We start from the raw sequence: 72,089 nt of genomic DNA, 5'->3' as shown, positions 1-72,089 counted from the left end.
GGACGCTCAGTTGAAGAACTGGAAACTAATCTACAAAAAGCCATACTTAAACTGGAATCTTTCCGAGAAACGATGTCCCTTCCATGTATGCCATTAAAACAAAAGCAGCAATCTTCCATAATAAAAGAAATGTCCGAGCACAACAGCTTTACATGAAAGGCTCATTCAGCTTGAAGCTAACCCTGTGACTATAGGATTGAGTTTGGATCAAAGGCTCACATGGAATGCTGAAGTCAAAGCTGTAAAGTGATCTTGGGTGAAAAGAACATCAATCATTAGACGACTTACTTCCTTCTCCTGGCAAAATTTAAATAGATTGCTCTGTACAAGCAGATAAAGAAGCTGCTGTGGCAAGTATTCCTCGCCTAAACCTCCACATTTTGAATCGGCTTCCCAAAGACTCATCTGTCCTCTTGGCTGAAATTGCTGCAATATACGAGGCTCTGAAGGCGTTCCAGGCAAATCCTCCTCCCGGGAAAAAGATAGTCTTATTCTCAGACTCCCAATAATATCTAAAAATGATAGAGTAGAGCCACTCTCTTTTTTTCTGGGCCGTTCTCCCTATGTCACCCGGTCTCTTTTTTCTGCTCTGATTTCTCTACATGGAGCCACTATTTTTTGAATACGGTAAATCCAATGTAGAGCCTATGTATAATTTTTTCGAATGCAAAAATAAGACGTACGTTTCGGGTGGGGGGGGACTAGGTGCCCTTCAATGAATTCTGACTCCTATAAGGGCTACTAAAACTTCTTTATAGCGTTATACATTACTCTTTCCACAATAACCTTATATGTTAAAAATGAATAACTATTATAACTTATAACTCAACCCATGTCCTGAAAGCTGCGGGGGAGGGGTTTCGTCCTCAAATAAATGATAAATGGACTTTTCAACAATTTTGAACTCACTGGATATCCCAAAATTTAGATTTTATGTGTTTAAGGAAACGATGGACTCGGGGGGGGGGATGGCTGTTTGCCCTTCGAACACTTTTGCCCATCAAAAATGGCACTAAAACTTTTGATTTCCAATCAAATACGCCCCCTTCAAAGTTTGTATAGCTTTTCTGTACGAAGTGCCCCGGTCTTAAAAAATCGATAAGTAATACATTTTGTACACATCGCTCTTTAGTTAGGCATCTCTATCTCACTGCTTGTGATTACAGACCCGTTTTAAAACGCTTTGAATTCTGGCTCCTAAAAATAGAAAATTTCATGTTAAAAATGAGCAACTATTATATTTTATGTAACTTATAACTCAGCCCATGTCCTGTGAGCTGTGGGAGAGGGGTTTCGTCCTCAAATAGATGAATAATGGACTTTTCAACTATGCTGAGCACAATACATATCTAAAAATTTTGATTTTATTTGTTTGGGGAAACCATAGGATTGGGAGGGGGTGCCTGTCTACCCTTCAATCATTTTTGCCTATAAAAAAAGGTGCTAAAACTTTCAATTTCCAATCAAATATGCCCCCTTCAGAGTTTTTACAGATTCTCTGTACGAAGTGCCCTCGTCTTAAAAAATTGATGAATAATACATTTTGCACTCATCGCTCTTTAGTTTGGCAGCTCTATCTCACTGCCTGTGATTACAAACCGGTTTTTAAAAAGGCTTTAGACTCGTTTTCATAATTATGAAAAAATTTTTCTCTCCATAAAATATACTCCCATTGAAATCTCTTTCATCGTAAAATACCCCCCCCCCCCCCCTACCGCCAGGAAAATTTTCAATAATTACAATAATTAAAAAATAACATTCTTAGCGCATTCTCTTAGTTTTCTAAATTATAGGAGGGATCAAACTTCACTGGGGCAGCAAAATTGGGTCTATCGCATCCCATGTACTTGCAAAAGCTGACATTTGGGACGTAATGAGATTACAAAAGCCTCAAGATTCTATTTTGTCAGCTTTAAAGCAAAATTTCAAACCTGAAGATTTTCCAGACCAATTTATCTTGCACGGTAATTTCGCTTTGATTTCTGGGGACTGGAGTTTAAAGCAGAATTTTTGGGAATATATTGAAATTAATAAAATTTTATTCAAAAATTTGGCTTTGAAATAAAGACACCTAGTGAATTGGGGCTGAATTCGATTTACGATAATTTACTATAGTCAGATAGGGTACGGTTCTTCAACCCCTTGCATTTAACCTCTTTCCGATCGTTAGTTCAAATAATGCCAACAATTCGGAACCCGGAAGGTCAAGTTAATTCGATTCCGGTATTGCATTGAACAAAATAAGGTTAATAAAATGTGTTTGTTTTATTTTGTATGTAATTTAAAGATTTTAATTGTTTTATTTTAGTATTTCTGCTGACGACGGTAACTGCACATGTGACAGAAATATCCAGTATTTTTGGTAAATTTTCAATGTCTATTAAAAGGATTTGAACTTTAGGAAACTTTAGAAGGGGTTTTGAACTTTTATTTATTGCCATGGAAAGGCTGTTTGGTTTTCAAAATCATAAATGATCGATAAAAATAAGGGGGTTGGGTACCTCTTATATGTGAGCATAAAATGTCTAAATTGTAAGAAACTTAAATATATAATGTTCAGATTCACTTTATCCTTTTTACAGAACTACTTGATACTTCCTCCCCCCCTATAACCTGTTGGGGGGAGTGTATCTGACCTCTGATTACATTGACTCTGAAAAGGATTTGAACTATAAAACCTTTAAAAAGGATTTTGAACTTTTACATACCGTCATGGAAGGGCAGTGTAGTCTTCACAATTATCGGCGATACATAAAGAGTAGGGGTTGGAATCACTTTTATGTGAGCATAGAAATTCTAAATTTTTAAGAAAAATAATTTTTTTTCAGATTCACTTTATCCTACTTGCAGCAGATATTTCGTACAGCATGCTGATGCAAAGATAAATGTCACATAAGTAGCGCTGGTGTTACGTAAAATTGTCATAAACTGTTCTATTTACTTAATGATAAGGATTTAAACGTAGTATGCTTGCATATATATTAGTGTGGAACATAAAAAGAAGTGTAATGAACCCCTTCTTTCCGCGTTTTTTACATTAAAAATGAGCATAGATTAATCAAAAAAGGGGTATGTGCTCAAAGTAAAGAACAAAGTAGAAACTTATGACGAGCAACAGTTTTAAAGTTACTGAATACTATTTCTCCAAATAATTTTTTTTTTGGGGAAGAACGACTCCCCCCCCCCCAAAAAAAACGGTGCCATATGCAGTGTAGTTTTCGGGTGGACCAAGGTGTATGTTGTATATACTCGGCTTTTCTAATCCAGTTTCAGAATTAATTTTACAGTACCTACTTGCAATGTAAAAAATTTATATATAACGTTGAGGTACCGTCTTACCAAATTAACAACTATATCTGTTCCATCACTATTGTCAACACTTTATACAGGGAATTTATTATGACCACACTATTAGAAAAAAGTTTTTATGGCACTTGGTATTAACCAAGTGACATATAGCAGTCGCCAATTCTGTCGGTCTGTCTGTCGGTCTGTCGGTCTGTCGGTCTGTCTGTCGGTCCCGGTTTTGCTACTTTAGGCACTTCCAGGTAAGCTAGGACGATGAAATTTGGCAAGCGTATCAGGGACCGGACCAGATTAAATTAGAAATAGTTGTTTTCCCGATTTGACCATCTGGGGGGGGGGGGGGAGTGGGGGCCCGGTTAATTCGCAAAAAATAGAAAAAATGAAGTATTTTTAACTTATCAGCGGGTATTTGGATCTTAATGAAATTTGATATTTGGAATGATATTGTGTCTTAGAGCTCTTATTTTAAAATCTCGACCAGATCTGATGACATTGGGGGGAGTCGGAGGGGGAAAACCTAAAGTCCCGGTTTTGCTACTTTAGGCACTTCCAGGTAAGCTAGGACGATGAAATTTGGCAAGCGTATCAGGGACCGGACCAGATTAAATTAAAAATAGTCGTTTTCCCGATTTGACCATCTGGGGGGGGGGAGTAGGGGCTGGTTAATTCGGAAAAATAGAAAAAATGAAGTATTTTTGACTTATGAGCGGGTGATTGGATCTTAATGAAATTTGATGTTTGGAATGATATTGTGTCTCAGAGCTCTTATTTTAAATCCCGACTGGGTCTGATGACATTGGGGGGAGTTGGAGGGGGGAAACCTAAAATCTTGGAAAACACTTAGAGTGGAGGGATCGGGATGAAACTTGATGAGAAAAATAAGCGCAAGTCCCAGATACATGATTGACATAATCGGAACTTATTTGTTCTCTTTGGGGTAGTTGGGGGGGGGAGTAAGTCTTAAAAATTAGAAAAATGAGGTATTTTCAACTTACGAACGGGTGATCGGATCTCAATGAAATTTGATGTTTAGAAGGATATCGTGTCTTAGAGCTCTTATTTTAAATCCCGACCAGATCTGGTGATGGGGGCGGGGAGTTGGGAGGGGGAACCTAAAACTTGGAAAACACTTAGAGTGGAGGGATCGGGATGAAACATGGTGGGAAAAATAAACACAAGTCCTAGATAGATGATTGACATAAACGGAACGGATCCGCTCTCTTTTGGGTAGTTGGGGGGGGGGGTTAATTCTGAAAAATTAGAAAAAATGAGGTATTTTTAACTTACGAACGGGTGATTGGATCTCCATGAAATTTGATTTTTAGAAGGATATCGTGGCTCAAAGCTCTTATTTTAAATCCTGACCAGATCTGGTGACATTGGGGGAAGTTTGGGGTGGGGAGACCTAAAATGATGGGAAACGCTTAGATTGGAGGGATTGGGATGAAACTTGGTTGGAAAATAAGCAAAAGTCTTGCATACGTAATTTACATAATTGGAACGGATCCGCTCAATTGCGGGGGGGGGGGGGTAATTCTGAAAAATAAGAAAAATAACGTATTTTTAACTTACGAAGGAGTGATCGGATCTTCATGAAACTTCATATTTAGAAGGACCTCGTAACTCTGATATCTTATTTTAAATCTCAACCGGATCAAACGTAATTGGAGGGGGGGGGGGCAGTTGGGGGGACCGGAAATCTTAGAAAATATTTAAAGCGGTGAGATCAGGATGAAACTGGATGGGAAGAATAGAAACCTGTCTAAGATACGTGACTGACATAACTGGACCGGATCTGCTCTCTTTGGTGGAGTTGGGAGGGGGAGGTAATTTTGAAAATTGAGGTATTTGTAACTTACGAAAGGGTGACCAGATCTTAATGAAATTTGATATTTAGAAGGATCTTGTGCTATAAAGTTTAACTTTAGGTTCTGACCTTCTCACAAGTGCCAAATGAGCTCTTGGCTCTTGGCTCTTCCGACCTCGTACCATATGAGCTCTCGGCTCTTCCGACCTCGTCCAAATGAGCTCTTGGCTCTTCCTACCTCGTACCATATGAGCTCTCGGCTCTTCCGACCTCGTCACAAGTGCCATATGAGCTCTTAGCTCTTGTTTTTCATAAACTTTTAAAAACGGGTCTGTAATCACACGCAGTGAGATAGAGATACCTAGCGAAGGAGCGATGTGTGCAAAATAAATTATTTATTAATTTTGTAAGACCAGGGCACTTCAGAAAGAAGAGCTGTACAAACTTTGAAGGGGACATATTTGATTGGAAATCGAAAGTTTTAGTGCCGTTTTTATGGCACTTGGTATTAACCAAATGACATACAGCAATCGCCAGTTCTGTCGGTCTGTCTGTCGGTCTGTCTGTCTGTCTGTCTGTCGGTCCCGGTTTTGCTACTTTCGGCACTTCCAGGTAAGCTAGGACGATGAAATTTGGCAGGCGTATCAGGGAAAGGACCAGTTTAAATTAGAAATAGTCGTTTTCCCAATTTGACCATCTGGGGGGGGGGAGTGGGGGCCGGTTAATTCGTAAAAAATAGAAAAAATGAAGTATTTTTAACTTATGAATGGGTGATGGGATCTTAATGAAATTTGATGTTTGGAATGATATTGTGTCTCAGAGCTCTTATTTTAAATTCCTACCGGATCTGATGACACTGGGGGAGTTGGAGGGGGGAAACCTGAAATCTTGGAAAACACTTAGAGTGGAGGGATCGGGATGAAACTTGATGGGAAAAATAAGCACAAGTCCCAGATACATGATTGACATAATCGGAATGGATCCGCTCTCTTTGGGGTAGTTGGGGGGGGGGGGTAATTCTGAAAAATTAGAAAAAATGAGGTATTTTTAACTTACGAACGGGTGATCGGATCTCAATGAAATTTGATCTTTAGAAGGATATTGTGTCTCAGAGCTCTTATTTTAAATCCCGACCGGATCTGGTGACATTGGGGGGAGGGAGTTGGGAGGGGGAAACCTAAAACTTGGAAAACACTTAGAGTGGAGGGATCGGGATGAAACTTGGTGGGGAAAAATAAACACAAGGGCTAGATACATGATTGACAAAAACGGAACGGATCCGCTCTCTTTGGGATAGTTGGGGGGGGGGGTATTCCTGAAAAATTTGAAAAAATGAGGTATTTTTAACTTACGAACTGGTGATCGGATCTCAATGAAATTTGATATTTAGAAGGATATCGTGGCTCAGAGCTCTTATTTTAAACCCAACCAGATCTAGTGATATTGGGGGGAGTTGGGAGGGGGAAACCTAAAACTTGGAAAACACTTAGAGTGGAGGTATTGGGATGAAACTTGGTGGGAAAAATAAGCACAAGTCCTAGATACATGATTGACATAACCGGAACGAACCCGCTCTTTTTGGGGTATTTGGGGGAGGGGTTAATTCTGAAAAATTACAAAAAATGAGGTATTTTTAACTTACGAACGGGTGATCGGATCTCAATGAAATTTGATATTTAGAAGGATATCGTGTCTCAGAGCTCTTATTTAAAATCCTGACCGGATCTGGTGACATTGGAGGAAGTTGGGGGGGGACCTAAAATCATGAAATCGCTTAGATTAGAGGGATCGGGATGAAACTTGCTGGCAAAATAAGCAGAAGTCTTAAAAACGTGATTTAAATAATTGGAACGGATTCGCTCTATTGGGGGGGGGGACGGGTTAATTCTGAAAAATAAGAAAAAATCACGTATTTTTAACTTACGAAGGAGCGATCGGATCTTCATGAAACTTCATATTTAGAAGATCCTCGTAACTCAGATCTCTTATTTCAAATCTCAACCGGATCAAGCGTAATCGGGGGGGGGCAGTTGGGGGACCGGAAATCTTAGAAAATACTTAAAGCGGTGAGATCAGGATGAAACTGGATGGGAAGAATAGAAACCTGTCTAAGATACGTGACTGACATAACCGGACGGGATCTGCTCTCTTTGGTTGAATTGGGGGGGGGGGGGTAATTTTGAAAATTGAGGTATTTGTAACTTACGAAAGGGTGACCAGATCTTAATGAAATTTGATATTTAGAAGGATCTTGTGCTTTAAAGTTCTAATTTTAAAGTCCGACCAGATCCTATGACAATGGGGGGAGTTGGAGGGGGGAACCGGAATTCTTGAAAAACGTGAAAATTGGGGTATTTTTATCTTATGAATAGATGATCGGATCTTAATGAAATTTGTTTTTTAGAAGGAATCCATGTTTCAGAGCTTTTATTTCAAATCCAGCCAGATCTTTTGACATTGGGGGGAGTTGGAGGGGGAAATCTTGGAAAAACACTTGGAGTGGAGGAATCGGGATGAAGCTTGGTGCATAGAATAAACAAAATGTCCTTGATACGTGATTGACAGAATCGTTCTGGATTTGCTCTCTTTGGAGGAGTTGGGGGGAGGGGTTCAGTGATTTGGCGAGTTTGGTGCTTCTGGACGTGCTAGGACGATGAAAATTGGTAGGCGCGTCAGGGAGCTGCACAATTTGACTTGATAAAGTCGTTTTCCCAGATTCGACCATCTGGGGGGCTAAATGGAGAGGAAAAATTAGAAAAAATTAGGTATTTATAACTTACGAGTGGATGATCGGATCTTAATGAATTTTGATATTTAGAAGGAAATCTTGACTCAGAGCTCTTATTTAAAATCCTGACCGGCATTAGGCCTCTTTTTTTCCTTTTTAAATCGATCTATTGATTCATAGAATTTTGTTAGAGCTCATACCATATGATCTCTTGGCTCTTAGCTCTTCTCGCCTCGTCACAAGTGCCATATGAGCTCTTAGCTCTTGTTGATAGGCAAAAAGGTTCGAAGGGCAAACAGCCACCGCCTAGCCCATCGTTTCCCCAAACACATACAATCAAAATTTTGGGATAGCCATTGTGCTCAGTATTGTTGAAAAGTCCATTTATTATCTATTTGAGGGGTAATAATTGATTATAATTATACATAGGGCCGCAGTGCTTTGTCCTTTTCTTTTCTTCGTCAGTATCGTTTCAGTGGGACATAATAGAGAACTGTTTAATTGCTCATTTAAATACTACTTCTTACATTTAACCGATTTTTACTTTGTTAGACTCGAGCCGTCATAAAGTGCCAAATGGTGCCCTGAAAGTGCACTCTCGGTGACATTCATCGAATTGAAAGTATGTACAGGATACATGGGCATCAGCTAGATTCAATTATGGACTCATTTATAAATTTATTTTATATTTAACTGCTTTTTATAAATTTGCTTTGATAATAAAATCCTTAAGTGCCATGTGGCTCGCAAAAGTAAACTTTGGGCTGCTTTTCCATTATTAAAATAGAAAAAAGAAAAAAGGGTATTGAACAAAGAAAAAATTCTGAAAAAAATTACCCTGGACCTATCCCCTTTGAGGAAATTCTCCCTCATGGAAAATATCTTTTACAAATTTCCCCACGTTAACTTTTTTTGACCGGAACTTCTAATTTAAAGTTATTCGAAATGTAAAGTTAGAATTCTTTATCTTACCCGTTGGGTATTGTTTAATTAAGAATATTAAGAAAACCCGTAACAATTCTTGGCATTATTACGGCAGAAACCTTGCATTAATTAAAACTTGCCAGGGAAGTCAATCGGAAGAAGAAATTGACACCTAGAGTTTAAAAGTTACCTTCCTCTTTGTATCTATGTTTTAAAAAATGAATATAGAAGAATCAAACAAAAGTTTTTTTGTATTTTCTGCGGGGGGGGGCACACAATATAATTTTTATGACAAAAAAATTTTTGTCATAAATAAAATTTGGTCTTATAGAGTCGCATAATAAATGTGATAACAATAGAAAAAGATTGCACGCGATTGGAAAAAGATGCACGCGGTTTGTACCGCGTGCATGTGCTGCGAAAATTTCTAAATTATGGGAAAAATATAAATATTTTGTTCAAACTCACTTTATCCTACTTGCAGCAGAAATTTCGCTTAGATGCTGATGCAAAGGTAAATATTTTCATAAATAGCTCCGGCAATGGGTGTAATACAGCTAATTTCAAGAATAATCCTTATAACATTTATGTAATTCCTTCTTTTTGAGCTGGCTAAATAAATATTTAGAAAAGCAAAAATAGGGAGAACTCAGTATCGTATTAAACTTAGAGGCAGTTTGTATATTTATGGCCAAGTGTGTGAATCCAAATATGAGGAATATGACGTTATAATTAGATATTTGGTTCTTTTTTCTGACACACCCAGGATCAAACATTACGCCCTTTCCTAATAAGAAACATTATATGTAAAGAAGGGCAGATTACATAATCTACAAACCTCTCCAAGAGGTGGGAGGGCTCATTACATCCTCGGATGCTAATTACTGGACCTTTTAACCATTGAAAAAACTCATTATCTCTAAAATTTAAAATTTAGTTACGTTTTAACAAGTTGGACAAGATTTTCGGGGTTAAAACCTGGAAACCTCCGGATGTGGCATTGTTTTGAGGATTTGTTACTAATAAGAAAAAAAAATATAATTAACAAGGAATACTATGTATTGGTTGGTGATGGTAATAGAAAAAAAGAAAAGATTGTTTAAGATTTTACCCGAAGCGACAGAAAATAATTACAAAAAATGTTCTTGTTCATTTTACACTGTAAAATGAACATATTTGTGAAATTTCTTACATTGTATTTGAAATATGTGACATTATTTTAATGCGTAGAAATTTCTCATAGTCCCTGTTAGACCATATTATCCACGTTTTCTGACTTTTGAATGGATTATTATGGAACAAAGGGTAAGTGAAGTCCCAAAACTAGAAACAACTTTATTGTGGAAGCTATGTGGAAGAAATAAACTAACCCCAAAATGGGGTGTTAAACATAGAGGCAGTTGGTGTATGTATGGCATAGCGTGTGAATCCAAACATGAGGGATATGGTTAAAAGGAACCAAATATCCACTGATGACGTCATGTTCCTCGTTTTTGGATTCATATACTAGGCCAAAAATGTACAAACTGCCTGCATGTTTAATACCACGCTGACTTCTCGCTATTTTTCTTTATTTTTTATTTTGATATTGGATGGTTGAAGATATTACAGCATATTCTAAATACAACATTAAGTGAAAATAAAGATTTAATGTTTTAACATTAACATTTAAAAAATAAAAGTTTCAATGTTTGATGTTCATTTTACGCTATCCCTGTAAAGTATCCCTGTATCTGCAAGATTGAATCAGTTCTTTGTAAGGAAGCTGCTAAAGTCCTTAGTAGCAGAAAAATTTTAATGTGCCTGCTCTAAGTTGCACTCATAATCATCTTTTTTAGAAGAAGCTTTGCAAATGATTTTTTAACAAATATATCAGAAATTTGAATATGTCAGTTACGACGGATACCAGATTTCGAGATATCAAGTATGATATTTCAGCTAAGAGCATTCTCATTAAATCTTTTCATCTATCCTTCAATACAATTTTTGTTCAGTCTAATTTCCTTAATTAAAACAGAGTTTACATTCAAAACAGAATAAAAATTAATTTGGTGTTTTTTATATTCCGATTGACCCAATTAAGAGACAATTCTACTCTTTTGTGCCCAGAATTATTGACACAAGGGATTAAACTTTAATATAAATTGAAGACGCACAAAGTTAACTTAGTCAGTGAGTAAGTGAGAAGCGAGGTGATCTGTTAGCCCTCTAGAATTATGGATTTTGGAGACAAGGAAAGGTAGCGAAAATAGTCACTTTTTTATACCCTCTTCCTTAATCTTTTGTATTGCAGCATTTTTTAAATAGTGCATCTTCTTATAAAACTATCATTTCTATATTAATAAAAAATGAACCCAAAATTAAAAACACTTTTGCTATAATTTGGGCCCTATTCTCATCATAGACTTCGTATTCCAAGCTAATAAACTGAGAAAATGCTCTGGCCAAGATGACCGACTATCTGATACCCATCTCCCCTCCTACGCATATAAGGGGTTCTAAAAATACTTTAGCATAAAGAGCGAGGTATTTAGGAGGAGATAAATACCTCGCTCTTTATGCTAAAGTATTTTTAGTAGTTTCAAGTAATTTAAGTTTGTTACGGAAGTTAATTCTTAAGTTACGTATATTTTTTACTAATAAAAACGTTTGTTAAAAATTAAAAGCCCTAGTTGCCTTTTTAAGTAACCGAAACATTGGAGGGCAACTAGGTCTCCTTCCCCATCCCTTATTTCTCAAAATCGTCTGATCAAAACTAAGAGAAAACCATTTAGCCAAAAAAGAATTAATATACAAATTTCATTTTAATAATCTATGTGCCGAGAGCCAAAATCAAACATGCATTAATTCAAAAACGTTCAGAAATTAAATAAAAAACTAGATTTTTTTAACTGAAAGTAAGGAGCGACATTAAAACTTACAACGGACAGAAATTACTCCGTATATGAAATGATCCGTATATCCGCAATTCCTCTCTCTATACGCTAAAGTTTGACTCTTTGCCACAAGTCTACTTTTTGAAATAATTAAAAGCTTTAGCGTAAAGAGCGAGGGATTGCGGAGGGGACAGCCCATTTCATATACGGAGTAATTTCTGTTCGTTTTAAGTTTTAATGTCGCTCCTTACTTTCAGTTAAAAAAACTAGTTTTTTTTTATTTAATAGCATATTCAAGCAAGTATTTTCATGTGCTGTGTAGGCGTACACATTTGTATGACAGATGAGTGATCAACTTTAACTCAGCGGGAGGGGATTGAAGATTGAAAAAAAAACAAAAAAACAGTTTTTGCCAAAATCTGTCGGTCAAAAAGGTTTTAGTTTTGGAACATTTCTGAATTAAACATATAAATTAGTTAATATTATTTGACATGTATTTCTATACAATACGTGGTAAATGCATATATTTCATAAATTCTTAATTAATATTTTAGTGATATTTATGCAATTATTCTGTAATGTCTTTTCTTTTTAAATTAATTCTCGGGTTTATATCTTGTATTAATAAAAAACATACACAGACGACAGATTTGAGTATGTTACATACAATATATGCTTATATAGCCTTTCAGCAATTTATACTAAAATAATCTTTTTTATGTTAGGAGGCCAAGCAACGAAGAAGAAACCGAAATTGGTATTATTGGCAAAGGATTGAACCACAAAAAACAAATTTGTATAGAAAAGGGGAACACACTCCACTTGACGGCATATCAGATATCAAAGCTAATCAGGTAGGCATTCTTTTAGAAAAGCGATAAATGTGACTTTTATATTGTATTTATTGAATCCTTAAATCTAACTTTTTCTTTTTTATCTTCTCACTTTTTTCCTCAAGGACGATAGAGGAAGGTTAAAAAACCTTACCACTTAACTATTGCAACATTTCAATTTTTGAAAAAAACTGAGATATATGTAAAAACTTGCAATCTTGACAGTTTTGATATTAATATTTAATTTGGCTGACTCTGATTTCCTTCTCAATTATGATTAACAGAAAAAGTACTTATATAAGTGATTTAAATAATTGGAACAGATCCGCTCTATTGGGGGGGGGGGGCTATATATTAATATTTAATTTGGCTGACTCTGATTTCCTTCTCAATCATGATTAACAGAAAAAGTACTTACATACGTGATTTAAATAATTGGAACGGATCCGCTCTATGGGGGGGGGGGCTAATTCTGAAAAATAAGAAAAAAATACGTATTTTTAACTTACGACGGAGTGATTGGATTTTCCAAAATAAAGAGGGACTTAATTTTTTCCTATGATAAGACCTACTAGTAATAGTGTTAATAGCAGTAGTAGCAGTACTAGTAATATCAATATATTGTCAGGGGAACATACCTCTCATCAATTCCTGGAAGTTTCAACTTAATAAAATTGGCCATTGGTAAGACATTGCTGATATGTCCTTTTGGTAACTTGCATGCTCGTATACTTCTTGATATTTTCATCTAAATTCTCTTAGTCTTAACAGTAGCTCCAATATAAGTAGTAGTAGTAATATAGCAGTAACAGTAGTAGCAATAGCGTATGATTGTCACACTTTTCTTTTTGCTGCTCAATTTGTTCCATGGGGGTAATTTTCTGCAAAGAAGATTTTTCTATGCGAAGGATTGTCTAGAAGGATGGGTAATAAATAACATTCATCATGAGACTACCCTTATAAACGTAAAATTGAAAAATCAATCTTCTGACAAAACCCTTGAGATTAGACACGTTGACCTTCAAATGTCCTAGGCAAAAAAAAGAAAAAAAATCTAGAAAAGGGGGCTAATACCCCTAATAATAGTGCTCTTTCTATTGGTTATTCCAATGATTAAATAATAAATAGAGTTTGAAATCTAGATTTATTAATCATAAATATTTGGCTTTTGTTTTTTGGAATGAAAAGCTACAATGTGCTTATTTTATACATCGCGTTTTCTTGTTAATTGTTCTTTTCAAATATTTCTTCACAATGAACTGCAACTATGAAACGACGCGGCTTAAAAGTAACCGAAACCCTAATAAACAAAATGTTGATATCGATAGATGCATCAAAAGGATTGGCTTATAATTCTGGTACGAAATATATATGATTCATTAACTTTAGTGCTACCTATCAAAAGTTGCGTGCCTGAAGGATTTTTCTGAATTTTCGAAAAAGGTGATTGAGAACCCCCTGAAAGTCAAAGATTCTGAATAGAAATAACATCATCAGATTCAACAAATAAGAAAACCCTATTTAATTTTTGAACTTCCATCTGCAAAAATGTGGTATTTTGTATTTTTTTTTCTGAAGAAAGATCAATGATACGTGTTTACTTGCTTGTTTGTTTTTACTTTTTTTTTGTCCTGGGATAATTGCATCCCAGGGGTGATAGGTGTTATTTTGAGGACGCAGAAGTAGGGCTTTTCAAGAATGCACGAGTTTATATGCATTTTAGCTTATTAAAGCAAATATTTTTGTGTGCTGCGTAGGCAAACAAATTTACATGACAGATGAATAATAAACTTTAACTCAGTAGGAAGGGTTTCGAAGATTGAACAAAATTTAAGTTTTTGCCAAAAATTTGTTGGTCAAAAAAAGTTTTAGCGTTGGAACATCAAAGAACTCAATATGTAATGTAATTAGTATTATGTAATTTGTGTTTCTATATAATATTTTGTAAATTTAAATATTCTAAAAATTATTAATTCATATTTTATTGATGTTTATGTAAATATTGGGTAGTGTATTTTTCTTTTTAAAGCAAGCCTTGGGGCAACATTATATATTAATAAATCAGACGACAGATATAAATATATGACATACAATATTTACATATGTAGCCTTTCAGCAATTAAGATTAAAATAGCCTTTTTTATGTTAGGAGGCCAAGCAACGAAGAAGAAACTAAAATTGGAATTACTGACGAAGAAATTGGTGTTATTGACGAAGAATTGAAGTACAAAAAACATATGTGTAAAGAAAAGCGTAACAGACTCCACTTGACGGCATATCAGACATCGAAGCTAAACAGGAAAATAACCTTTCTTTATGAATGCGATAAATGTGACTTTTATACTGTAATTATTGAACGCTTAAAGTAAACCTTTTTCTTTTTTATCTTCTTATTTATTTTTTACCCATGGACGATTAAGGAAGGCTAAAAAAAAGCCTAACACTTTGCAATCGCATCATTTTGCTTTTCAAACAGTTCGTGGTAACGAACTGTAGTAAGGAGCAACCCGGCTCAATAGTAACCAAAATCCTAAAAAACGGAATTTTGATACCAATAGTTACAACAAAAGAATCAAATTTTAATGCTGATTTTAAATATATAAGTTTTGTCAAGTTTGTCCAACCCCCCTTGCACTTCCTGGATGAAGGGCCAAGAAACGGAGATCAGCACCGCCAGTACGGACTGTAAAGTCTAATGCCGTATCCTTTACCTTTACAAGTTTAGCCTTACCCATCAAAGGTCACGAGCCTGAGAAAGTTTCCCCTATTTTAGGAAATAGGGAGAATCACCCCCTAAAAGTCATCGAATCTTAACGAAAATCACACCATCAGATTCAGCGTATCATAGAGCCCTAGTTTAAAAGTTCCAAGCTCCTATCTACAAAAATGTGGAATTTCGTATTTTTTGGCAGAAGACAAATAACAGATGCGGATTTATTCGTTTGTTTGACTTTTTTTTTTCTTTTTCCCAGGGGTGATCCTATCGACCCAGTGGTCCTAGAATTTTGTAAGAGACCTCATTCGAACGGAAATGAAAAGTTTTAGTGCCCTTTCTAAGTGATCAAAAACTTGGAGGGTACCTAGGCCCCCTCCCACGCTCATTTTTTCCCAAAGTCGTCGGACCACTGTTGGTGACTTTGTACTCGCAACAATTGGTCGTAATGGCAGATTTGGCTCATGTATCTTTGGAAGTTCATATAATTTGGGCACAAAGAACCTCTTGGTAAGAATTTGTAGAAAGCTGATGTTTAGTCTTCCCTTCTTCCTTCAAACTCTTTAACTCGTTCTTAAACTTCTTTGTGTATGAGTCCGTCGGGTAAAAAGAAAGTTTTTGTATGTTTGTACGTTTTTTGTTCTATCAAAGACATAAAGATTCTTAATAATTTAAGAAGGAATGAATCTATTATTATTAGAAAAGCAGACCAGGGTTACACTTTAGTGGTAATGGACACCAAGGACTACGATTCAAAATTAAACGCTTTACTGAAAGATGAAAAAACGTACAAAAAACTTTCTTTTGACCCGACAGACTCATACACAAAGAAATTTAAGAACGAGTTAAAGAGTTTGAAGGAAGAAGGGAAGATTACATATCAAATTTTCTACAAATTCTTACCAAGAGGTTCTTTGTGCCCTAAATTATATGGACTTCCAAAGATACATAAGCCAAATCTGCTATTACGACCAATTGTTGCGAGTACAAAGTCACCAACAAGTGCTCTGAGTAAGTGGCTAGTGGCATTGTGTAAACCACTCATGTCTACACAGATTTCTTACATTAAAAATTCGTCAGAACTTTAAAAAAAACTAAAAGAAGTGGAGTTTTCTTCAAATTCTATAATTTCAAGTTTCGACATAGTCTCAATGTATACGAGTATTGATGTAAATGCCGCAGAAATTCTTCTTGAAGGAAAGATACTAAGAAATTTGGACTTAATTAGTGGTGAAACAGTTTTGGAAGTCGGTGTAATTATGAATTTAGTTAGGTTGTGCAACATGTTCTCTTATTTTCTTCAATTCAGAGGTTTTTTTTTCGAACAAGTAAATGGTTTACCCATGGGGGCCCTTTTAAGTCCTTTATTAGCAAATTGTTTTGTAGAAAATATTGAAACAATAGCGTTAGTTTCATACTTTTTAAATTATAAGTATTGGGGGAGATATATGGATTACATAAGTTCTGTATGGAATTATGGGGTGGAGGAATTAAAAAGTTTTTTAGAACATCTTAATTTTTGGGTAGGTGATTTAAAATTTACAATAGAATAAGAAGAGGATAATTTCCATTTCTGGACGTCCTTCTTTAAAAAAAATTAAAATAGTCTGGATTTTAAGATTTACAGAAAACCTACTAACAATAACAGATTTTTGTCGTTTTTCTCCGGTCATGCTCCCCAAGTAAAAATTGGTTTAATCATATCCTTAACTGACCGCATTTTTAGAATTTGTTCTCCAAAATTCATTGAGGAGGAATTATTGTTGTTAAAAGAGATTTTAACAATTAACCATTATCCGGGTTGGTTAATTGACCAGACTTTTTCGAAAAGAAGGAAAAAATTTCTTGAATTTTCTGACGATATTCTGGAAACAACAGAAAAGAAAGATATTTTTTGTTCTGTACCATATGTTCCAGGTTTGAGTGAAAAACTTAAAATAATTTTACAAAATAATGGCTTAAAGGTAGCTTTAAGAGGTAGTAATACTTTGGCTAGTTTTTTAAATTCTGGAAAGGATCGGACATCCGTAGAGCAACAAAGTGGGGTTTATAAAATCCCATATAATTGTGGAAGCTCTTATGTGGGACGTACTAACCAGAATTTAAAAATGAGATTGCTACAACATCATAATTCTATTTCATCGTCTTTAAAGCAAAATACCAAACCTGAAGATTTCACGTCGGCCCTCTTGGAACATATCTTTAATTTTCCAAATCATTTTATTTTGTTTGAAATTGTTTCTTTGATTTCTAGGGACCAAGGTTTATAGCAAATTTTTAGGGAAACAATCGAAATTAAAAAAAAAATATTCAAGAATAATTCCATAAACAGAGATACAGGTGAATTTGGATTGAACTCAATTTATGATAATTTACTGAGGTCAAATAAAGTAAATATCACCTCACCTAAGAGCTATGACCTCTGTCCGCGTAAGTTTTAATCGAATGATTATGAGAAAAAATTTAAGGAAACAATCGAAATTAAAAAAAAAATATTCAAGAATAATTCCATAAACAGAGATACAGGTGAATTTGGATTGAACTCAATTTATGATAATTTACTGAGGTCAAATAAAGTAAATATCACCTCACCTAAGAGCTATGGCCTCTGTCCGCGTAATATGTCAGATAATTATAATGAACCGGAACCGAAAAGGTCAAAGAAATTTGCCTCCGCTGTTGCATTGAAAAAAATAAGAGCAATAATCTATATGTAATTAGTTTATTAGGTATAAATTTTGTTTATTTTTATTCATGTCTTTTAGTTTTACTGCTGATGATGAACACTGTATATGTGTTCGAAATATCCAGTAAAATAATTTTATATCTATTCACTGTCAATAGAAAGGTTTCATCCTTATTTTGAACTGTTTTACTTTCGTAATGGAAAGGCAGTGTGGTCTTCGAAGTTATCTATATTGGGAGGAGGGGTTGAGAAGAGGGGGCTGTGTGGTGGAAACTTTCTATGGAGGAGTTTCCTCTGGAGGAAGAAGATTTCCATGAAGGGGCGCAGCATTTTCTAGCGTTATTTAAAAAAAAAGAAAAAATAAATATGAAAAAGTTTTTTCAGCTAGAAGTAAGGGGCAGCATTAAAACTTAAAACGAACAGAAATTATTATGTATATGAGGGGCTCACCTCCTCGTAATACCTCGCTCTTTACGCTAAAGTGTTTTTAGTAATTTCAACTATTTATTCTACGACTTTTGTGATTCAGCGGCCATTCCTAATGAACTGGGACAAAATTTAAGCTTTAGTGTAAAGAGCGAAGTACTGACGAGGGTCTTTACCCATATGTAATAAAAACATGAGAATAGAAAATTTCGTTACGTAAGCTAATTTATTAGTTACGTATATCTTTTACTAATAAAAACATTCGTAAAAAATTAAAAGTTCTAGTATCCTTTTTTAGTAACCGAAAAATCGGAGGGCAACTAGGCTTCCTCCCCCGCTCTTTTTTTCTCAAAATCATTCGACCAAAACTATGAGAAAGCCATTTAGCTAAAAAAAATAAATATGCAATTTTTTTTAATTATTCCTCTGCGGAGAGCCAAAATCAAAACATGTTTTGATTTTGAAGTTTTCAGTTAAAGTTTTTTAACTGAAAGTAAGGAGCGACGTTAAAACTAGAAACGAACACCAACGCACCGGTTTCATTACTTCGAATATGAAAAGGGCTGCTTCCTCATCAACGCCCCGCTCTTTACGCTCTTTTACGCTAAAGTTTTTTACTGTTTTAAAAAGAAGAGTTAGTAGAAAGAGTCAAATTTTAGCGTAAAGAGCTAAATCTTTGTGAAAATTTAGCAAATTCTGTTAAAATTTAGCAAATTTAGCACAAAGCAAATCTTTTTGCTAAAGTTTGACACTTTCTCTCAACTCTACTTTTTAAAACAGTAAGAACTTTAGCGTAAACAGCAGGGTGTTGAAGAGGGAGCAGTCTCTTTCATATACGGGGTAATTTCTGTTCGTTTTAAGTTTTAATGTCGCTCTTTACTTTCAGTTTAAAAAAAGTTTCTTTATTTAATTTCTGAACGTTTTTTAGTTAATCCATGTGTTGATTTCGGCTCTCCGCAGATGAAAAATTAAAGCGAAATTTGCATGTTTATATATTTGGCTAAATGGATTTCCCATAGTTTTAATCGGATGATTATGAGAAAAAAGGAAGGGAGAGGAGGCCCAGTTGCCTCCAATTTTTGGGTACTTAAAAAGGCAACTTGAACTTCTAATTTCTTACGAACGTTTTCATTGGTAAAAGATATATGTAACTTACGAATTAGCATACGTAAAAAACTTCTATATTCGTATGTCTTTATTACGTATATGAGAGGGTTCGTCCACTCGTCAATACCACGCTCTTTACACTAAAGCGTAAATTTTGTCCCCTGAATCACAAAGGCCGTAGAATAAATAGTTGAAATTACTAAAAATACTTTAGCGTAAGGAGTGAGTTATTAGGAGGAGGTAAACCCATTATATACGTAATATTGTCTGTTCGTTTTAAGATTTAATGCTACTCCTTACTTTAGTTGAAAAAACTTTTTCATATTTATTTGTTCATTATTTTTTAAAATAATGCTAGAAAATGCTGCGCCACCTTCATGGAAATCGTCTTCCCCCAGGGGAAATTCCTCCATGGAAAGTTTCCACCACATAACCCCTCTTCTCAACCCCTCCTCTCAACCAGAAAATCCCCCTGAAAACGTCTGTACACTTCCCAATAACCATTATTGAAGAAGTTTTAAGTTGAAGAGAACCATATTGTAGAAGTTTCAAGCTCGTATCTGCAAAAGTGTGGAATTTTGCATTTTTTGCTAGAAGACAAATCACGGATGAGTGTTTATTTGTTTTTTTTTTTTGTTTTTCTCCAGGGGTGATCGTATCGACTCAGTGGTCCTAGAATGTCGCGAGAGGTCTCATTTTAACCGAAATTAAAAGTTCTAGTGCCCTTTTAAGTGACCAAAAAATTGGAGGGCCCCTAGGCCCCCTCCCACGCTCATTTCCCCCCAAAGTCACCGGATCAAAATTCTGAGATAGCCATTTTATTCAGGGTAGTCAAAAATACTTAAAACTATGTCTTTGGGGACGACTTACTCCCTCGCAGTCCCCGGGGGAGGGGCTGTAAGTTACAAACTTTGACCTATGTTTACATATAGTAATGGTTCCTGGGAAATGTACAGACGTTTCAGGGGGATTTTTTGGGGTTTAGGGGCGAGAGTTGAGGGAGGGATATTTCCACGGAGGAACTTCTCAGGAGAAACAGAATTTCAATGAAGGAGGCGCAGGATTTTCTAGCATTATTTGAAAAACAATGACAAAACAAACGTGAAAAGTTTTTTCTACTGATAGTAAGGAACAGCATCAAAACTTGAAACGAACAGAAATTATTACGCAAATGAGGGGTTTAGCTCCTCGTAATACCTCACTCTTTACCCTAAAGTATTTTTAGTAATTTCAAATATTTATTTTGCGGCCTTTGTGATTCAGAGGTCATTCTTAGGGAATTGGTACACAATTTAAGCTTTAGCGTAAAGAGCGATGTATCGACGAGGGTGAACCCCCTCATATACGCAAGGAAAACATACGAATATAGAAGTTCGTTACGTAAGTTAATTCGTAAGTTATGTATATTATTTACTGATGAAAACGTTCGTAAAAACTTAAAAAGTTCTAGTTGACTTTTTAAGTAATCGAAAGATTGGAGGGCAACTAGGCCTCCTCCCTCTCTCCTTTTTTCTCAAATCTTCCGATTAAAAATATGAGAAAGCCATTTAGCGAAAAAAAAAAAAAATCAATCTGCAAATTTCGTTTTAATGTCTAACTATGTCTATGTCCTATGTCTTTTGCCAGATTCAGATCACGGGTGCGTGTTTATTTGTTTGTTTGTTGTTTTTTTTTTCCAGGGGTGATCGTATCGACCCAATGGTACTAGAATCTTGCGAGAGGGCTCATTCTAACTGAAATAAAAAGTTCTAGTGCCCTTTTTAACTGACCAAAAAGAAGTTCGTTACGTAAGTTAATTCGTAAGCTACGTATATTTTTTACTGATGAAAACGTTCGTAAAAATTAAAAACTTCTAGCCTTTTTAAGTAATCGACAGATTGGAGGGCAACTAGGCCTCCTCCCTCTCTCCTTTTTCTCAAAATCTTCCGATTAAAACTATTAGAAAGCTATTTAGCGAAAAAAAAATTAATATGCAAATTTCGTTTTAATGTATAACTATTTCTATGTCCTATGTCGAGGTTCTATGTCTTTTGCCAAAAGGCAGATCACGGGTGCGTGTTTATTTGTTTGTTTGTTTTTATGGCACTTGGTATTAACCAAGTGACATATAGCAATCGCCAATTCTGTCGGTCCCGGTTTTGCTACTTTAGGCACTTCCAGGTAAGCTAGGACGATGAAATTTGGCAAGCGTATCAGGAACCGGACCAGATTAAATTAAAAATAGTCGTTATCCCGATTTGACCATCTAGGGGGGGGGAGTGGGCGCCGGTTAATTCGGAAAAAATAGAAAAAATGAGGTATTTTTAACTTGCGAACGGGTGATCGGATCTCAATGAAATTTGATGTTTAGAAGGATATCGTGTCTCAGAGCTCTTATTTTAAATCCCGACCGGATCTGGTGACATTTGGGGGGAGTTGGGAGGGGGAAACCTAAAACTTGGAAAACACTTAGAGTGGAGGTATTGGGATGAAACTTGGTGGGAAAAATAAGCACAAGTCCTAGATACATGATTGACATAACCGGAACGAACCCGCTCTTTTTGGGGTATTTGGGGGAGGGGTTAATTCTGAAAAATTACAAAAAATGAGGTATTTTTAACTTACGAACGGGTGATCGGATCTCAATGAAATTTGATATTTAGAAGGATATCGTGTCTCAGAGCTCTTATTTAAAATCCTGACCGGATCTGGTGACATTGGAGGAAGTTTCTGGGGACCTAAAATCATGAAATCGCTTAGATTAGAGGGATCGGGATGAAACTTGCTGGCAAAATAAGCAGAAGTCTTAAAAACGTGATTTAAATAATCGGAACGGATTCGCTCTATTGGGGGGGGGGACGGTTTAATTCTGAAAAATAAGAAAAAATCACGTATTTTTAACTTACGAAGGAGTGATCGGATCTTCATGAAACTTCATATTTAGAAGATCCTCGTAACTCAGATCTCTTATTTTAAATCTCAACCGGATCAAGCGTAATTGGGGGGGGGGGGGCAGTCGGGGGGACCGGAAATCTTAGAAAATACTTAAAGCGGTGAGATCAGGATGAAACTGGATGGGAAGAATAGAAACCTGTCTAAGATACGTGACTGACATAATCGGACCGGATCTTCTCTCTTTGGTGGAATGGGGGGGGGGTAATTTTGAAAATTGAGGTATTTGTAACTTATGAAAGGGTGACCAGATCTTAATGAAATTTGATATTTAGAAGGATCTTGTGCTGTAAAGTTCTAATTTTAAATTCCGACCAGATCCTGTGACATTGGGGGGAGTTGGAAGGGGAAACCAGAATTCTTGGAAAACGTGATAACTGGGGTATTTTTATCTTATGAATAGATGATCGGATCTTAATGAAATTTGATTTTTAGAAGGAATCCATGTCTCAGAGCTCTTATTTCAAATTCTGACCAGATCTTTTGACATTGGGGGGAGTTGGAGGGGGAAATCTTGGAAAAACACTTGGAGTGGAGGAATCGGGATGAAGCTTGGTGGATAGTATAAACAAATGTCCTTCATACGTGATTGACAGAATCGTACTGGATTCGCGCTCTTTGGAGGAGTTGGGGGGAAGGGTTCAGCGATTTGGCGAGTTTGGTGCTTCCGGACGTGCTAGGACGATGGAAATTGGTAGGCGTGTTAGGCAGCTGCACAATTTGACTTGATAAAGTCGTTTTCCCAGATTCGACCATCTGGGGGGCTAGAGGGAGAGGAAAAATTAGAAAAAATTTAGGTATTTATAACTTACGAGTGGGTGATCGGATCTTAATGAATTTTGATATTTAGAAGGACATCGTGACTCAGAGCTCTTATTTTAAATCCTGACCGGCATTAAGCCTCTTATTTGAATTTTCATAGAATTGATTCATAGAACTGATTCATAGAATTTTGTTAGAGCTCATACCATATGATTTCTTGGCTCTTAGCTCTTCTCGCCTCGTCACAAGTGCCATATGAGCTCTTAGCTCTTGTTTTTGTTGTTTTCCCCAGGGGTGATCGTATCGACCCAGTGGTCCTAGAATCTTGCGAGAGGGCTCATTCTAACGGAAATAAAAAGTTCTAGTGCCCTTTTTAACTGACCAAAAAAAATTGAGGGCACCTAGGCCCCCTACAACGCTAATTATTTTCCCAGAGTCACCGGATCAAAATTCTGAGATATCCATTTTATTCAACTATGTCTTTGATACGACTTACTTCTCCACAGTCCCCATGGGAGGGGCTACAATTTACAAACTTTGACCAGTGCTTACATATAGTAATGGTTATTTGGAAGTATACAGACGTTTTCAAGAAATTTTAGGTTGGGGGAGGGGGTTGAGAAGAGGGGGACATGTTTTGGAACTTTCCTTGGAGGATTTTGTCATGAGAGAAGAAAATTTTCATGAAGGGAGTGCAAGATTTTCTAGTATTATTTAAAAAAAAAAAATGAAACAACAAATCTGAAAAAGTTTTTTCAACTGAAAGTAAGGAGAATACCTCGCTCTTTATGCTAAAGTATTTTTAGTAACTTCAACTATTTATTCTACGGCTTTTGTGATTCAGGGATCATTCTTAAGAAATTGGGACAAAATTTAAGCTTTAGTGTAAAGAGCGAGGTACTGACGAGGGGTTGAAACCCTCATATACGTAATAAAAACATGAGAATACAGAAGTTCGTTACGTAAGCTATTTTGTAACTTACTTATATCTTTTAATAATAATAGCATTCGTAAAAAATTTAAAGTTCTAGTTGCCTTTTTAAGTAGCCAAAAAACAGAGAGCAACTAGGCCTCCTCCCCCGCTCCTTTTTTCTCAAAATTATTCGATCAAAACTATGAGAAAGCCATTTAGCCAGAAAAAAATATGAAAATTTTGTTTTAATTATTCATCTGCGGAGAGCCAAAATCAAAACATGCATTGATTCAAAACGTTCAGAAATTAAATAAAAAAAACAAGTTTTTTTGACGGAAAGTAAGGAGCGACATTAAAACTTAAAATGAACAGAAATTACTTCGTATATGAAAGGAGCTGCTTCCTCATCAACGCCCCACTCTTTACGCTAAAGTTTTTTGCTGTTTTAAAAAATAGAGTTAAGAGAAAGAGTCAAACTTTAGCGTATTAGATTATCACACTATATATTAGTGTGGGACATAAAAGGAAATGTAATGAGCCCCTTCTTTTCTCGTTTTCTACATTAAAAACGAGCATAGATTAATCAAAAAAGGGTTATCTGCTCAAAGTAAAGAACAAAGTAGAAACTTATGACGAGCAACAGTTTCAAAGCTATTGAAAATTATTTCTCCAAATCATTTTTTTGGGGGGCGGAGAAAAACTCCCCTCCCCCCACAAAAAAACGGATGCCATATGTAGTGTAGTTTAAACAAGCTTTCGAGTGCATCAAGGTGAATGTTGTATATGCTCGGCTTTTCTAAGCCAGTTTCGGAAATAATTTCGCAGTACCTACTTGCAATGTTAAAAATTTATATATAATGTTGCACTGCCATCTTAACCAAATTAAAAACTACATCTGTTCTATCACCATTGTCAAAACTTTACACAGAAAATTTATTATAAACACACTATGAAAAAAAAGTTGTTTGTATAGGCTACAGTGCTTTGTCCTTTTCTTTTCTTCGTCACCATCATTTCAGTGGGACATTATAGAGAACTGTTTAATTGCTCATTTAGATGCTATTTCTTATATTTAATCGACTTTTATTTTAAATTAGACTTGATATAGCCGTCATAAAGTACCAAATGGTGCCCTGAAAGCGCCCTTTCGGTGACGTTCCTTGAATTGAAAGGCTGGGCGGGCTGGGCTGGTATCTTTTGATACCAAAAGGTACATCATAAGAATCGGATTTTCATGCTGATTTTAAATATATAACTTTCATTAAGTTTAGTTTTACCCATCAAAAGTTACGATCCTGAGAAAATTTGCCTATTTCGGAAAATAGGGAGAAACACCCCCTAAAAGTCATAGAATCTTAACGAAAATCACACCATCAGATTCAGCGCATTAGAGAACCCCGTTGAAGAAGTTCCAAGCTCCTATGTACAAAAATGTAGAATTTTTTATTTTTGCCAGAAAACAGATCACAGATGCGTGTTTATTTGTTTGTTTGTTTTGTTTTCCCAGGGGTGATCGTATCGACCCAGTGGTCCTAGAACGTCGCGAGAGGGCTCAATCTTTCAGAGATTAAAAGTTCTAGTGTCCTTTTTAAGTGACCAATAAAATTGAAGGGAACCTAAGCCCCCTCACACACTCATTTTTTCCCAAAGCCACCGGATCAAAATTCTGAGATAGCTATTTTATTCAACATAATCAAAAAATTTAATAACTATGTCTTTGGGGATGCTCACTCCCCCACAGTCCCCGTGGGAGGGGCTGCAAGTTGCAAACTTTGACCAGTGTCTACATATAGTAATAGTTATAGGGAAGTGTACGGACGTTTTCAGGTGTTTTTTTGGTGGTGGTGGAGGGGGGTAGTTGAGAGGAGGCCGTTACTTGGCAGGATCTTTCCTTGGAGGAATTTGTCATGGGGGAGGAGAATTTCCATGAAGGGGGTGCAGAATTTTCTAGCATTATTTAAAAGCAATGAAAAATAGATATGAAAGAGTTTTCTCAACTGAAAGCAAGGAGCGGTATTAAAACTTAAGAAAGAACAGAAAGTGTTACGCATATGAGGGTTTCACCTCCTCTTAATGCCTCATTCTTTACGCTAAAATATTCTTAGTAATTTTAACTGTTTATTCTACGGCCTTTGTGATTCAGGGGTCATTCTTAAGGAATTGGGGCAAAATTTAAGCTTCAGTGTAAAGAGCGAGGTGATGACGAGGGGGTGAAGCCCCTTATATACGTAAGAAAAACATAAGACTATTGAAGTTCATTACGTAAGTTAACTCGTAAGTTACGTATATTTTTCACTAATAAGAATGTTCGTAAAAATTAAAAGTTCTAGTTGCCTTTCTAAGTAACCCAAAAATTGGAGGGCAACTAGGCCTCCTCCCCCGCTCCTTTTTTTCAAATTGTCCTGTACAAACTATGAGAAAGCCATTTAACCAAAAAAATAATAATATGCTAATTTCTTTTTAATTGTTCGTGTGCGGAGAGCCAAAAGTAAAACATGCGTTAATTTAAAAACGTTAAGAAATTAAGTAAAAAAAAACAAGTTTTTTTTACTGAAAGTAAGGAGCAAAATTAAAACTTAAAACGACCAGGAATTACTCCGTACATGAAAGGGGTTACTCCATCCTCAGGGCCCTGCTCTTTACGCTAAAGTTTTTTACTGTTTTAAAAAGTAGGGTTGAGAAAAAGAGTCAAACTTTAGTGTAAAGAGCAGGGCGCTGAGAAGAGAGTAGCCAACTTCATGTATGGAGTAATTTCTGTTCGTTTTAAGTTTTAATGTTGCTGCTTACTTTCAGTTAAAAAACTTATTTTTTTATTTAATTACAATAGAAAGAAGAAAAAAGGGTTTCGAACAAGGAAAAAACTCTGAAAAAAAATACCCTGGAAAATACCTCCCAACTTTAACCTCTGAGGAAATTCTCCCCCATGAAAAATATCTTTTGCAAATTCTCCACGTTAAAAATTTTGACCGGACTTTCTAATTTAAAGTTATTCGAAATATAAAGTTGGAATTCTTTATCTCACCCATTGGGTGTTGTTTGATTAAGAATATTAATCATGCAGTTGCAATTCTTGGCATTATTACGACAGAAACTTTGCATTAATTAAAACTTGCCAGGGAAGTCAATCGGAAAGAAAAAATTGACACCTAGAGTTTGAAAGTTACCTTCCTCTTTGTATCTATGTTTTAAAGATGGAATCTAGAAGAATCAAAAAAAAGCTTTTTTTGTATTTTCTGGGGGGGGGGTACACAAAATATATTTTTTTCGCCTCAAATTCTTGTCATAAGTATAGTCTTATAGCGTCGCATAATAAATGTTATAACAATTGAAAAAGATTATTGGCTGGTACCGCGTGTCTGCACAGTGAAAATTTCTAAATTATGGGAAGAATATAAATATTTTGTTCAAACTCACTTTATTCTACTCGCAGCAGAAATTTCTTTTAGATGCTGGTGCAAAGGTAAATATTTTCATAATTAGCTCCGGCAATGCGCGTAATACAACTAATTTCACGAAAAATTACATTTATGGAATTCCTTCTTTTTGAGTTGGCCAAATAAACATTTAGAAAAGCAAAAATAGAGAGAACTAAGTATAGTATTAAATGTAGAGGCAGTTTGTATATTTATGGCCAAGTGTGTGAATCCAAACATGTAGAATATGACGTTATAAGTGGATATTTGGCTCCTTTTTTCGACAAACCCAGGATAAAACATTACACCCTTTCCTAATGATAAACATTATATGTAAAACAAGAGCTAAGAGGTCACATGGCACTTGTGACCAGGTCGGAAGAGCCAAGAGCCACTAGCTCATATGGTATGAGCTCTAGATAATTGTAAGAATCAATAGATTGCTTTAGAAGGAAAATCAGAGTCTTAATGCCGGCCAGGATATAAAATAAGAGCTTTGAGTCACGAGGTCTTTCTAAATATCAAAGTTCATTAAGATCTGATCAACCACTTATAAGTTAAAAATACCTCAATTTTTCTAATTTTTTCTCTCCCTTCAGCCCCCCAGATGGCCGAATCGGAGAAAAGACTTTATCAAGTCAATTTGTTCTGCTCCCTGAAACGTCTACCAATTTCATCTTCCTATCACGTCCAGAAGCACCAAACTCGCCAATGCACTGAACCCCAACCCCTAATTCCCCCAAAGAGAGTGGATCCAGTCCGGTTATGTCAATCACGAATCTACGACATTTATAAGCGTTTTCCAAGATTTCCAGTTTCCTCCTCCAACTCCCCCCAAGATCAACAGATCTGGTCGCGATTTAAAATAAGAGCTCTGAGACATGAGCTCCTTCTAAATACCAAATTTCACTAAGATCCGGTCACCCGTTCTTAAGTTAAAAATCCCACATTTTTTCTAATTTTCCCAAATTAACAACCCCCAGCTCCCTCAAAGAGAACGAATCCGTTCCAATTATGTCAACCTCGTATCTATAATTTGCGTTTATTCTTCCCATCAAGTTTCATCCCAATCTCTCCACTCTAAGTGTTTTCCAAGACTTTCGGTTTAGAAAGATTTCTGTTTCCCCTCCAACCCTATATGTCCCCGGATCAAATTCGAATTGAAAATGGAGCATCTGAGAGACATAAGATGATTCTGTATACTAAGCTTCATTAAGATCCGATCACCCATTCGTAAGATACCTCGATGTTCATGTTCTCCAATAATTCCGGTTTCCCCCTCAAACTCCTCCCAATGTTACCGGATCTGGTCAGGATTTAGAGTGAAAGTTCTAAAGAACGAGTTCCTTCTAAATATCAAATTTAATTAAGATCTGATCACCCGTTCGTAAGTTAGAAATACCTCATTTTTTCTAATTTTTCCGAATTACTCCCTCCTCCGACTCCACGAAAGAGAGCGGATCCAGTCTGGTTATTTCAGTCGCGTATCTTGGACTTGTGCTTATTCTTCCCACCAAGTTTCATCCTAATCTCTCCGCTTTGAGCGTTTTCCAAGATTTCCCCCCCCCAATGACAAAGGATCCGGTCGGGATTTAAAATAAGAGATCTGAGTTAAGAGGTCCTTTTAAATATGAAATTTCCTAAAGATCCGATCATTCCTTCTTAAGTTAATAATACCTCAGTTTTTGTAATTTTTTAGAATTAACCCTCCCCCCAACTCCCCCAAAGAGAGTGGATCTGTTCCGGTTATATCAATCACGTATCTAGGGCCTGTGATTATTTTTCTCACCGAGTTTCATCCCGATCCCTCCACTCTAAGCGTTTTTCTAGATTTTAGGTTTCCCCCCACCCAACTCCCCCAAATGTCAACGGATCCGGTTGGTATTTAAAATTAGAGCTCTGTGACACAATATCCTTCCAAACATCAAATTTAATTAAGATCCGATCACCCGTTCGTAAGCTAAAAATACCTCATTTTTTCTATTTTTTCCAATTTAAACGTCTCCCTACTCCCTCCCCCCCCAGATGGTCGAATCGGGTAACAGACAATTTTTAATTTAACTTGGTCTAGTTCCTGATACGTCTGCCCAATTTCACCGTCATAGCTTACCTGGAAGTGCCTAAAAAAGCAAAACCGTGACAGACAGACAGATAGACCGACCGACAGAATTTGCGATCGCTATATGTCACTTGGTAGATACCAAGTGCCATAAACAGGGCGGATTACATAATCTACAAACCTTGCTCCAAGGGGTGGGAGGGCTCATTTCATCCTCAGAGGCTATGTTATTGGATCTTTCGACTATTGAAAAAAATTCATTATCTCAAAAATTTAAAATTTAGCTAAGTTTTTACAAGTTGGACAAGATTTTTGGGGTTAAAATCTGGAAACGCCTCCACCGGATGTGGCATTCTTTCGAGAATTTTTTACCAACAAGAAACAAAAACAAATATAAGGGACAACGAATACTATGTATTGGTGGGTGATGGTAGTTGAAAAAAAGAAAAAAAAAGTTTAAGATTTTACCCGAAGCGACAGAAAATAATTAGAAAAAACGCTTTCTTTAATTTTACACTGTAAAATGAGCATCTTTGAGAAATTTCTTACATTGGATTTGAAATATGTGACATTATTTTATTGCTTATAATTCCTGTTAGACCTTATTGTCCAGGTTCTCTAACTTTTGAATAGATTATTATGGAACGAAGGTAAGTGCAGTCCCAAACCTAGAAACAACTTTGTTGATGAGTGTAGTTATGTGGAAGAAATCAAACTAACCCAAAAATGGGGTATTAAACATAGAGGCAGTTTGCATATGTATAACGTAGTGTGTGAACCCAAACAGGAATATGGTTAAAAGGAACCAAATATTCACTGACGACGTCATATTCCTCGTGTTTGGATTCATATACTAGGCCACAAATGTACAGACTGCCTGTATGTTTAATACCACACTGACTTCCCGCTATTTTTGCTGTATTTTTTATTTTGATATTGGATGGTTCAAGACATTTTAAGCATGTTCTAAATGCAACATTAAGTGAAAATAAAAGTTTATTCTTTTAACACTAAGATATCTTAGATATGAGTTTAAAGTTGTTTCTGCCTTTTTAATGCACACTTTAATGCAAATTCAAAAATGTTTTGCTGGAGGTTCATTTTGATATCGGATGGTTGAAGATATTATTAAGGATGCACCCTTTAATGCAAATTCAAAAATGTTTTGCTGGAGGTTCATTTTGATATCGGATGGTTGAAGATATTATTATCGGATGGTTGAAGATACATAAATTATTGAAATGAAATTAGTATATTAATTTTTTTTTGGCTAAATGGCTTTCTCTTAGTTTTGATCAGACGATTTTGAGAAATAAGGGGTGGGGAAGGAGGCCTAGCTGCCCTCCAATTTTTCGGTTACTTAAAAAGGCTACTAGAACTTTTAATATTCAACGAACGTTTTTATTAGTAAAAAATATACGTAACTTAAGAATTAACTTACGTAACAAACTTTTGTATTCTTATATTCTTATTATGTGTACGAGGGGGTTTGTACCCTCGTTAATACCTCGCTCTTTACACTAAATCGTAAGTTTTGTCCCAATTCTTTAAGAATGACCCCTGATTCAAAAAGGCCGTAGAATAAATAGTTGAAATCACTAAAAATATTTTAGCATAAAGAGCGAGGTATTTATCTCCTCCTAAATACATCGCTCTTTATGCTAAAGTATTTTTAGAACCCCTCATATGCGTAATAATCTCTGTTCGTTTTAAATTTCAATGCTATTCCTTACTTTTATTTGAAAAAACGTTTTCATGTTTATTTTTTCATTGTTTTTTTTTTTATGGTAATGCTAGAAAATCCTGCGCCCTTTTCATTGAATTTTTCTTCCCCCATGACATATTCCTCAAAGGAAAGATCCTCAAACAAAGCCCTCTCCCATCAACCCCACCCCCCAAACCAAAAAATCCCCATGAAAACGTCTGTACACTTCCCAATAACCATTACTATATGTAAACACTGGTCAAAGTTTGTAACTTGCAGCCCCTCCCTCAGGGATTGTGGGGTAGTAAGTCATTCCCAAAGACATAGTTATTATGGTTTTCGACTATGCTGAACAAAATGGCTATCTTAAAATTTTAATCTGTTGACTTTTGGAAAAAAATGAGCATGGGAGGGGGCCTATTTGCCCTCCAATTTTTTTGGTCACTTAAAAAGAGCAAAAGAACTTTTCATTTCCGTTAGAATGAGCCCTCTCGCGACATTCTAGGACCACTTGGTCGATAAGATGACCCCTGGGAAAAAAACAAAAAAAAAAACAAACAAACAAATAAACACGCACCCGTGATTTGTCTTCTGGCAAAAAATACAAAATTCCACAATTTTTAGATAGGAGCTTGAAATTTTTGCTATAGAGTTCTCTGATATATCGAATGCGATAGTGTGATTTTCGTTAAGATTCTATGACTTTTAGGGGATGTTTTCCCCTTTTTTCAAAAATAGGGCAAATATTCTCAGGCTCGTAACTTTTGATGACAAAGACTAAATTAATTGAAACTGATATATTTAGAATCAGCGTAAAAATTCGATTCTTTTGATGTATCTTTTAGCATCAAAATTCCGTTTTTAGAGTTTCGTTTACTATTGAGCCGGGTCGCCCCTTACTACAGTTCCTTACCACGAACTGTTTGAAAAGAAAATAATTCGGTATTTCGGGGCTTCTGACATTATTACTCCTTTGCGGAAGTTAGGCTCAAAATTGAAAAAGGATTATATTTTTTCTCTGGGCCCCTTCCACCTCTTAGTTCGTTTATTTTCCCGTTAGTTTTCACCTGTTTTCGCTTTATAGTTGTGTTATCTCTTAGCAGTTCTTTCGTTAGTTGAGTTATGGTTGTGGTATATATGTTTTATCGCTCGTATAGTTGTGTTATTTTCAAATTATACTCCATAATAGAGAGGCTCCGAACACCCAGCATTGTATATTAAGCTCTTAATTTGACGTTTTTTTCTAACGTGACCAGATTCGTCCTGCGCCCTTTTCATGGAATTTTTTCCCCCATGGCATATTTCTCCAAGGAAAGATCCTCCCACATAGCCCCCTCCCTCAACCCTACCCCCAAAACCAAAAAAATCCCCCTGAAAACGTCTGTACACTTCCCAATAACCATTATTATATGTAAACACTGGTTGAAGTTTGTAACTTGCAACCCCTCCCCCAGGGACTGTGGGGGAGTAAGATATCCCGAAAAACATAGTTATTATGATTTTCGACTATGCTGAACAAAATGGCTATCTCAAAATTGTAATCCGTTGACTTTGGGAAAAAATGAGCGTGGGAGGGGGCCTAGATGCCCTCCAATTTTTTGGTCACTTAAAAAGGGCACTAGAACTTTTCAATTCCGTAAGAATGAGCCCTCTTGCGACATTCTAGGACCACTTGGTCGATACGATGACCCCTGGGAAAAAAAAAAAAAAAAAAACAAACAAATAAACACGCACCCGTGATTTGTCTTCTGGCAAAAAATGCAAAATTCCACATTTTTGTAGATAGGAGCTTGAAACTTCTACAGTAGGGTTCTCTGATACGCTGAATCTGATGGTGTCATTTTCGTTAAGATCCTACGACTTTTAGGGGGTGTTAGCCCCTATTTTCCTAAATAAGGCAAATTTTCTCAGGCTCGTAACTTTTGATGGCTAAGACTAAACTTGATGAAACTTATATATTTAAAATCAGCAGTAAAATGCGATTCTTTTGATGTAGCTATTGATATCAAAATTCAATTTTTTAGAGTTTTGGTTACTATTGAGCCGGATCGCTCCTTACTACAGTTCGTTACCACGAACTGTTTGATCCCTGTATCTGCAAGATTGAATGAGTTCTTTGTAAGGAAGCTGCTAAAGTCCTTAGTAGCAGAGATCTTTTAATGTGCCTGCACTGCGTTGCACCCATGATCATCCTTTTTAGGAGAAGCTTTGCCAATGATTTTTTATCAAATATATCAGAAATTTGAATATGTCAGTTACGACGGATGCCAGATTTTGAAATATCAAATATGATATTTCAGCTAAGACTATCCATCAAATGTCTTCATCTATCCTTCAATACAATTTTTTTTCCGTCTAATTTCCTTAATTAAAACAGAGTTGACATTCAAAACAGAATAAAGATTAATTCGGTGAGTCTTTACATTCAAATTGACCCAATTAAGAGACAAATTAACTCTTTTGTACCCTGAATTATTATCAGAAGGGATTAAACTTTAATATAAAATCGAAGACGCACAAAGTTAACTTAGTCAGTGAGTAAGTGAGAAGCGAGGTGATCTGTTAGCCCTCTAGAATTATGGATTTTGGAGACAAGGAAAGGTAGCGAAAATAGTCACTTTTTTATACCCCCTTCCTTAATCTTTTGTATTGCAGCATTTTTTAAATAGTATATTTTCTTATATAACTATCTTTTCTATATTAATAAAAAATGAACCCAAAATTAAAAACATTTTTGCTATAATTTGGGCCCTATTCTCATCATCGACTTCGCATTGCAGGCTAATAAACTGAGAAAATGCTCTGGCCAAGATGACCGACTATCTGAATACCCATCTCCCCTCCTATTAATTTCTGTGCAAAACTGTACAGCCCATCTTTTCTTTGTTATTTTTGCATATTACACTTTCCTTTTTGTTGCTCAATTTGGTCCCTGGGGGTAATTTTCTGAAGAGAAGATTTTTCCATGCGAAGAATTGTTTAGATGGAGGGTAATAAACAATATCCATCAAGTGGCTACCCTTATAAACGTAAAATTGCAAAGACAATCTTGTGACAAAACCCTTGAGACGAGACACGCTTCCCTTCAAATATCTTTAGCAAAACAAAAACTTGCATAAATTTAGAAAAGGGGGTAAAATACTTTTAAAAACAGTGCCCAGTCTATTGATTATTTCAGTGATTAAATAGTAAATACAGTTTTAAATCTAGATTTGTTAATCAAAAATATTTGGCTTTTATTTTTTTGGATAATAAGCTACTAGGTGCTTGTTTTATATATGACCTTTTCTTTCTAATTGTTATTTTCAAATAGTTAGTATGAAACAACACGGCTCAAAAGTAGCCGAAATCCTAGTAAACCGAATAATAATATCAGTAGACGCATCAAAAGAACTTGTTTATAATTCTGATACAAAATATATATGATTCGTTAACTTTAGTGCTACCCATCAAAAGTTAGGTTTCTAATAAATTTGCTGGATTTTTGAATAAGGGGAGTAACAATCCCTAAAGAAACAAGAATCTGAATGAAAATTACATCATCAGATTGAAAAGATAAGAGAGCCCTATTTAACTTTCGAACTCCCATCTACAAAAGTGTTGCATTTGTATTATTTGCCGAAAAAAAAAAATCAAGATTGTCTGTTCATTTACTTGTTTGTTTTGTTTTTTTTGTCCCAGGGATAATTGCATCCCAGGGGTGATAGACGTTATTTGTAGGCCGTAGAACTATAGCTTTCCAAGTATACGCGAGTTTATCTTCATTTTAGTATATTGAAGCAAATATTTTCATGTGCTGTGTAGGCGTACACATTTGTATGACAGATGAGTGATCAACTTTAACTCAGCGGGAGGGGATTGAAGATTGAAAAGAAATAAAAAAATCAGTTTTTGCCAAAAATCTGTCGGTCAAAAAAGCTTTAGTTTTGGAACATCTCTGAATTAAACATATAAATTAGTTAATATTATTTAACATGTACTTCTATAAAATACGCTGTAAATACATATATTTCATAATTTATTAATTAATATTTCAGTGATATTTAAGTAATTATTCTGAAGTGTCATTTTCTTTTTAAATCAATCCTTGGGGTTGCAGTATTTTGTATTAATAAAAATCAGACACAGACGACATATTTGAATATGTGACATACAATATATGCTTATATAGCCTTTCAGAAATTAAGAATAAAATAATCTTTTTTATTTTAGGAGGCCAAGCAATGAAGAAGAAACCGAAATTGGTATTATTGGCGAAGGATTGGAGTACAAAAAACAAATTTGTAGAGAAAAGCAGAACACACTCCACTTGACGACATATCAGATATCAAAGCTAACCAGGTAAGCATTCTTTAGAAATGCGATAAATGTGAATTTTATATTGTAATTATTGAATCCTTAAATCACACTTTTTCTTTTTTATCTTCTCACATTTTTCCTCAAGGACGATAGAGGAAGGTTAAAAAACCTTAACACTTAGCTATTGCAACGTTTCAATTTTTGAAGAAAACTGAGATATATGTAAAAACTTGAGATCTCGACAGTTTTGATATTAATATTTAATTTGGCTGATTCTGATTTCCTTCTCAATCATTATTAACAGAAAAAGTACTTATCTATTATATAAAACACACTCGAGAATTGAAGTTAGGTTAATGCTAATGGACATCCGTGGTGAGACACTATATTCTATCATTAGTCAAAGCAAACTAATCGGTGTCCTCGAGGATTCTGTTAATAATGAACTAGGTCAAGAGTCGCGTTAACAATGAATTTTTCTTTGTCTTTGAGACGGTCCGCCGACGCTGAAGCTCCTAATTTAATAATTCACAAAAGACCTTCACAATTTTGCTAATAAAGTATTCTATTTTCATATATTTTATAGTCACCAAACTTCAGTTCTAGGGTGTGTTTTATATAATAGACAAGCATCGACTAAAAATCTAGAACGAAGCTATTGAGCTAGAACAAGCCAAATATTAAATGAAAACCAAAAACACTTTATCATTGCCCTAACCGTGAATTTCGCATTGCAGTTACCTAAATATCACGTATTTTTTCTTTATCTTTCTAAAATAATTTAAGGGCAATGAAGGAAGCTAAGCTAGTCAAAGAAATAGGTTAACAATGTATATTATTTCGCTTTTTGAATATAATTAGCGAAAATAATCTGGCTATTTTAACAGTTGTTTTTGCGTGAATTAACTGAGGTAGAATCAAGTTCTTATTTAGCTGGTAAAAATATTTTTCTAATTTATAATTTATAATCAAACAGTTCGTGGTAACGAACTGTAGAAAGGAGCGACCCGGCTCAATAGTAACCAAAACTTTAAAAAATTGAATTTTGGTACCAATAGCTACATCAAAAGAATCTAATTTTAATGCTGATTTTAAATATATAAGTTTCATCAAGTTTGGTCTTACCCATCGAAAGTTACGAGCCTGAGAAAATTTGCGTCATTTTAGAAAATAGGGGGAAACACCCCCTAAAAGTCATAGAATCTTAACGAAAATCACACCATCAGATTCAGCGTATCAGAGAACCCTGCTGTAGAAGTTTTAAGCTCCTATCTATAAAAATGTGGAATTTTATATTTTTGCCAGAAGGCAGATCACGGATGCGTGTTTATTTGTTTGTTTGTTTTTTTGTTGTTTTTTCCCCAGGGGTGATCGTATCAACCCAGTTGTCCTAGAATGTTGCGAGAGGGCTCATTTTAAAATGAAAGTTTTAGTGCCCTTTTTAAGTGACCAAAATAATTGGAGGGCACCTAGGCCCCCTCCCACACTAATTATATTCCCAACGTCAACGGATCAAAATTCTGAGATAGCCATTTGATTCAGTGTAGTCGAAAAACCTTATAACTATGTCTTTGGGGCGACTTACTTCCCCACAGTCCCCGTGGGAGGGGTTATAAGTTCAAAGCTTTGACCAGTGCTTACATATAGTAATGGTTATTGGGAAGTGTACAGGCGTTTTCAGGAGGATTTCTTTAGTCGGAGGCAGGGGTTGAGAAGAGGGGGATATACTGGGGGAACTTTCCATCGAGGAATTTGTCATGGGGGAAGAAAATTTCCATGAAGGGAGCGCAGGGTTTACTAGCATTACTTAAAAAAAAACAATGAAAAAATAAATATGAAAAAGTTTTTTTTCAGCTGGAAGTAAGCAGCAGCATTAAAACTTAAAACGAACAGAAATTATTACCCATATGAAGGCTCACCTCCTCCTAATACCTTGCTCGTGGTAACGACCCGGCTCAATAGTAACCAAAACTCTAAAAAACTGAATTTTGGTACCAATAGCTACATCAAAAGAATCGAATTTTCCTGCTGATTTTAAATATTTAAATTTCATCAAATTTGGTCTTACCCATCAAAGGTTACGAGCCTGAGAAAATTTGTGTCAATTCAGAAAATAGGGGGAAACACCCCCTAAAAGTCATAAAATCTTAACGAAAATCACATCATCAGATTCAGCGTATCAGAGAACCCTGCTGTAGAAGTTTCAAGCTCCTATCTATAAAAATGTGGAATTTTATATTTTTTGCCAGAAGGCAGATCACGGATGCGTGTTTATTTGTTTCTTTTTTTCTTTTTTTGAAAAAGAAAAATATTCCTATTAACAGTGCTCTGTCTATTGGTTATTCCAGTGATTAAATAATAAAAAGACTTTGAAATCTAGATTTATTAATAATAAATATTTGGCTTTTGTTTCTTGGAATGATAAGCTAGAATGTGCTTGTTTTATACATCACTTTTTCTTGTAAATTAAATAAAAAAAAAGTTTTTTTTAAATGAAAGTAAGGAGCGACATTAAAACTTAAAACGAACAGAAATTACTCCGTATATGAAAGGGGCTTTTCCTCCTCGACACCCCGCTCCTTACGCTAAAGTTTTTTATTGTTTTAAAAAGTAGAGTTGCGAGAAAGAATCATCACAAATCGTAACAAACTTTTATATTCTTATATTTTTGATTATATATATGAGGGGGTTGGTCCCCTCGTTAATACCTCGGGACCACTAAATCTTGTTTTATCCCAATTCTTTAAGAATGACCCCTGAATCAGAAAGGCCGTAGAATAAATAGTTGAAATTATTTAAAAAAAATTTAGCATAAAGAGCGAAGTATATATCTCCTCCTAAATACCTCGCTCTTTATGCTAGAGTATTTTTAGAACCCCTCATATGCGTAATAATCTCTGTTCGTTTTAAGTTTTAATGCTTCTCCTTACTTTCAATTGAAAAAACTTTTTCATGTTTACATTTTCATTGTTTTTTTTTATAGTAATGCTAGAAAGTCCTGCGCCCTTTTCATTGAATTTCTCTTCCCCCATGAAATATTCCTCCAAGGAAAGATCCTCCCATATAGCCCCCTCCCCTGAACCCCACACCCAAACCAAAAAAATCCCCCTGATAACGTCGGTACACTTCCCAGTAACCATTACTGTATGTAAACATTGGTCAAAGTTTGTAACTTGCAGCCCCTCCCCCGGGGACTGTGGGGGGTAAGTCATCCCCAAAGACATAGTTATTATGGTTTTCGACTATGCGGAACAAAATGGCTATCTCAAAATTTTGATCCGTTGACTTTGGGGAAAAAATGAGCGTGGGAGGGGGCCTAGGTGCCCTCCAATTTTTTTGGTCACTTAAAAAGGGCACTAGAACTTTTCATTTCCGTTAGAATGAGCCCTTTTGTAACACTCTAGGAGCACTTGGTCGATACGATGACCCCTGGGGAAAAAAAAACAAATAAACACGCACCCGTGATTTGTCTTCTGGCAAAAAATACGAAATTCCACATTTTTGTAGATTGGACCTTGAAATTTTTTCTATAGGGTTCTCTGATACGCTGAATGCGACGATGTAATTTTCGTTAAGATCCTATGACTTTTAGGGGGTGTTACCCCCTATTTTCCAAAATAAGGCAAATTTTCTCAGGCTCGTAACTTTTGATGACAAAGACTAAATTTGATGAACCTTATATATTTAAAATCAGCATAAAAATCCGATTCTTTTGATATATCTTTTAGCATCGATATTCCGTTTTTTAGAGTTTCGTTTACTATTGAGCCGGGTCGCTCCTTACTACAGTTCGTTACCACGAACTGTTTGATTGTTCTTTTCAAATATTTCTTGGCAACCAACTGTAAATAAGAAACGAAGTGGCTTAAAAGTAACCGAAACCCTAATAAGCCAAATTTTGATATCAATAGATGCATCAAAAGAATTGGCTTATAATTCTGGTACGAAATATATATGATTCATTAACTTTAGTGCTACCCATCAAAAGTTACGTGCCAGAAAATTTTTCTGAATTTTCGGAAAAGGTAATTAAGAACCCCTGAGAGTCAAAGATTCTGAATTGAAATAACTTCAACAGATTCAACAAATAAGAAAACCCTATTTAATTTTTGAGCTTCTATCTGCAAAAATGTGGTATTTTGTATTTGTTTTTCTGAAGAAAGATCAATGATACGTGTTTACTTGCTTGTTTGTTTTTACTTTGTTTTTCAGGGATAATTGCATCCCAGGGGTGATATGTGTTATTTTGAGGACGCAGAAGTAGGGCTTTTCAAGAATACACGAGTTTATATGCATTTTAGCTTATTAAAGCAAATATTTTTATTTGCTGCGTAGGCAAACACATTTGCATGACAGATGAATAATCAACTTTAACTCAGCGGGAGGGGTTTTGATGATTTAAAATTTAAGTTTTTGCCAAAAATTTGTTGGTCAAAAAAAGTTTTAGTGTTGGAACATCTCAGAACTCAATATGTAATATAATTAGCATTGTGTAATTTGTATTTCTATATAATATGTTGTAAATTTAAATATTTCAAAAATTATTAATTAATATTTTATTGATGTTTATGTAAATATTGGGTTGTGTATTTTTCTTTTAAAAGCAAGCCTTAGGGGTCACAACATCATGTATTAATAAAACAGACGACAGATATAAACATGTGACAAACAGTATTTACTTCTGTAGCCTTTCAGCAATTAAGATTAAAATAGCCTTTTTTATGTTAGGAGGCCAAGCAACGAAGAAGAAACCAAAATTGGTGTTATTGACGAAGAATTGAAGTACAAAAAACATATGTGTAAAGAAAAGCGTAACAGACTCCACTTGACGGCATATCAGACATCGAAGCTAAACAGGAAAATAACCATTCTTTATGAATGCGATAAATGTGACTTTTATATTGTAATTATTGAACGCTTAAATTAAACTTTTTTCTTTTTTATCTTCTTATTTATTTTTTACCCATGGACGATAAAGGAAGGCTTGCAATCGCATCATTTTGCTTTAAAAGCAAACTGAGATGTAGAGTTTTATGTAGAAACATGAGATATGGACAGTTTTTTGGGATTTTTTTTGTAGATATTATTGTTTGATTGGACTGACTATGACTTCTTTCTCAGTCATGATTAACACAAAAAAAACTAGAACAAAAATTTGAAGTTAAAACAAATCAAAGATGAAATGGAAACTAAAGTTACTTTATTAGTGCTCTGACTGTGACTTTTACATTCAAGCTACCGGAATATTATGTAATTTTTGTTTATCTTAAAAATTTCAAGGGCAATGAAGGAAACAAAGCCAGTAAAAAAAAATAGCTTCAGGGTAACAGGTAGCAGTCAGGGTAACAACGTCATTTTATTTTATTTATTCGAAAAAAAAATTATGAGAATAATCTGGATGTTTTGACAATTGTTTTTCTGTGAATTACTTGAGGTAGAGTCAAGTTCTAATATAGCTCCTAAAAATCTTTTTCTAATTTAAGTTTTATAATGACAAAAAAAGCTTGAGCTAAAGTTTTGGTCAAATATCAATGAGCCTAAATATTTAGACCTACTTTGCACAATCTAAATATGATTGGTTGTTCCTCCACAACGCTTTAAAATGTAATTCATAAAATACATTGGGAGGGGCAGAATATTTCTTTCCAAAATAAAGGGGGACTTTGTTTTAGCCGAATTTCTTCTGGACTTCTTGTAAGTTTCAATTTAGCCATTGCTATGACATTGCTGATATATCCTTTTGATAACATGTATGCTGCTACACCTCTTGATATTTCCATCTCAGTGCTAGTAGTATTGTGTCAATGTAGGTAGTATTGGTTGAAGTAGTAGGACGAATTGCCTAAATTGCAGCTCTTGACCAGAGGATAGTGAGGAGGTTGACATCTCCTGAGACATTACTGGAGCTTTCAGTAATACCGAACAAAATAGCTTTGATTGGGCGTAGTGTGGAGAACGATAGGCTTTGGGGGGTGGCTGATCACACTCTTCCAATCAAATGAGCTCCGTCCGATCCAAAATTTATACGACAACTCGTTCCAAAAGGCTCTTTTTTGTCTCGGGACCCACGTAACAACCCTAATTATTTGACCCTGATCATAATAAGCTTATTATTCTAATTAAACGGCCTTTGTGAATCAAGAGTCATTCTTGCATAACTAAAAAAAAAAAAAATAAAAGTTCGATGTAAAGAACATGGTATTGAGGAGAGGGCGACTGCCCTCATATGCGTTAAAATTTTTGTTCGTTGTATACTTTAATGCTGCTCCTTACTTTCAGTTGAAAAACCTTTTTTTAAACCCTAGCTATTCCACTCATTTCAGAAAAAATGATGTACACTATTCTGATTGGTTAATAAATAGACGAATCAATCATATGCTTTTGCGATTGGTTAGTAAATCGGCAAATCGCTATAAGCACCTCCTTTTCGGTAGAATGAATCTTTCAATTATACATGATTTACGAATTTTTAATTTTCTTAATTTCAATTTTCTCCGGAAAATTTTGCTTCAAACCAGTCCCTAGAAAACAAAGAGACATTATCGTACAAGATAAAATTGTCCGGAACATCTTCAGGTTTGGAATTTTGCTTTAAAGCTGACGAAATACAATGTTGAGGCTGTAGCAATCTCATTTCCAAATTCCGCTTACTGCGTCCAAAATATGAGCTTCCACAAGAACATGGTATCTGATATGCCCCATTTTGCTGCCCCAATGAAGTTTGATCCTTCCTAAAATTTAGAAAACAGAAAAATAGCGCTAAGAATTTTTTTTTACCCCGAAAGTTACACAAGATATTTTCCAAAGGAAATTTTCATCTAGCACGCAATTTTTATGGAAAAATCTCCCTGGCGATTAGGGGGATCTTAGGTCGAAATTTATTTCAATGGAAGTATATTTTTTGGAGAGAAGACATTTTTTGTTACTGGGAACCAGAATTTCAAGCGTTAAAAAACAAAACAAAAAACGTTCAGTAATTGAAGGCAGAACGATAGCACTGTCTGTAATTACGTGGGAGGGGTTACGCATACGGAGGATTACAAGAGGGGGGGAGAGTTATGGATTGTAATCTAAACTAAAAAGTGATGTTTGCAAGCTGTAACTCATGACAGAGGGAATTGAGAAGGAACTTTTAGGTAAAGCTTAGGGTGAGTTTTGGTTAAATGATATCCATATGCAAGCTTTATAAAGGACATACGAGGAATATCATAGGAAGTACCGCTATGTAAGAGCTATTAATACCATCTTAACTTTTAAATGAGCTAATTAGATTGGAATTTAAGAGCTTTAGTTTCCTTTTTGCTTGTCCGTCGGAGGGCAAGCAACCCTTCTCTCAAGCTCATTCCTTTATCAAACATTCAATCTAAATTTTGAGACAACTAAAATTTTTCAGCATAGCGTCTATGTTTCTTGGGATGATGGGTGATCAATCCTCACAATTATTCATTTTGCCCATTATGCTTTAAAACTAAATTTTGATTTAAAACTAAATGAAGTGGCACTATGTGTACGGTTCAAAATATCAAAAGAGCAAGAGAAGAAGCCTAGATGCCCTCCCATTTTTTGGTTACTTAAAAAAGCGACTAGAACTTTTAATTTTTTACGAAGGTTTTAATTAGTAAAAGATATACGTAACTTATAAATTAGCCTACATAACGAACTTTTGTATTCTCATGATTTTATTACATATATGAGGGGGTCCAGCCCCTCGTTAGTACCTCGCTCTTTACACTAAAGCTTAAATTTTGTCCCAATTCATAAAGAATGACCCGTTAATCACAAAAACCGTAGAATAAATAGTTGGAATTAATAAAAATACTTTAGCGTAAAGACCAAAGTATTAGGAGGAGGTGAGCCCCTCATAAGCGTAATAGTTTCTGTTCGTTTCAACTTTTAATGCTGCTCCTTACTTCCAGCTAAAAAAACTTTTTCATATTTATTTTTCATTGTTTTTTTTTAATAATACTAGAAAATCCTGCACTCCCTTCATGGAAATTTTCTTCCCCCATTACTAATTGCTCGATGGAAAGCTCCCTAAAATATCCCCCTCTTCTCAACCCCTCCCCCAACCGAAAAATCCCCCTGAAAACGACTGTACACTTCCCAATAACCATTACTATATGTAAGTACTGGTCAAAGTTTGTAACTTGTAACCCCCCCACGGGGACTGCAGGGGAGTAAGTCGTCCCCAAGGACATGGTTATAAAGTTTTTCGACTACACTGAATAAAATGGTTATCTCAGAATTTTGATCCGTTGACTTTGGGAAAATAATTAGCGTGGGAGGGGGCCTAGGTGCCCTCCAATTATTTTGGTCACTTAAAAAGGGCGCTACAACCTTTCATTTCCGTTAGAAAGAGCCCTCTCGCAACATTCTAGGACCACTGGGTCGATAAGATCACCCCTGAAAAAAAAACCCGAACAAATAAACAAGCATCCGTGATCTGCCTTCTGGCGAAAAATACAAAATTCCACATTTTTGTAGATAGGAGCTTGAAACCCCTACAATAGGGTTCTCGAATACGCTGAATCTGATGGTGTGCTTTTCGTCAATATTTTATGACTTTTAGGGGTGTTTCCATCTATTTTCTAAAATAAGGCAAATTTTCTCAGGCTTGTAACTTTTGATGGGTAAGATTAAACTTGATGAAACTTATATATTTAAAATCAGCATTAAAATGTGATTCTTTTGATGTAGCTATTGGTATCAAAATTTTTTAGAGTCTTGGTTACTATTGAGCCGGGTCGCTCCTTAGCCTACTACAGTTCGTTACCACGAACTGTTTGAAAATGTGGAATTTTGTATTTTTTGCCACAAAACAGATGACGCATGCGTGTTTGTTTGGTCTTTTTTTGTTTTTTATTCCCAGGGGTTATCGTATCGACCCAGTGGTCCTAGAATGTCGCTAGAGGGCTTTTTCTAACGGAAATTAAAAGTTCATGTACCCTTTTTAAGTGACCAAAAAACTGGAGGGCACCTAGGCCCCCTCCCGCGCTCATTTGTTCCCCAAAGTTACAGGATTGAAATTCTGAGATAGTCAAACATTAATTAAAATTATTGTCAATATATATCAATATATATCCGAGTCTTCTTCCCCCATCTTATCAGTCTCTTAAGATGGTTTTTATAGGATTTGAATGTAGTTTTATTATTTGATGTGGGAGAATCTATGTATTCAGCGTAAAGTCAATATTTTTCCTCAATACTCTTGAGCAACCCTTTTGTTATCCATGGCTTTACGGGCACCTGGCACTTTTTACACCTTTTCTTCACAAGAGGGCAAGTTTCATTTAAAGCATTCTGAAATGTTCATTAAACGACCTGGATACAAATTCAACGTCATCTGACTCCAAACATTGCGACCAATCAGTACAAAGTAACTTGGCATTAATAGCTTAACCGAACCTTGACCCATCCTTCTATATTTTTTCATTTGACCCTTTTCACCGGAATACCGGAGAAACTCGCTCATAAGAATAAATGATCAGACACATCCGTAAGTATTACGTCACACGACCCAACAGGGAAATTTACAAGTTGATTATCAATAATAGATGCATTTTGGTTTGTAACCCGAGTTGGAATCCAGAAGGATGGAACAAAGCCAGCAGCCAATGATGTAGTAAGGAAGTCTGTAGCCAGAGTACTCGAAGGTGCACAAGTACTTGAGTCATAACTTACTGAAGAAGTGTCAATGTTAAAGTCTCCCATAAGAATGATTTTTATTTTCTTGGAACTGACCATCTTAGCAAATTCTTCAAATTTATCCAAATATTTCTTGGTGCTAGAACTAGGAGGGCGGTAGAACATGCATAAAAGAACCTTCTCAGATGCTATGGTGACCTCGATAACCAGAAATTCGAACAGTATTTCCTCACATAGAGAGTCAAAATCTTCAAAATGCAAAGAAGTATGGATGTAGAATGCGAGTCCTCCTTTCTGATTATTCAATCTGTTTTTCTGAAGTATTTGGTATCCTTGAATATTTGCCGCATTCAGGGTATTTGCATTCAAAAAAGTTTCACAAAGCCCCATAACTCCTATTCCATTACCAGGAAGGAACGTAGATAAAAAATCCAGGCTAGAAAGCACCCTACAACAATTCCAACTTGCAAGTCTAAAAAGGCCATTATTAACAGGAATAATTTCTTCAGGTAAAAGATACCTATTATGGGGTAAATTATCAAACAAGAGGGTCTTGGGCTAGATCATCACCTATATTTATTGAATTTAATATTCTTACTCATTTCAATAGAGTATCTCTCAAACCGTTTGAGTCTATCTATCAGTCTATCAGACATAAAAAAACATACTTAACAAAATAATTTGTTTTTAAATTACTTGCCAAATAGTATCCAAAAGCATGAGACACAGTGAAAAGCGCGCAACATACCGGATCTTCTGGTGATGGTCATAAATTCAAAAAGATCAAACGCTCAATACCATTAACATCTAAAGCATTATTTTCTGATTCATCTAACCGATCCTTCTGGTGTAACGGCAAAACTAATTATCAAGAAATAAGAACAATATAAACTGTACTGATTCCCTTTGAAAAAAAATAATAATACATAATAAATAAAAATAATAATACATAAAAAAAACTAAGAATAAAAAATAAATTAACACAATCTAAGCGACAACCTGCATAATAAACACAATCAATAAAAACACAATAAATAATAAACACAATCTAAGCGACATCTTGCAACGACCATAGGCGACGGGGGAAAGCATCACTCGCAAGGTGTATTGCCGTATATAAACGCGACCTTGATCAGACCACACTTGTTTATTACCGTATTTTTTACGTACTAGGTTCAGAATGTCCCGTCTCTGCTTTGTTAAATTTTCTGATACAAATATACCAGGGCGCACCAGCTTCGACTTAAGCTTAAAAACTTTCTGGGCCATTTCTTTCGACCTGAATTTGACTAGGACCGGAGCTATGGCATCTTGACGAGTTGTAGAACTGTTTAGTTTAAATCTTCTCACTTCCACAATATCACCATCAGATACTCCAGATATTTCCATTTTATTGCGAATCACACCCCCGTTACAGACTTTCAGTCACTACTTGGAGGCTGTTTGATACCGTTGGAAAGAAGACTGCATTGTCTTAAGTCCTGATCATACATATCTAGTTTCTGCTCTGCATTCTTAACTCTCTCCTCAAGAAATATTATTTGATTTCTTAGAAATTTTAGCTCGTTACTGAGGGCTAGGAATTTCGGTTCAAACTCAACAATCAATGCTGAATGAAACTCACTGACGATAGTTGAACTCTGAGCTTTTATGGCATTCAAAGTCACTGGGTAGGGACTGCCTACTAGCAGCAGCAGCCACTAGTTTTTCATCCAGCTTCTCGTCTATTTTTTTAGCAAGATTTTCCATCACACTTTGGGTTTCCTGTTCTGTCGCAGAAATACGAGTAATAATAGCCGACGATCGTTTGTTGCGCAGCAATAAACCCGCTATAGTTTGTTGCCCAAGAATTGGAATTTGAGTTTTTAGCTTCTCTTTGTAAAGTTCTATATAAATGTTCGGTTGATGAATAAAATCCTCAAATGCTCCCTTTACACCCTTGCTAGTAGATTTCATAGCTTCAGCCTTATTTGCCTCAAACTACATAAGCTGTGATTCGAGAACAAACTGGGTGTCATGTGACCCGTAGCAAAAAACCAGATACTTAAAGACTTTTGACTTTGAGTTCACAGTCTTTGGATCCAAAACCTTAATAATACGAACTGGCCAATCAGGAAGTCCTCGAAACTTCGCTAGAGCCAGATCATTAATACTAAATTTAGCCGTTATCTGTAGCTCAAATTTATCAAAAGTAATTTACAACAGTTGCCAAAAAACTCGTACCTGTTAGTGGGGCAGGCCCACATCAGCAGTGGCAATCACCGTTTGACAGTAGGCCCAGAGAAATGCAGGACCTGCTAATTAATTTCTTCACCGTATTCTTAAAAAATATCCAAATATCTGAGCATCCAAAATACTCGTGCCAATAATCACACGTCACTAATTATCAGAGCTAGCGAAATGCGACTGCATTGAATGAATGCTAGATGCAAACTGTAGCTCACTCCTATGAGCTCATTCAAACGTAGATTTAAAGCTGTGTTTTAAGTGACCATACAGATTGGGCCAGGAGAAAGTCTTGCTATCTGCAATTTTATGGCACCAAACTAAGACTTTACCCAAAAGATGACGAATTTGAAATAAATTTGAATTCCTGAGAAGTTCATTGATCCAAAATTATTAATAACTATATTTTAGGCTTCCTAGTTGCAAAAAAAGTAATGCCCTACTGTGGCAGTACTGGATTCAACCAAGTTAATTCACTTTATTTGTATTAAGGCTGTGATTAAGTGAACTTGAAAACTTCGAAATTCAAAGTCGAAGTTAGGATAGCCTTCTGTCTCTCAATTCTCTAAAGACCTTCGATTGTCAAAAACCCTTCAAATAGCACTTATTCATTGGCAAAAATAGCATGTTAATTATACCAGCTTGTCATTCTGGTCTCTAGGGCGATCTGAAACGCTTGAATGAATGAATTTATTTAGTGATTCGACTTACAAAAAGTATTTCACTTTCTATTCTAAAGCTAAGCACTATGGACAAAAAAAAAGAAAAAGAAAAACATGAAAGCAACATAATTCATTTACCACACATAGATATAAAATACACCAAACATATTAATGAGGTCAAAATTCCATGATTCTAAAAATCTAGGCGACCAATTTTGTTAATAAAATTCATGAATAAACGACGTATATCCTTCATATGCCACACAAAGTTTAGATGAAATGGGAAGCTTACGCTATAAAAAGTTAAATTTACTTGTAATGAAAATCCAGCTCGTATGTACAAGGGACAATCAAAAATGACATGATCCATAGTTTCATCTTTACCACAGACACATAAAGGGGAATCGATTTTCTTGATTTTATATAAAAATCTGAAACGCTTCTTTCTGGCAAAAAATTTGTAAAATTTCAAGTAGCTGAAAACATTCTAGGGGACTGTTAGAAAACAGGAAAATACATCGAAAAATGGTTCCAATCATCTTACAGGTTATTGTCTTCTGCTCGTGATAGTACCGATTTTGTTCTAAAAGTAATATCCTTCATAGAGTACACTTGTGAAAAAGAGCTAGTAATTTTCTAAGATTTCTAAGCAATTAGAGGAAATAGAGCAAAATCCTAGCAAACATTTTGTAGCATCTTCAAGAAGCCATGGCCCGATATTAAAAGCGGTATCTCCCGCCAATGAATACTTGAGTACTTTTTAGATATAAATTTTCAATTCTAACATGGGATTTTCGAGTTCCATCAGTTCACTTAATCTCGGCATTAAAATTAGGCCATGTTTGGTGATCTGTAATTACATGTATGCTAGAATGAGAAATGGGGGTGAGTCATTTTTTAAGTGGGACAGGGTAGATTCCTAAAATGTACATTCTAACGGAAAATTACTTACTCTTCACGAGGCTTCAGATAATGTTGGAAGAGGTAGGGGGGGGGGGAGTAAAAAGGTGGAAAAGGCAAGGCAAGCCATCATCGAACCCGCCAGGAAATTTCTTTAGGGTGGCAAATACTATTAGTAACTTAGTTTTCAGCAATTTTAAATGGTAATTTACGTCTTTTTCGATTTATATTAAGTACTTCAATGCATTTAAACAAATGTATGTGATGCATTTATCGATACGAAAATCCTATTGTAGAGGTTGTGATGGCTTCTGTTTGTAGAAGATCAAAAGTTTCACAGAATTTCCATCCATACAAACAATAATACTTCTTTTCATCCAACCAAAATTCTTTGGTAGTAATAATATCAAGGATGTTTTACCAAAATTGATATTCATCGCCGAATTTTTAAGTATATTCAAATTTTATTTAAAATTGAAATTACAAATTTAAATATGGGATGGTATTTATCAACATACAATTATTGATTTGCATGTTTTAAAAGCAATTAACCAGGGTTTTGAGGGAGCGATACCTCAACATATATCTTGGATAGGCCTGGTTATAATATGAAAAACAATCAGAATTTAAATAAAAAAAATGAGCTTTAAACTGAAAGCAAACGATAAATTTGAAACCTATTTGAATAGATTATTCTTTATATAAAGGGGGTTGTCTCCTCCCTTGTTCTTTCTAGCTTTATAACTTAAAGCAGTGAAAACAATCACGTGACGCTTTCAATAGGTACTTTAACCGAACATTTATCGTTCCAAAGACACATCCTGTGGGTTTTCAATCCTCACGTAAGAATATATGTAACAGCTTTGATGCCTGTCACCGGACAAGCTTTTTTTAATACTTTTCAAATAGAATGACCTAAAAGTTCCTTCTTAATTCCCTGTGTCATTAGTTACAGCGTGCGCCCATCACTTTTTAGTTAGAATTACAATCCGTAACCGCCCCTATTGTAATCCTCCGGATCCGTGACCCCTCACACGTAAATACAGGCAGCATTATGGCGCTGCCTATAATTACTGACCGTTTTTCAAAAACGCTTGGAATTCTGGCTCCCAATAACCAAAAATGTCTTCTCTCCAAAAAAATATACTTCCATTGAAATAAATTTCCACCTAAGATCCCCCTAATCGCCAGGGAGATTTTTCCATAAAAATTGCGTGCTAGCTCAAAATTTCCTTTGGAAAATGTCTATTGTAAGTTTCGGGGTAAAAAAAATTCTTAGCGCTATTTTTCTGTTTTCTAAATTTTTAGGAAGGATCAAACTTCATTGGGGCAGCAAAGTGGGGCCTATCAGATCCCATATACTTGCGGAAGCTCATATTTTGGACCCACTAAGCAGAATTTGGAAATGAGATTGCTATAGCCTCAATATTGTATTTCGTCAGCTTTAACGCAAAATTTCAAACCTAAATATGTCCCCGACAATTTTACCTTGTACGATAATGTCTCTTTGTTTTCTAGGGACTGGTTTGAAGCAAAATTTTCCGGAGAAAATTGAAATTAAGAAAATTAAAAATTCGTAAATCATGTATAATTGAAAGATTCTTTCTACCGAAAAGGAGTTGCTTATAGCGATTTGCCGATTTTTAACCAATCGCAAAGGCTTATGGTTGATTCGTCTATTTATTAACCAATCAGAATAGTTCATTGAGCATTTTTTCTGAAGTGAGTGGAATAGCTAGGCTTAAAAGATCAGGTTTTCAACTGAAAGTAAGGAGCAGCATTAAAGTATACAACGAACAAAAGTTTTAACGCATATGAGGGTAGTCGCCCTCTCCTCAATACCCTGTTCTTTACATTAAACTTTTATTTTTTGTTTTAGTTATTTAAGAATGACTCTTGATTCACAAAGGCCGTTTAATTAGAATAATAAGCTTATTATGATCAGGGTCAAATAATTAGGGTTGTAACTGGTTTCCCGAGGCATAGAATGGCTTTTTGGAACGAGTTGTCGTATAAATTTTGGATCGGACGGAGCTCATTTGATTGGAAGGTGGGAGTTTTAATACCATTTTTAAGAGTCAAAAGTGAACGGAGTGTGATCAGCCCCCCCCCAAAGCCTACAGTCCAATAAAAGATATTTCGTTCGGTATTACTGAAAGTTCCAGTAATTATGTCTCAGGAGATGTCAACCTCCCCACTATCCTCAGGTCAACGGCTGCAATTTAGGCAATTCGTCCTACTACTTCTACCAATACTACCTCCATTGACACAATACTACTAGTATTGAGATGAAAATATCAAGAAAGTTACGAGCACACGCGTTATCAAAAGGACATATCAGCAAATGCTAAGTTGAAGCTTACAGGAAGTCCAGAAGAAATTCAAATAAAACAAAGTCCCCCATTATTTTGGAAAATAATATTCTGCCCCTACGATATTCTGTCCCTACGGGATATATTATCAACATATCCACCTCTTCTCAACAACCCCCCAACCAAAAATCCCTCTGAAAACGTCTGTACACTTCCCAATAACCATTATTATATGTAAGCACAGGTCACAGGGGGAGTAATTCGTCCTCAAAGACATAGTTATGAGGTTTTTCGACTATGTTGAATAAAATGGCCATCTCAGAATTTTGATCCGATGACTTTGGGAAAATGATTAGCGTGGGAGGGGGCCTAGGTGTCCTCCAATTTTTTGTTCACTTAAAAATGGCACTAGAACTTTTCATTTCCGTTAGAATGAGCCCTCTCGCAAGATTCTAGGACCACTGGGTCGATGCGATCACCCCTGGGAAAAAAAACAAACAAACAAATAAACACGCATCCGTGATCTGCCTTCTGGCAAAAAATACAAAATTCCACATTTGTGTAGATAGGTGCTTGAAACTTCTACAGTGGGGTTCTCTGATACGCTGAATTTGATGGTGTGATTTTAAGATTCTATGCCTTTTAGGGGGTGTTTCACCCTATTTTCTAAAATAAGACAAATTTTCTCAGGCTCGTAACTTTTGATGGGTAAGACTAAACTTGATGAAACTTATGTATTTAAAATCAGCATTAAAATGCAATTCTTTTGTTGTAGCTATTGGTATCAAAATTCCATTTTTTAGAGTTTTGGTTACTATTGAGCCGGGTCGCTCCTTACTACAGTTCGTTACCACGAACTGTTTGATTATTAAGTTAAATTTGTAAAAAGTAATTAAATATAAAATAAGTTTATAAATGAGTCAATGATCGGATCTAGCTGATGACTATGTCTCCTACAAAGCCTTTTCTTTCGAAAAATGTCACCTAAATTACGCTTTCAGGGTAGTATTTGGCACTTTATGACGACTTTATCGGTTTAATTTGTAATAAAAAATCGATAAAATATAAGAGGTAGTTTTTTAATGAGCCCTTAAACAGTTCTTAATTGCTTGTCACTGAATTGATATTGACGAAAAATAAAAAAGGACAATGCACTGCTGCCCATGCAAAAATAAAGTGTGTTTTTTCATAGTTTTTTTGTTATTAATTTCCTGTATGAAGTTTTTACAATGATGATGGAACGGGTTTAATTGTTGCTTTGCTTAGACGCCATTTTCAAATCAAATACATTTTAATTGTGCGTTGTAGAGGTTGTAAGAATAGCCCTTGATTCAACAAAGAAGCAGAGTTTTCTCTCCTGGATAGGGTAACTGGGAGAAGTGGAGGGAGAGCCGATACTGCAACATTATTTCTGAAACTGGCTTAAGAAAGCCAAGTGTAAACAACAAACACCTTAGCCCACGGGAAAGCTTGTGTAAGCTATACTACCTATGGCATCGTTTTTTTGGGGGTAGGGGGAGTTTTTCTCTCCACCTTCAATAATTTGAAGAAAAAAAATATTCATTAGCTTTAAAACTGTTGCTCTTCATAAATTTCTAATTTGTCCTTTACGTTGAGCAGATAATCTCTTATTAGTTAATCCATGCTTGTTCTTAATGTAAAAAGTGAAAAACGAGGGACTCATTACACTTCCTATTAGCAGTTGTTTCCCTCCCAAAAAAAATAAATTGGAGGAAAAATATTCATAACTTTAAAACTGTTACTCGTCATAAGTTTCTACTTTGTTCTTTACTTTGAGCAGATAGTCTCTTTTTAATTAATCCATGCTCGTTTTTATTGTAAATTAAATAAAAAAAAGTTTTTTAAAATGAAAGTAAGGAGCGACCTTAGAACTTAAAACGAACAGAAATTACTCCATATATGAAAGGGGCTTTTCCTCCTCGACACCCCGCTCTTTAAGCTAAAGTTTTTGTTGTTTTAAAAAGTAGAGTTGCGAGAAAGAATCAAACTTTAGCGCAAGGAGCGGGGTGTCGAGGAGGAAAAGCCCCTTTCATATACGGAGTAATTTCTGTTCGTTTTAAGTTTTAATGTCGCTCCTTACTTTCATTTCAAAAAACTTTTTTTTTGTTTTTTTTTTCAAGTTTTTGAATTAATGCATGTCTGATTTTGGCTCTCCGTACATAAATTATTAAAATGAAATTTGCATATTAATTCTTTTTTTGGCTAAATGGCTTTCTCTTAGTTTTGATCAGACGATTTTGAGAAATAAGGGGTGGGGAAGGATGCCTAGTTGCCTTCCAATTTTTCGGTTACTTAAAAAGGCAACTAGATCTTTTAATTTTTAACGAACGTTTTTATTAGTAAAAAATATACGTATATTTTTGATATATTTTTAATTATATATATGGGGGGGTTGGACCCCTCGTTAATACCTCGCTCTTCACACTAAATCTTGTTTTGTCCCAATTCTTTAAGAATGACCCCTGAATCAGAAAGGTCGTAAAATAAATAGTTGAAATTACTTAAAAAATTTTTAGCATAAAGAGCGAAGTATTTATCTCCTCCTAAATACCTCGCTCTTTATGATAAAGTATTTTTAGAACCCCTCATATGCGTAATAATCTCTGTTCTTTTTAATGCTTCTCCTTACTTTCAATTGAAAAAAACTTTTTCATGTTTATATTTTCATTGTTTTTTTAATAGTAATGCTAGAAAATCCTGCGCTCTTTTCATTGAATTTCTCTTCCCCCATGAAATATTCCTCCAAGGAAAGATCCTCCCATATAGCCTTCTCCCCTGAACCCCACACCCAAACAAAAAAAATCCCCCTGATGACGTCGGCACACTTCCCAGTAACCATTACTGTATGTAAACATAGGTCAAAGTTTGTAACTTGCAGCCCCTCCCCCAGGGACTGTTGGGGGTAAGTCATCCCCAAGGACATAGTTTTTATGGTTTTTGGCTATGTAGAACAAAATGGCTATCTCAAAATTTTGATCCACATTTGAGCCTCACATTTGAGCCTCACACCTCACATGTCCCACATTTGAGCCTCTGCGTGTACATTGGATCTTATAGACCCCACTTTGCTGCCGCAATGAAGTTCAATTTTGCCTAGAATTTAGAAAACTAAGAAAATGCTCTTTACCCGGAGTCTTATTCAAGAAATTTCCCAGAGGGAATTTTCAGCTAGAAGTAAACTGTCTGGGGAAATTTTCCTTGTGGGGAGGGGGAGGTATTTTACGAGGAGAGGAAAAAATTTCATTTGAAGTATATTTTACGGAGAGAAGAAATTTTCCATTATTGGGAGCCAGAATTCAAAGCGCTTTTAAAAACCGGTCAGTAATCACAGGCAGCGAGATAGAGCTGCCTAACTAAAGCGATAAGTGCAATAAGTATTATTTGTTGATTTTTAAGACCAGGGCACTTCTTATAGACGGAGTTGTAAAAACTTTGAAGGGGGCATATTGGAATAGAAATTAAAAGTTTTAGTGCCTTTTTGATAGTTAAAAGTGATTGAAGGGCAAACAACCCCTCTCTCCAACGCCAACCGTTTCCAAAAACACATACAATCAAAATTTTTGGATATCTACTGTGCTCAGTATATTCATGAGAATGAATGTTTGTATCAACAATTCCTTAAGTGGAGATTTAAGGTCATCCATATCCAACCTCCAAGGTTCCCAATACCCCTCTCCCTACTTTTTGTCTCGCCTTTTTTGCGCTTAATTTTTATTTTTGAATTTAGATTTTTTTTTCCTTAGAAAATTTTCAACTTTATTTAGGGACTTCAAATTTTTTCAACTTTTTTTCCGTGTCTTAAAATGACATAAAATATACTTAAAACAAAAAAAAAATCACTTGTGATATGTCTGAAATACGAAGTGAAGATGATATAGATACGTTAGTCGTGATTTTTCCTATTAGACAAATAATGTCTGAAGTGACATTTTTTTTTTTTTTTTTTACGATAAAGTGAATCTGTACGATAAAGTGAATCTGAGCAATACACGTATATTTTTCTTATAATTTAGAAATTTTATACTCACATATAATTAGTAACAAGCCCCTACTTTTTATTTATCAATGATAATTTTGAAGACCACACTGCCTTTCCGCGACAATAAATAAAACCTCAAAATCATTTCTAAAATTCTTAGAATTCAAAGCCTTTTCAGAGTCGAAGTAAACAATGGTTAAATACCCCCCTCGCCTCAGCGGATTTTAGGGGGGAGGCCAGTAAGTGGCAAGTAATCCTGTAAGCAGGAGAAAGTGAATCTGAACAATAGAAAAAAATAATTTTTTCTTGTAATATGGAAATTTTATGCCCATTATTAAGCGGGACCAACCCTCTACTCTTTATCTATCATTTTTATTTTGAAGACCACACTGCCTTTCCGTGACGATAAATAAAAGTTTAGTCTCTGAAAGTGTAGCACATTTGGAAACATCCTGGTGGATCCAGGATTTTTCTTAACGGGGGGCGCATAATAGGCTACTTCGATAAACTTGCGAACAAAAGTTGAATGAGATATAGATGGTTGATAGAATGAAATAGACAAATTTCCTGAGTATTAAAAGGATAGCAAGGTTTGTCAGGATTGCAGCGGCACATTGTGAGCGTTTTGTTTAAATAGCATTAATTTATTTTAGTTAATTTTTTGTTTGTTTTTGTTATGTAAATTTCTTATGGCCCATTTGGAATAAATTATTATTATTATTATTGAAGGATAGATGTAAAGATTGGAAGAAAATGCTTTTAGCTGAAATCTAATATTTGACATCTCAAAATCTTGGTATCCGCATTGGTGTCTGGCATATTTACATTTCTAATATATTTGCTAAGAAATCCTTTCCTAGGCTACTCTAAAAAGGATATTCATAGGGCAACATAGACCAGGCACATTAAAAAATCTCTGCTACTAAGGACTAATATTTTATGTCATTTTAAGACACGGAAAAAAAAGTTGAAGGAAATTTGTCTATTTCATTCTATCAACCATCTATATCTCATTCAACTTTTCTTTATCATACATCTCTCGCCTCCATTCATTCAATTCGATACATTCACACACAAAATGTGTCAAACTTTCATCTTGAGATCCACACATAGGACAAGCAATAGATTCTGCTTTCTCCCTTGATACTATCTTTTCTCACCAATCAAAAATCCATTTCCCCTCCAATCGAAATAAGCCTTCAAACCCTGTCTACTTACAATACCTTTCTCTAATACAATTATTTGTCTGTCTAGTTTTCATAAATAAAACAGCTCACCTTCAAAACAGAATTTAAAAAAATATTTCGATGAATATGTATGTGCATGTTGACCCCATTAAGAGACAAATTAACTCTTTCGTGCCCTGAATTAGCACCACAAGGGACTAAAATTCAATATAAAGTCAAACATGCTCATTGTCAACTTAGTCAGTCAGTAAATCAGAGGCAAGTTGATCTGTTAACCCGTGCTTTAGAAATATGGATTCTGGAATGAAGGAAAGGTAGCATAAAAACTCACTTATTTCTGTCTTTTAGTTATTCCAGCAATACAGTTTGAAATTTAGATTTATCAATCATAAATATTTGGCTTTTATTTTTTTGGATTAGAAGCTACTATGTGCTTGTTTTATACATGACTTTTTCTTTTTAATTGTTCTTTTCAAACAGTTCGTGGTAACTAACTGTAAGTAAAGAACGCCGCGGCTCAAAAATAACAAAAACCCTAAAAAACAGATTTTCGATATTAATCGATGTATCAAAGGAATTGGCTTATTGTTTTGATTAAAAACTAAATAAAAAAATAAAAAATTAGCTGAAAGTAAGGGGTGACATTAAAACTTACAACGAATAGAAATTACTCCGTATATGAAAGGGACTGTTCCATCCTCAACGCCCGCTCTTTGCGCTAATGTTTGACTCTTTCTCTCAAATTTACTTTTTAAAACAATAAATAACTTTAGCGTAAAGAGCGGGGCGTTGAGGAGGGAACAGCCCCTGTCATATACGGAGTAATTTCTATTCGTTGTAAGTTTTAATGTCACCCCTTACTTTCAGTTTAAAAAACTTGTTGTTTTATTTAATTTCTGACCGTTTTTAAATAATGCATGTTTTGATTTTGGCTCTTCGCACGTGAATACTTAGAACGAAATTTGCATTTTTTTTGCTAAATGGCTTTTTCTTAGTTTTGATCGGACTATTTTGAGAAAAAAGGTGTGGGGGAGGAGGCTTAGTTGCCCTTCAATCTTTTGGTTACTTAAAAAGGCAACTAGAACTTTAATTTTTTACGAACGTTTTTATTGATAAAAAATATACGTAACTTCCAAATCAACTTTCGTAACGAACTTCTATAATCGTATATTTTTAAAACGTATATGAGGGGGTTTGCCTCCTCTTTAATACCTTGCTCTTTACACTAAAGCTTAAATTTTGTCCCAATTCTTTCAAAATGACCCTTGAATCACAAAGGCCATAGAAGAAATAACTGAAACTACTAAAAATACTTTAGCGTAAAGAGTATGTGTTTAGGAGGAGATGAACCCCTCATATGCTTAATAATTTCTGTTTCTTTTGTTTTAATGCTGCTCCTTAGTTTCAGTTGAAAAAACTTCTTCATATTTATCTTTTCATTGTTTTCGTTTTAAATAATATTAGAAAATCCTGCACCCCCTTAATGGAAATTCTCTCCTCCCCCCATGAAAAATTCCTCCATGGAAAGATCCTCCCATGTAACCCACTCTCCTCAACCTCCTCCCTATCCAAGACAAAAATCCCCGTCTGTACACGTCCCAATAACCGTTACTATATGTCAACACTGGTCAAAGTTTGTAAATTGTAGCCCCTCCCCCAGGGGCTGTTAAGGAGTAAGTCGTCCCCAAAGACATAGTTATTAGATTTTTCGACTATGCTGAACAAAATGGCTATCTCAGAATTTTGACCCGTTGACTTTGGGAAAAAATTGAGCGTGGGAGGGGGTCTAGGTGCCTTCCAATATTTTTGGTCACTTAAAAAGGACACTAGAACTTTTAATTTCCGTTAGAATGAGCCCTCTTCCAACATTCTAGGACCACTGGATTGATACAATCACTCCAGGAAAAAAAACAATTAACACAAACCTGTGATGGTCTTCTGGCAAAAAATACGAAATTCCACATTTTTGTAGATAGGATCTTGAAAATTCTTTAGTAGGGTTCTCTGATACGCTGAATGTGATGATGTGATTTTCGTTAAGATTCTATGACCTTTATGGGGTGTTTCTCCCTATTTTCCAAAATAAGGCAAATTTTGAAAGGTTCGTAACTTGATTTGTTTACTATTGAGCCGGATCGCTCCTTACTACAGCTCGTTACCACGAACTGTTTGATATATTTTCAGTCAGAATTTTAAGTGAGCTGGCTTATTATCCTGACACAAAATATTTAAGATTCACTAAATTTAGTGCTACCCATCAAAAGTTACGTGCCAGGAAAATTTGCTGGTTTTTCGAAAAAGTGGAGGAACACTCCCAAAAATTCAAAGATTCTGAATGAAAACTGCATCTCAGATTAAACGGATAAGAAAAGCCTATTTAAGTTTCGAACCCCCTTCTGTAAAAATGTGGTATTTTGTATTTTTTGCAAAGAAGAAAGATCACGGATGCCTGTTCATTTGCTTGTTTGTTGTTTCCCATGGATGGTTGGATCCCAGGGGTCAAAAGCATTACTTGTAGTCCGTAGAAGTAGGGTTTATCAAGAATACACGAGTTTATCGACATTCTAGTTTATTAAGTTTATTAATATACAATTTAATTAGTACAATGTAATTCGTAGTTCTGTATAATAAGTTGTGAATTTTTATATTTTATAAATTATTAGTTGATATTTTAGTGATACTTATGAAATTATTGTATAATGACCTTTTCTTTTTAAAGCAAGTCTTGGGGTCTCAATATTAAATATTAATGAAAAAAACAGACGCAAACGGCACATATGAATATGTGTTTCTGTTATTGACGATGGATTATAATACAAAAAACATAAGTGTAGAGAAAAGAGTAACAGACTCAACTTGACGAAATATCAAATACCAAAGCTAAACGGGAAAATAGACATTGTATATGACTGCGATAAATGTGATTTTGGATTGTAATTACTGAACGCTTAGATTGAACTTTTTAGGCTTTATTTTCTTGTTTGTTTTTCCCCATGGACGGTAACGGAAGGTTAAAAAAACTTAATACTCCGCAATCGCAACATTTCGCCTTTTCAAGGAAACTGGGATCTGGAGTTTTATGCAAAAACAAGAGATCTAGAAAGATTTTTGAGGTGATTTTTTTAGGTGTATATTAATGCCTTATTGGGTTGACTATGATTACTTTTTCAATAATGACTAGCACACACACACACACAAACTAGAACATAGCTCTGGAGCTGGAACAAATAACAGATTAAATGAAAACTAAAGATACTTTATCTGGTATTCAGTTTTATTTCTTATGTTATTAAGTTTTATTTTTTAAGGTCAATTTGAGGAGATATAAGACTATTACAAACTATACTATTTGTGTTAGGAATAGAAATTTTTTGAAACGTTTTTGGTATAAAAATAGCAAGCCAAAACTTTGGATTCTCATAGAAAAACTGAAAAGACATAAAATATTCTTTTTTCAATAAAAAAGTTGCGTCAGTAAAAAACAAAAAAAAAAATAATTTTCAAAGATTTTTCAACAAAATAAATTTTCCAGGGAAAAGTATAGAGCTCCATTTAGCCAAAAATGAGCAGAAATGAAGTCAAACAGTCTTCCAATCAAAAAAACTAATTTAAATTACCATCTACTACTACTAATAACTCACCGCAGCACCCAGCCGCCTGAAGCCAACACAGCTATGTGCGCTCTTCCTCCATTCCGTTCTATTCAAAGCCTCCCTCTTTACACCCTCCCAGGAAGTTCCCATTTCCTTCAAACCTTTCTTAATGATATCCTCCCACCCCTACCGCGGAAGACCTGCTTTCCGTGTAGCCCTAGACGGTTCGCCGAAAAGGACAATCTTTGGAAATCTATTATCCTTCATCCAAAGAATCTACCCTAGCTACCTCAACCTTTCTCTCATTATAGCCTTTAAAAGCGGGAATGAACCACACTTTTCATACCACCTACTCTTTGAAATACGGTCAGTCAGCCGAATGCTTAGAAATCACCATCAATAAATAAATAAAACCCAGAACAAACAGAAACGGTAAATAAACGTGTTAAGTGAATGAACAATAAATAAACAAATCAAGTCCAAACAATATTTTGATCTTGAGAAGGCACACGGGTTGTAAACCCAACTCTTTTTAAATTTTATTATTTTTTAGTTTGACTGGCTTATTTATTGTAATTTGTTCATTGTTGGTCTTATGTGTTTACTGATGGGGATTTGTGGCAGTTTTACGCTTAGAAAAATTTTGACTTTATTTCTGCTCATTTTTGGTATAATGGAGCTCTTAATTTTTCTTCGAAAAACTTGTTTTGTAGAAAAATATTTCTTGACTAATTTTATTATGCAGAAAGAGGCGAAAATTAAAAGCTGAAATGTACTCTCGAGGCAAAACTTACATTTGTTTCTATAAAGTAGGCTTCAAAAAACAGAGATTTAGTATTTTTTGTTAAATCAACGATACAAAGGTTTCTCGGGCTTTCACTAATCATTGAGATTTTTCATTCCAGGGTTTGTCAAAATTTACCAAAGCTACGTAACGTAACATATTTTATCCCAATACCTTTTTTCTAAGGATTTTGATTAAAGATTCAAATCAAAATCAAAGATTTTAATTACTAATTTCCTCAGCAACAGAGGCGTCATTTGGGGTGGAGGTTATGGGGAGAAGTAATCACCCAATAATTGGGATTAGAAATATTATATAGCCAATGCCCCTTGACAATCCAGATCTATACTCCTCTCCCCACCCTCCAATGAAATTGCCGGAGCTACAGCCATGCACAGCAATATCAAATCTTGCTTATAACTTTGAAATGTTTAACTCTTCATTTTATTCTACAGCTTAATTCTTATTTTACTCGCCTCTGACAAAAATCTCATATTTCTACACCATTTTTGCAGGATTACCACTTATAACAACTCAGTACCAGCAATACCCATTTCGTACAACCAGCACCAGCCTTGGCAATATGAAAACCAACGAAAAGCATTCAATCACCCAGTTCAGTATAGCTACGACCAGCAAACATCATTGAAACATATCAGTCAACTCACACAGCGTCGTTACTATGCTCAGAAGTGCGGGGACAGAAAAACAGTACATTCAAAACATTGTAATAATCCCTTCTGTAACTGTGCTAACCTAAGCGTTTCGATGCAAACAGGAAAGAGTGAATCGCAAAGTCGTGTGATAGAGCCTAATTCCTATTGTGATGATTTTTGCCAAAATCAATGCAAAGACCAGTGTTTTGTGCATTCAGACACAGTTAAATTATTGAAGATGCTACTGGCCAAAACTGAGGAGCGAAATAAACTGCTCATCCAAAGTCATCCTATCGAATGAATCTTTAAGGATCAGTTGTATTTAAATATATTTACTTTATAATATCAAGCTATTGAATAACTGGTGCTTTCATTTACTTTGGAAATATTTGTTACGACTAATTTAGAATTAAAATACATACAGTTCATCCATTTGTACAAAATTGTTTTTTTTACAAAGAACAAAATAAAAAACATATTTGATTTATGTCCACTTTATTCATTTCCTAAGGTTTGAAGGCGTGGTAAAAAAAAAAACAAAACAAAAAACAAAAAAACAGTCTTCTTGTCTAAAGGTCACGTTTGGAAAAATATTGGGTTTGTAACTTGTAACCCCCCCCCACGGGGACTGCAGAGGAGTAAGTCGTCCCCAAGGACATAGTTATAAAGTTTTTCGACTACACTGAATAAAATGGTTATCTCAGAATTTTGATTCGTTGACTTTGGGAAAATAATTAGCGTGGGAGGGGGCCTAGGTGCCCTCCAATTTTTTGGTCACTTAAAAAGGGCACTACAACCTTTCATTTCCGTTAGAAAGAGCCCTCTCGCAACATTCTAGGACCACTGGGTCGATACGATCACCCCTGAAAAAAAAAACAAGCATCCGTGATCTGCCTTCTGGCAAAAAATACAAAATTCCACATTTTTGTAGATAGGAGCTTGAAACCCCTACAATAGGGTTCTCTAATACGCTGAATCTGATGGTGGGATTTTCGTTAAGATCTTATGACTTTTAGGGGTGTTTCCCCCTATTTTCTAAAATAAGGCAAATTTTCTCAGGCTCGTAACTTTTGATGGGTAAGATTAAACTTGATGAAAGTTATATATTTAAGATCAGCATTAAAATGTGATTCTTTTGATGTAGCTATTGGTATCAAAATTTCATTTTTTAGAGTCTTGGTTACTATTGAGCCGGGTTGCTCCTTAACTACAGTTCGTTACCACGAACTGTTTGAAAATGTGGAATTTTGTATTTTTTGCCACAAAACAGATGACGGATGCGTGTTTATTTGGTCTCTTTTTTTTTTATTCCCAGGGGTGATGGTATCGACCCAGTGGTCCTAGAGTGTCGCTATAGAGCTTTTTCTACGGAAATTAAAAGTTCATGTGCCCTTTTTAAGTGGCCAAAAAATTGGAGGGTACCTAGGCCCCCTCCCGCGCTCATTTGTTCCCCAAAGTCACCGGATCGAAATTCTGAGATAGCCATTTTATTCAGTATAGTCAAAACACCTAAAAACTTGGACGACTTGACCAGTGTTTACAAATAGTAATGGTTATTGGAAAGTGTACAGACACTTTCATGGGGATTGTTTTTGGTTGGAGGAGGGGATGAAATGAAGGAGTTATGTCAGGATAACTTTCCAAGGAGGAATTTTTCACGGGGGAAGAGAATCTCCATGAAGGGGGCGCAGGATTTTTTAGCATTGTTTTAAAGAGCAATGAAAAAAAAAACATGAAAAGTGTTTACTGTTTTAAAAAGTAGATATGAGAGAAAGAGTCAAACTTTAGCGTAAACAGCTGGGCGTTGAGGAGGGATCATCCCCTTTCATATGCGGAGTAATTTCTGTTCGTTTTAAGTTTTAACGTCGCTCCTTACTTTCTGTTAAATAAACTTTTTTTTTATTTTATTGATCTAAAAAAATCTATAACTATATTTTAGGCTTCCCAGTTTCAAAAGAATGCAAAGTTAAATAAAATAAACTAAATTTTAAACGATAAGGATTCCTGGCAAAGGGATCAATTTATTTAACCAGTAATATATCAAATTATTATGCATTTATTCTTAAAAGAAAAGTCAAACTCGAGTCAAAATTATAGAAAGATTTTCTTCCGTTTATTATAACAGATGTAGACTTGTCTTTGTGTAATTTCCTACGTCTTAGAATAGTTTATAGTAGGAGTAGAGATACTCGAAAATCATCCGTGCTGCATAGATATTACGTTTTGGTTTGATAACGGCCATGTAATATGTCCTTCTCATAACAGAACAATTTTCCCCCGAACTTAAATCCCTTGTATATTCCGATAGGAGAAAAAGAAAAGCCTAAAAAAATTAAACTTAACTATCCTTCTGTCAAATTGACCCTCTTTCTTTTTTTGTCCCATTCAACAAAATCGTCCCCCATTCAACTAAAACTTGAAACCGTAGAGGTTTCAAGCTCCAATCTTCAAAATGTGAAATTTCGCTTTTTCAGAAGAAACATAGTCGATGAATGTTTATTGTTTTGCTTTTTCTCAGGGGCGATTGATCAAACCGAAAGCCCAAGATAATTGGAGATTCAAGTTCAAGTTCTTTATTAATCTTTAACTATATATATTTGAAACTATCCACATAACATCCCCAGCAGGGAGACTGGCTCGAAAGCCGGGCGACAATACAAACAGTATAAACAAACAAACTCAGAAGAAACGGACGTCACCTCACTTCTCACTCTATCTCACACCAAAAAATAAATGCCGAAAAACATTAATTAAAATTATTGTCAATATATATCCGAATCTTCTTCCCCCATCTTATCAGTCTTGTAAGATGGTTTTTATAAGATTTGAATGTAGTTTCATTATTTGATGTGGGAGAATTTATGTATTCAGCGTAAAGTCAATATTTTTCCTCAATACTCTTGAGCAAGCCTCTTGTTATCCATGGCTTTACGGGCACCAGGCACTTTTTACACCTTTTCTTCACAAGAGGGCAAGTTTCATTTAAAGCATTCTGAAATGTTTCATTAAACGACCTGGATACAAATTCAACGTCATCTGACTCCAAACATTGCGACCAATCAAAACAAAGTAACTTGGCATTTAATAGCTTAACCGAACCTTGACCCATCCTTCTATATTTTTTCATTTGACCCTTTTCACCGGAGTACCGGAGAAACTCGCTCATAAGAATAAATGATCAGACACATCCGTAAGTATTACGTCACACGACCCAACAGGGAAATTTACAAGTTGATTATCAATAATAGATGCATTTTGGTTTGTAACCCGAGTTGGAATCCAGACGGATGGAACAAAGCCAGCAGCCAATGATGTAGTAAGGAAGTCTGTAGCCAGAGTACTCGAAGGTGCACAAGTACTTGAGTCATGACTTACTGAAGAAGTGTCAATGTTAAAGTCTCCCATGAGAATGATTTTTATTTTCTTGGAACTGACCATCTTAGCAAATTCTTCAAATTTATCCAAATATTTCTTGGTGCTAGAACTAGGAGGGCGGTAGAACATGCTATGGTGATTTCGATAACCAGAAATTCGAACAGTATTTCCTCATATAGAGAGTCAAAATCTTCAAAATGCAAAGAAGTATGGATGTAGAATGCGAGTCCTCCTTTCTGATTATTCAATCTGTTTTTCTGAAGTATTTGGTATCCTTGAATATTTGCCGCATTCAGGGTATTTGCATTCAAAAAAGTTTCACAAAGCCCCATAACTCCTATTCCATTACCAGGAAGGAACGTAGATAAAAAATCTAGGCTAGAAAGCACCCTACAACAAAAAAAGCTAAAGCTAAGCACTATGGACAAAAAAAAAGAAAAAGAAAAACATGAAAGTAACATAATTCATTTACCACACATAGATATAAAATACACCAAACATATTAATGAGGTCAAAATTCCATGATTCTAAAAATCTAGGCGACCAATTTTGTTAATAAAATTCATGAATAAACGACGTACATCCTTCATATGCCACACCAAGTTTAGATCAAATGGGAAGCTTACGCTATAAAAAGTTAAATTTACTTGTAATGAAAATCTAGCTCGTATGTACAAGGGACAATCAAAAATGACATGATCCATAGTTTCATCTTTACCACAGACACATAAAGGGGAATCGATTTTCTTGATTTTATATAAAAATCTGAAACGCTTCTTTCTGGCAAAAAACTTGTAAAAATTTCAGGTAGCTGAAAACATTCTAGGGGACTGTTAGAAAACAGGAAAATACATCGAAAAATGGTTCCAATCATCTTACAGGTTATTGTCTTCTGCTCGTGATAGTAACGATTTTGTTCTTAAAGTAATATCCTTCATAGAGTACACTTGTGAAAAAGAGCTAGACATTTTCTAAGATTTCTAAGCAATTAGAGGAAATAGAGCAAAATCCTAGTAAACATTTTGTAGCATCTTCAAGAAGCCATGGCCCGATATTAAAAGCGGTATCTCCCGCCAATGAATACTTGAGTACTTTTTAGATATAAATTTTCAATTCTAACATGGGATTTTCGAGTTCCATCAGTTCACTTAATCTCGGCATTAAAATTAGGCCATGTTTGGTGATTTGTAATTACATGTATGCTAGAATGAGAAATGGGGGTGAGTCATTTTTTAAGTGGGGCAGGGTAGATTCCTAAAATGTACATTCTAACGGAAAATTACTTACTCTTCACGAGGCTTCAGATAATGTTGGAAGAGGTAGGGAGGGAGCAAAAAGGTGGAAAAGGCAAGGCAAGCCATCATCAACCCCGCCAGGAAATTTCTTTAGGGTGGCAAATACTATTAGTAACTTAGTTTTCAGCAATTTTAAATGGTAATATACGTCTTTTTCGATTTATATTAAGTACTTCAATGCATTTAAACAAATGTATGTGATGCATTTATCGATACGAAAATCCTATTGTAGAGGTTGTGATGGCTTCTGTTTGTAGAAGATCAAAAGTTTCACAGAATTTCCATCCATACAAACAATAATACTTCTTTTCATCCAACCAAAATTCTTTGATAGCAATAATATCAAGGATGTTTTACCAAAATTGATATTCATCGCCGAATTTTTAAGTGTATTCAAATTTTATTTAAAATTGAAATTACAAATTTAAATATGGGATGGTATTTATCAACATACAATTATTGATTTGCATGTTTTAAAAGCAATTAACCAGGGTTTTGAGGGAGCGATACCTCAACATATATCTTGGATAGGCCTGGTTATAATATGAAAAACAATCAGAAATTAAACAAAAAAAATGAGCTTTAAACTGAAAGCAAACGATAGATTTGAAACCTATTTGAGTAGATTATTCTTTATATAAAGGGGGTTGTCTCCTCCCTTGTTCTTTCTAGCTTTATAACTTAAAGCAGTGAAAACAATCACGTGACGCTTTCAATAGGTACTTTAACCGAACATTTATCGTTCCAAAGACACATCCTGTGGGTTTTCAATCCTCACGTAAGAATATATGTAACAGCTTTGATGCCTGTCACCGGACAAGCTTCTTTTAATACTTTTCAAATAGAATGACCTCAAAGTTCCTTCTTAATTCCCTGTGTCATTAGTTACAGCGTGCGCCCATCACTTTTTAGTTAGAATTACAATCCGTAACCACCCCTATTGTAATCCTCCGGATTCGTGACCCCTCACACGTAAATACAGGCAGCATTATGGCGCTGCCTATAACTACTGACCGTTTTTTCAAAAACGCTTGGAATTCTGGCTCCCAATAACCAAAAATGTCTTCTCTCCAAAAAAATTTACTTCCATTGAAATACGTTTCGACTCAAGATCCCCCTAATCGCCAGGGAGATTTTTCCATAAAAATTGCGTGCTAGATGAAAATTTCCTTTGGAAAATATCTTGTGTAAGTTTCGGGGTAAAAAAAAAAATTTTTAGCGCTATTTTTCTGTTTTCTAAATTTTTAGGAAGGATCAAACTTCATTGGGGCAGCAAAGTGGGGCCTAACATATCCCATGTACTTGCGGAAGCTCATATTTTGGACCCACTAAGCAGAGTTTGGAAATGAGATTGCTATAGCCTTAATATTGTATTTCGTCAGCTTTAAAGCAAAATTCCAAACTCGAAGATGTTCCGGACAATTTTACCTTGTACGTTAATGTTTCTTTGTTTTCTAAGGACTGGTTTGCAGCAGAATTTTCCGGAGAAAATTGAAATTAAGAAAATTAAAAATTCGTAAATCATGTATAATTGAAAGATTCTTTCTACCGAAAAGGAGTTGCTTATAGCGATTTGCCGATTTATTAACCAATCGCAAAGGCTTATGGTTGATTCGTCTATTTATTAACCAATCAGAATATTTCGTTGAGCATTTGTTTCTGAAGTGAGTGGAATTGCTAGGCTTAAAAAATAAGGTTTTTCAACTGAAAGTAAGGACCAGCATTAAAGCATACAACGAACAAAAATTTTAACGCATATGAGGGCAGTCGCTTTCTCCTTAATACCCTGTTCTTTACATTAAAATTTTATTTTTTGTTTTAGTTATTTAAGAATGACTATTGATTCACAAAGGCCGTTTAATTAGAATAATAAGCTTATTATGATTAGGGTCAAATAATTAGGGTTGTAACTTGTTTCCCGAGGCATAGATTGGCCTTTTGGAACAAGTTTTCGTATAAATTTTGGATCGGACGGGGCTCATTTGATTGGAAGTTGGGAGTTTTAATACCCTTTTCAAGAGTCAAAAGTGAACGGAGGGTGATTAGCCCTCCCCCCAAAGCCTATCGTTCTCCAAACTACGTCCAATAAAAGCTATTTTATTTGGTATTACTGAAAGTTCCAGTAATTATGTCTCAGGAGATGTCAACCTCCCCACTATCCTCAGGTCAACGGCTGCAATTTAGGCAATTCGTCCTACTACTTCTACCAATACTACCTCCATTGACACAATACTACTAGCACTGAGATGGAAATATCAAGAAAGTTACGAGCACACACGTTATCAAAAGGACATATCCGCAAATGCTAAGTTGAAATTTACAGGAAGACCAGAAGAAATTCAAATAAAGCAAAGTCCAACATTATTTTGGAAAAGACTATTCTGCCCCTCCGATATTTTATGAATCACATTTTAAAGCGTTGTGGAGGGACAACCAATCATGTTTAGATTGTGCAAAGTAAGTCTAAATATTTAGGCTCATTGATATTTGACCAAAACTTTAGCTCAAACTCTTTTTTTGTCAATATAAAACATAAATTAGAAATAAATTATTAAGAGCTAAATTAGAAATTGATTCTACGTCAAGTAATTCACAGAAAAACAACTGTCAAAATGTCCAGATTATTCACGTAAAAATATTTTTCGAAAAAACGAAATAAAATGACGTTGTTACCCTGACTGTTACCCGTTACACTGAAGCTAAGTTCTTTTTACTAGCTGTGCTTCCTTCAATGTCCTTGAAATTTTCTACAAAAAATCCGTAATATTCCGGTAATTGAATGTAAAAGTCACAGTTACTGCATTAATAAAGTGGCTTTAGTTTCCATTTTATCTTTTATTTGTTTTAACTCCACATCTTTGATTTAAAAAGCAAAATGATGCGATTGCAAAGTGTTAGTTTTTTTTAGCCTTCCTTTATCGTCCATGGGTAAAAAATAAATAAGAAGATAAAAAAGAAAAAGGTTTACTTTAAGCGTTCAATAATTACAGTATAAAAGTCACATTTATCGCATTCATAAAGAATGGTTATTTTCCTGTTTAGCTTCGATGTCTGATATGCCGTCAAGTGGAGTCTGTTACGCTTTTCTCTACACATATGTTTTTTGTACTTCAATTCTTCGTCAATAATTCCAATTTTAGTTTCTTCTTCGTTGCTTGGCCTCCTAACATAAAAAAAAAGGCTATTTTAATCTTAATTGCTGAAAGGCTACATAAGTAAATACTGTATGTCACAATCTCCAAAACCCCTCCCGCTGAGTTAAAGTTGATTATTCATCTGTCATGCAAATGTGTAGGCCTACGCAGCACATAAAAATGTTTGCTTTAATAAGGGAAAATGCATGTAAACTCGTGTATTCTTGAAAAGCCCTACTTCTACGTCCTAAAAATAACACCTATCACCCCTGGGATACAATTATTCCTGAAAAAAAACAAAGAAAAAACAAACAAACAAGTAAACGCGTATCATTGGTCTTTCTTCTGGCAAAACAAATACAAAATACCATATTTTGGCAGATAGAAGTTCAAAAATTAAATAGGGTTTTCTTATTTGTTGAATCTGATGATGTTATTTCTATTCAGAATCTTTGACTTTCAAGGGTTATTAATCACCTTTTTCAAAATTCTGAAAATTCCTCAGGCACGCAAATTTTGATGGGTAACACTAAAGTTAATGAATCATATATATTTCGTACCAGAATTATAAGCCAATTCATTTGATATATCTATTGATATCAACATTTTGTTTATTAGGGTTTCGGTTACTTTTAAGTCGCGTCGTTTCATACTTGCAGTTCATTGTGAAGAAATATTTGAAAAGAACAATTAACAAGAAAAAGTGATGTATAAAACAAGCACATTATAGCTTATCATTCCAAAAACAGAAGCCAAATATTTATGATTAATAAATCTGGATTGCAAACTATGTTTGTTATTTAATCATTGGAATAACCAATAGACAGAGCACTGTTATTAGGAATATTAGCCCCCTTTTCTAGATTTATGCAAGTCTTTTTTTTCTTTTTGCCTAAGACATTTGAAGGGCAGCGTGACTCATCTCAAGGGTTTTGTCACAATATTGATTTGTCAATTTTACATTCATAAGGGTAGTCTCATGATGGGCGTTATTTATTACCCATCCTTCTAGAAAACCCTTCGCAGCGAAAAATCTTCTTTGCAGAAAATTGCCCCCGTTGAACAAATTGAGAAGCAAAAAAAAGTGCGACAATTACACACTGTTGCTACTACTGTTACTGCTATATTACTACTACTAGTTATATTGGAACTACTGTTAAGACTAAGAAAATTGAGATGAAAATATCAAGAAGTATAAAAGCATACAAGTTATCAAAAGGACATATCAGTAATGTCTTACCAATGGCCAATTGTATTAAGTTGAAACTTCCAGGAATTGATGAGAGGTATGTTCCCCTGACAAATAGGCAATATTAATATTACTAGTACTGCTACTACTACTATTAACTCTATTACTAGCAGGTCTTATCATAGGAAAAAATTAAGTCCCTCTTTATTTTGGAAAAAAAAAACATTCTGCCCCTCTTGACATATTTTATGAATCGCCATTTAAAGCGCTGTGGAGGGACAACCAATCATATTTAGATTGTGCAAAGAAGGTCTCAATTTTTAGGCTCCATGACGTATGACAAAAACTTTAGTTCAAGCTCTTTTTTGTCATTATAAATCATAAATTGGAAAAATATCTTTAGGAGCTAAATAAGAACTTGATTCTACCTCAAGTAATTCACGCATAAACAACTGTCAAAATATCCATATTATTTTCGCTAAGTATATTCGAAAAAGCAAAATAATATGCATTGTTAACCCATTTCTTTGACTAGCCTAGCTTCCTTCACTGCCCTTCAATTATTTTAAAAAGATAAGGAAAAAAAATACGTGATATTTCGGTAACTGCAATGTGAAATTCACAGTTAGGGCAATGATAAAGTATATTTAGTTTTCATTTAATATTTGATTTGTTCTAGCTCAATAGCTTCGTTCTGTTTTTTGTTTTTTTTTTGTCGGCGCTTGTCTATTATATAAATACAGCCTAGAACTGAAGTTTGGTTACAATAAAATATATGAAAATAGAATACTTTATTAGCAAAATTGTGAAGGTCTTTTGTGAATTATTAAATTAGGAGCTTCAGCGTCGGCGGACCGTCTCAAAGACAAAGAAAAGTTCATTGTTAGCGCGATTCTTGACCAAGTTCATTATTAACACGATTCTCGAGGACACCGATTAGTTTGCTTTGACTAGTGATAGCATATATTGTCTCACCATGGATGTCAATTAGCATTAACCAAACCTCAATTTTTGATTGTGTTTTATATAATAGATAAGTTCTTTTTCTGTTGATCATGATTGAGAAGAAAATCAGAGTCAGCCAAATTAAATATTAATATCAAAACTGTCGAGATCTCAAGTTTTTACATATATCTCAGTTTAAAAAAAAAATTGAAAATTTTTTTTTCAATTTACAATTGAAATGTTACAATAGCTAAGTGTTAAGGTTTTTTAACCTTCCTTTATCGTCCTTGAGGAAAAAAGTGAGAATATAAAAAAGAAAAAAGTTGGATTTAAGGATTCAATAATTACAATATAAAAGTCACATTTATTGCAATCATAAAGAATGCTTACCTGTTTAGCTTTGATGTCTGATATGCTGTCAAGTGGAGTCTGTTACGCTTATCTCTACACATTTGTTTTTTGCACTTCAATCCTTCGACAATAATACCAATTCTGGTTTCTTCTTCGTTACTTGGCCTCCTAACATAAAAAATATTATTTTAGTCTTAATTGCTGAAAGACTACATAAGCATATTTTGTGTGTCACATATTCAAATCTGTCGTCTGTGTCTTTTTTTTTTTTTTTTTCTATCAATACAAGATATTGTAACCCCCAAGGCTTGATTTAAAAAGAAAAGGACACTACAGAATAATTACAT

General features: G+C 35.0%; 2 protein-coding genes across 2 annotated transcripts; both read left to right on the top strand.

The window, feature by feature from the left end:
* The first annotated feature begins 10,945 nt into the window (after window positions 1-10,945).
* LOC136030725 (uncharacterized) lies at window positions 10,946-14,859 on the top strand. Its single transcript, XM_065709796.1, has 3 exons — window positions 10,946-11,004; window positions 12,367-12,495; window positions 14,624-14,859. Exons 1-3 carry the CDS (start codon window positions 10,982-10,984, stop codon window positions 14,841-14,843), a joined length of 372 nt encoding a protein of 123 aa, XP_065565868.1. The 5' UTR covers window positions 10,946-10,981; the 3' UTR covers window positions 14,844-14,859.
* Window positions 14,860-33,731: 18,872 nt separating this feature from the next.
* On the top strand, window positions 33,732-40,415 carry LOC136030587 (uncharacterized). The gene is made up of 3 exons (XM_065709657.1): window positions 33,732-33,790; window positions 35,402-35,530; window positions 40,217-40,415. The coding sequence occupies exons 1-3, from the start codon at window positions 33,768-33,770 to the stop codon at window positions 40,413-40,415; spliced, it is 351 nt and encodes a 116-aa protein (XP_065565729.1). The 5' UTR covers window positions 33,732-33,767.
* Window positions 40,416-72,089: the final 31,674 nt, after the last annotated feature.

The sequence above is a fragment of the Artemia franciscana genome, chromosome 8 (assembly GCF_032884065.1).
Source record: "Artemia franciscana chromosome 8, ASM3288406v1, whole genome shotgun sequence".
NCBI lineage: Eukaryota > Metazoa > Arthropoda > Branchiopoda > Anostraca > Artemiidae > Artemia > Artemia franciscana.
Note: the sequence above shows the minus strand (reverse complement) of the source record. Positions and strands in the feature narration are given on the sequence as shown.

Bases quoted from the DNA above. Each gene is read 5' to 3' on its own strand.
- LOC136030587 (XM_065709657.1), top strand. From the start codon at position 33,768: ATGGATTTTGGAGACAAGGAAAG. The intron at 33,791-35,401 runs GTAGCGAAAATA...TTTTTATTTTAG, and splicing joins GATTTTGGAGACAAGGAAAG to GAGGCCAAGCAATGAAGAAG. The intron at 35,531-40,216 runs GTAAGCATTCTT...TTTTTATGTTAG, and splicing joins CAGATATCAAAGCTAACCAG to GAGGCCAAGCAACGAAGAAG.
- LOC136030725 (XM_065709796.1), top strand. From the start codon at position 10,982: ATGGATTTTGGAGACAAGGAAAG. The intron at 11,005-12,366 runs GTAGCGAAAATA...TTTTTATGTTAG, and splicing joins GATTTTGGAGACAAGGAAAG to GAGGCCAAGCAACGAAGAAG. The intron at 12,496-14,623 runs GTAGGCATTCTT...TTTTTATGTTAG, and splicing joins CAGATATCAAAGCTAATCAG to GAGGCCAAGCAACGAAGAAG.